A 72,089-nucleotide genomic window follows, 5' to 3' on the forward strand; every position below is an offset into this window, starting at 1 on the left:
CCAAACTGGTTCCCGACCGACCGGTAGCTGTCTGGAGTTGCCAGCTTCCAGATTGCAATAGCCACCCGCTTTTCCACCGTCAGGGCAGCTCTCAATCTTGTGTCCTTGCGCCGCAGAGTGGGGGCGAGCTCAGCACACAGTCCCATGAAAGTGGCTTTTCTCATACGAAAGTTCTGCAGCCACTGCTCGTCATCCCAGACTTCCATGACGATGTGATCCCACCACTCAGTGCTTGTTTCCCGAGCCCAAAAGCGGCGTTCAACGGTGCTGAGCATTTCCATGAATGCCACAAGCACTTTGGTGTCACACACGGCAGGAGAATCGATATCGATATCATCGTCAGACTCCTCACTGTCACTTTGGAGCTGAAGGAATAGCTCGACTGCCAAACGTGTTGTGCTGGCGACACTCATCAGCACAGTCCTTAGCAGCTCGGGCTCCATTTGCCACAGAAATCGCGATTCACACAGAGAGTAAAACAGAAAGACACTCACAATGGCGCCAAACGCTGCCAGAAAGAGTGAATGCTGGGATGTGAAGCGATGCACCACGGGGCGCTGGCAAACAGGAAGCGGAATGACCCGCACACTTCCTTCCCCTTCCCACAATACTCAGCGCCAAAATGGGACGAGGTGCTCTGTGGGATAGCTGCCCACAATGCACCTCTCAATACAGCGCTGGAAAGTGCTGCAAGTGTGGCCACACTGCAGCGCTGGTAGCTGTCAGTGTGGCCACACTCCAGCACTGGCCCTACACAGCTGCATGACCAGCGCTGTAACTCCCAGCGCTGCAAATTGTAAGTGTAGCCAAGCCCTGAGACACTAGTAATTTTCCACTTTTAGAGTGAAGCACATGAAATATTAGGATTAAAGAATGAACATTATGTAACTGACCCTTTGATTTTACATTTCTTCCAAAAGACACGAAAACATGCATTGGCTGTTATTTTTGCTAGCGCCTACACACATTTCTTGGCCAGATGACCAAAGTCATTTTCATGGCAAAACAGATTAATATCAGAAAACATATAGAACTGCTCTGTGCCTTTAATAGTAGTGGCAAACCTCATTGTGAAACCTAAGCTCTTGAAACATAAAAAAGAAGGAAGTTTTTTTTCCCAAAACATAAATCCAACAAGAAAGCTGATAGACAAGATATTTGATAAACAGCTGTGGGACCTAAAGGTCATCCCTAAACATGAAGCACATTTACCCTTTTAGCTGTTGTACTGGGGCTTTGTTCAGGCACCAAACCCTCGAGATTTCACTGTATTTCTTCTGTGTTGAGTTACATTGCTAATTTAAATGCTTGATTATGCTATGTTATGATATCAATTGAAAGGTCAATGGATTCATTAAATTACCTTTTTTTTCCCTGTAGCTCATATGCCAGTCTGGTCCCAGGAATTTTTGCCATTTTCAGCTAAAACTGAATAGTTGAATACTTTGCATATTACATAAGACAAACAACCAGAGCATATAATGATGCCATTCACAGGGAGATATAATGATGTATTTGCAGCTTGCTTTATAACAGGATGGTTAATAAACTGAAAAGTAAATAAATCCAAACAGGTCTCCTCTTGGTAATGGAATATTAAATCTATTTGATAAACAAACTAAAACAAATACAAAAAACTATTTGACCATACAGTGGTTTAAACCTCTAATGCCCATATGCTTCCTTCCTGTATTAAAAAAGCACAGGAGGGTAAAATGCACTTCCAAATAGAACTGGAAAAAATACGGTACTTCAAACACAGTGTTTACAAACATTTATTTGAATTCCAAATGGCTGTTTACTTTAAACATATTACTTTTATTTGCTAATTGGAGATATTTGCAGAAACAAATATCTGAGGGGTAGCCGTGTTAGTCTGGATCTGGAAAAAGTGACAAAGAGCCCTGTAAAAAAAACAGGAGTACTTGTGGCACCTTAAAGACTAACAAATTTATTTAAGCATGAGCTTTCGTGAGCTACAGCTCACTTCTTCGGATGTGATGCATCCGAAGAAGTGAGCTGTAGCTCACGAAAGCTCATACTTAAATAAATTTGTTAGTCTTTAAGGTGCCACAAGTACTCCTGGTTTTTTTGCGGATACAGACTAACACGGCTGCTACTCTGAAACCTGTCAAAAGAGCCCTGTGGCACCTTATAGACTAACCAAAGTATAGGCGCATAAGCTTTTCTGGGTGAATACCCACTTCATCAGACGCATGTGACTTGCAAAAACAAGTTTTTGTTTATAAAAATGTTTAGGGAATTATTGTTCTTCTTATGGATACTCATTCCTATGCCAAAAAGAGCATTTACTAGTCTCCATTGTCCTCTTTTCAGTTACACATTTGGGGAGCAGAAACAATACCAGGTGACATAGATGACCAATCACACACAACAAATGTTGAATAGATAAGGGAAACAATCCATAGGCTGAATTACATTAAATAATTACACTTAACAAATATATAGAAATCAAAGCAATCCATAGACAGAAAAACAGGCTAAATTTGTCTAATAAACTGTTCATTGTGAATAGTTTGATTTGCAAGTTCCTGTTGCTTTTCTAGTCATCATGCTCTCCCACTTGCACCCTGCAGAGAATTGGGTCTAGGAACACTATGAAAGGTTCACAGATTATGAGTTCCAAAAGTCACGTGAGAAAACACAGGCTCTGTTTTACCTCTGCACTTTGTAGTTCTATCCTCTCAACAATGGCAGCGAGGATGACTTAGTTGCTCATCTGAAAGGGGGACTTGCTGTGCAAGGTACTTGTTTCATGACTTCACTCCCACTGCTGTGCCACACCCACCATTTATCTGAGAGCCCAGTTCACACACAGTACGTCTACAGTTGCAAGTGTACCCAGTTACGTGTGCGTGTACTGCTAGAGAATGTATCCCATACCCGCACTGAATGTTCACGTATGCCATGCGGGCCTGGCTATATACTATGCAGAGGTATATACCTGCATCCACACTGTCTCTTTTTGGTTTGTGACCTTGGTAAAAATTCAGGATTGGTATCCCAGAGTACTGTCCATCACAGGAGACACAATAAGAACCACTTTGCTGCATGGTGCTGGAACTGCATGCCTTTTGTATGCCTCAAACCTTTTGATGGCAGCTCCCCCTCATCTCTCCCTTCTGCCAAACTGCGTTGGAGAAATGGAGCAGGTCCAGATAAATGTGGTTCTGCTGCTGCGCCTGCTCACAGCACTAATGTTCATGTGGTGCAGTACTGGTTACTGGACAGAATCGGGCCAGCGAGTTCTCGGTGAAGATACCTGTCCCACAGGAGGAATGAAAATCCACTTGGGTCCCATGGAACAGGTGTTTTGAATGCTGGCATAGCAATGGTATGCCTGTGGGTGGACCTCTGCTTCTGGTCAGATTACTCATTTCTGGAAACACATACCCAGAGGCAAATTACAGTTTTGTGGGGCTCTGGGCCAGAGCAAGTGCCTCCCCACCCTTCCACCTGCAGCCCCCCTCCCCCATGATCCTGCCGGGGAGTGGGGTCAGGGTGTGGGGACTTCCCCCAGCTCCCCAGAAGGTGCATCGGGCAAGTGGAGTGGGGCAAGCCCCCATACCCCAACCTCGCTCCCCAGCAGGAGCGCCAGGCGGGTAGACCGGGCAAGCCCCAGTCCCCTGACTCCACTCCCCTGCAGGAGTGCTGAGTGGAATGGGGCAAGCCCCTATGGCCTGACCCTGCTCACCAGCAGGAGCACCAGGCAGGTGGGTGGAGCAGGTTGGGGCATGAGGGGCGTCCATTTTTCCAGCAATCTCTATTGGCTGGGGCCCCTGGGCATGGGCATGTTGGTCCAGTGGCTAATCCGCCACTGCACATACCAATGGATGCCAATGTGGCCAATGTTTTGATTATTGTGGTATATGTGAGGCTGAAAGGGCATACCTCCATAGTGAATGGGCACAGAACAGGACTGCTTTCAAAGATGGTTCAGGCTACCTAGCTCTCCATCCCTACCATGTGCACACTCCTCACACATAATGGAACAGCGGGGAGCTGGAAGGCAAACTGGGACTGTGCTCTGGTACACTATTGTGTGCTGTGGTGCTGCTTGACAAACTCAGCAGAGCATTGCCACATGCTTGGCAAGATATCTCGGTGGCTTTTAATTCCCTGCAGTTAATGTAGTAATTGAAAGCAGACAACTGGGGGAGGATCCTTAAGGTTAAACATTTGACCTTGTTTTTGTGCTGTGGAGACTTTTAATGCACTTTAATTCCATCATTGAGCAATATTTCCGTTTCATGTTAACTGATCTCTGTTTCCGGTTGGTTAATGGGGAGCACATAAGCACTGTTACAGTAATTAAAAGCCCAGTTCTATAAGGTTTTGGGAAGTATTTCACAGGTTTATTTCTTACAGTTCTGTCTGACACCATATCTCAGAAGCAGACATGCCAAACCTGCAGAAAAAAACCCGCAGAAATTGGGCTTGTTTTTTGGCTTAATTGGCTTGTGAGTTGCTTGTTGGCTAGTTTTTGCCCTCTAGCTTGTTGCTTGTTTGGCTTGTAGCTTGTTGCTTCTTTTTTTTTTTATCAGCTCCATGCAAGGAGGGGGAAGGCGGGGAGATAGGTTTGCACAGTGGGCCCACCACAGTCTTAGACTGAGCGCCATGGGGGATCTAGTCACATAGAGTGTTGGGGTTGTTAGGGATTGGCTTGTTTTGGCCTTGTTTGGAAATGGGATTAACTTGATTTTTGGCTTATTGTGAAAGTTGGGGGGGCTAATTTACCGCATGAAAGTTGGCAACTGTGCTCAGAACTCTTATCAGGTTTTATGCATGATTACTCCCACAGTATGACTATGCCCATGATTGCCAGTGGAAATTGTATGATGGGGTATGGGATTCTTAAAGGGCTCAGCATTAGGAATCTTCACTGTTACTTTTGTTTTCTTTTTTGGTATCTGCACTTAATTATCAAAAAGACAAAGACATTTCATTTAACTTGTCTTCTGGTTTTCATTTTGGTGCTTTGGGCAAAAACGGTTATTTCACAGTTTACTTCATTGAAATGAACCCTATACAAAAATAACCCCCCCGCCCCATTATCAAATTCATGGATGGGGGTTGAGAGGAAGGGGTTGTGGGAGGGGTAGAATGGTTAAAATTTCCATGGCCCAAGACTTTTACAGAAATTACACATCTTCTGCTGTGAATCCTGGTACCTCATCTCAAACGTCAGGGAAGCATCACATTGATCATACTCAGAAAAGTGAAGTGAAGATGAACTTTTAAATACATACATGCTCTCTAAAGGATGACCTTTATTTGGAGAAGATGGCAGTTTTGAAGGTACCAGAATGGAAAAGAGAAGTGACTTTCTAGTACTAGGGAGGCTTTCTAGTACTAGGGAGAAGTGGCTTTCTAGTACTTTCTAGTGGCTTTCTAGCACCAGCTGTGCAACAGACGTGTTTCTGATAAGGGTAACCCCACTACCTATTGCAGAGTGGACAGGTTTGGTGAACTATGAATGTGGACCAAGCACATTTGCCCTGCCGTTAAACTTGAAGAGCCAGCTTTAATTTCTGCTATACCAAAAATGTGCTGAATAATGCTTATGGGACTGGGTGGCAATTTGAGAGGAAATTTGCGGTGTTCTATGCTAGCTGATGGCATTCCCATGGAAGAGGACCAAAGAACCAGAGACAAGATCCAACCTCCAGAAGCCCCTTCTGCATTACCAGAAAGTCCAGCACCATGCCAAACAGTATTGAAAGGGACAGAGAAAAAAAGTCACTGTGGAAGTGATTTTCTTCCCTGAATTTTTGGATTTATGCCTCAAGCCAGTACAGTCTCCACTTCCAAGGGACATAGTATTGTGCGAGGGAATATTATAACTTACCTGCCTCCTTAGGCTCCTTGGTGGGGGCTTCCTCAACGGGGTCCACAGCGTAGAGGTGAAGAATCACATCCTCCTCTTCCTCCATTTCTTCTAGGGCTTCCTCAGGACTTCCTCCAAGGTCGCTGCTGATGCCCCGTCCTGTTGCTTATCAGCATCCCATTGTATGAGGAGACTGGTGGCGTTGAGGAGGGGGTTGTGAGTGACTTTGGGCTCCACTCTCAACCCTTAAAAGCACCCAGACCAGCTCATTGAAGCATGGGCATGTGCTAGGTCCCTTCCCAGAATGACTGTTCAAGTCCTTCACTCTCTGGTACAGGAGCCTGAGGGGCTTTATAAGCTCTTGGCATTGGGACAGAGGTCAGTGAACACTCACCTCCTCCAGCATCTATGAAATTTCTGATGCAAGTGTATATTTTGGCCACCTTAGGTGAACTTGTAGAGGATGGAGTAATCTGACCAAACATTGAGCAGCACCTGTGTGTGCTCCAGAGTCCGGGTGGCTGCTCTTGGACCAAGATCCCAGATCACCTGCATTGATCAATAGATGTTAGCAGAAAACTGTTCTGAAGTGCTCAGTGCACTTCTGGCAAGGGACAGGGTGAGGCATCAGAGACCTTTATACCTTTGGGTAAAGCTCAGGCAGCAAAGGGATCAATGAATTGTGGGAATGACCTTGGAGGACTATTTATACCTGTAACCTGGTACATGCCCCTTGCCTCCATCCACACTGCACTGTAGAGTTGGTATGGTGCCATGCAACAGTGGGTGTGTTTACATATCACACCCCTCATGTGTGCTAGCTTTTGTACTCTAGACTGTCTTTCAGGAACTTACTACAAGGCTTCATATGTGGACGGTAGGGGGGTTATGGCACAACAATGCACATGTAACCATGTACACTTGCAACTGTAGACGCACTTGCAGTGGTTATGTCTATACTGCTATCCAAGGTGTGATTGTAGCATGGGTAGTCATACCCAAACTTTAATCTAGCTAGCATGGCTAAAAGTAGCAGAGAAGATAAGGTTGTACAGGATCAGATACGGACTGTACAAACATGCTAGGAACCCAAGGTGTCTGCTTACATTGCTGGTCCGTGCTGATTGTGCCTATCTGTATTGCAATCATCCCACCAATTACAATGTAGAAATACCCATGGTTACCACAGAGGATCTTCTGGTGGCTATGCAGTAGGGGGTGCTACAATATAGCCTATTTCCACAGGTTTTCCGTGTTTTTTCTTTCCTCACACTATAGTGGTAGGGAGAACATTGGGCTCAAATTGCCCTATTCTGATTCCATATATACAAGGGTATACCACTGCCTAGCTTGCAAAGACAGCTACTATATATATGCACACAGTAGGTGATTTTTCAGGACACCCAATATCTGGTTTTGTTTATGCGAGATCAGAACTGGGCAATTAATTTCAGCTAGAAAACTGAACAAGCAACCATTTTCTCCTCCAACTCATTTTCTGAGGGTACATAATTGATTGAACAATATATTTGTGCAAGGTAGTAGAAAATGTGCAAGAGTAAATATTAACAATGAAACAATAACACAATGTGAATACTTGCAATATCTAGTTACAATTTGTTGATCATTTATTGTATATATATAATAATTTGTGGCATTAAGAGCTGACCATTCTAGACCATTCTGACCATTCTTTTGCCAAGCATTTAAGTATATGCTTAAATTAAACACATAAGAAGTCATTGAATGCTCAGCACATTGCAAGATGGAGCCTCAAAACATTTATTCATGTTACTTTTTTTCTAGGAAAATAATTCTGAAAAAATCACAGACTGTGCACATAGTATTAAAACAGATTTTTTTTTAAAAGAAAAATAAATCCAAGTTTGTGTTTCTGCTATTTGGCCACTGCTGTTGGTATAGCCCTGTGTAATTTGTCATACTGCCATCTTTCCCTGTAATCTATTTATTGTAAGGAACCTACAGTGAATAGATATTCTTGCTTCTGTCTGTTATTTTACTGGTGTTTTCCTTTCAATGGGATAGCTGTTCATCAGGAAATGCAGAGAAGCATGAAAATTAATGTGTCTTCCCTTAGTCCCTCCCACCATATACACACCAAAACTCTACAATAGTTGACTAACGTTTTTAGAATGTCTGAAAAATCTTGGGTGAAATTCCAGCTCTGTAGAACTGAATGAGAAAACTTCCATTGCTTTTCATAAGGCCACAATTTCACCCCTCATTTTCAGTTTGTTTCAAAGGATAGGTGAAGGCTTCAGGTGGCTCTTAGTTTATTTGAGCCAATGAATCCATCCTGCTCCTTCCCAACTAGAAATACATTTTAAATAATATAATGACAAGATATTATTTGCATCCATATCTATATTACTAATCACTAGGGCCCAATCCTGCAATGCTGTGTGCCCCCTGCCAAACCAAAAGTGCATAGGTCCTCTTAAGCAACATACACTGCAAAGTCAGGGCCTTAAAATCCAACAGCAAAAACCAAAACAAAAGCCTAATAGTTCATGGGAGAGAGGGAGAAACAGTCTTCTCCAATGTGCTAACTTTCAAATCCATTGTAATCAATTGGATTTGATGAAAACAGAAATTCAAAATGTATCCACAAACAGCAAGAATGAGACATTAATACATTCCTGTAGCGGGATGAATTAGTATCTCACCATGAAAAGCTGTTTTTAAGCTTCTTTCTCTAATCATCATCATATTAACTGCAAAGAAAGTGATTTCAGATACATGCATTATCATTTCTCTTCATGATGATAAAATCTTTTGTGGAAAAAAGTAATTTTCAAGGGTTTTTCACACCTTCATGTCAGCAATACATGTATACTAATTAGTTAATGTTTGTAAAGCACGGTCAAGATGAAAGGAACAATATAAAGGCTAAGTATTCTGATTGCTTTATTATATCCAACTGGATAGCTAGTGTTTGGAGAATACTTACTTTGTTTTATCTGGCATATTTTATGTAAGCAACAATCAATATCAGTTACAGTAATCCACTGAAAATGCACACACTTCCAAGCATAAAGTATGAAATACCCGTGGCTTAGATTTATATCATGAACATCATTTTGCTATGCAAGGGAAATTCATTGGAGTTCAAATGTGCAATGACTTGTACAATTTGAAATGCAAAGAAGTGCTGCACCAGCACAGCTTTTATAACAAGAGACCTTGCTAGTAACCAGAATATTCCATTTTTTTCATGTAAGGTTACCAGATCTTTGTATTTGTCAGTGCTAAGTGTAAAAAGCAATACATAGGAAAACATGGCACGTGGCAAATCATATCTCATTTTTGAATCTCCTAATGGATGAAACAGGCCATAAATAGAACCTGAGCCATCACTATTATTAGAAGAGTCCCTGGTATGTCTCTAAAGAAAAGATTAAGCACCTCAGTGCAAGGTACACCCTCAGTTTCAGCTTCTAGCTTCTAACCATTTCACGGAAACTAAGCATTTATTCTCTTTTCTTTTTAGATGGTACTTTGCTTAGTACATTTTTATTTGGTAATTAAATATTGAAATGGACAAATGGTTTCCAGCTCTGATAAATTATCTCATTGTGAGTACACCTCTACCCCGATATAACGCTGTCCTCGGGAGCCAAAAAATCTTACCACGTTATACGTGAAACTGCGTTATATTGAACTTGCTTTGATCTGCTGGAGCACGCAGCCCCGCCCCCCTGAAGCACTGCTTTACCGCGTTATATCTGAATTTGTGTTATATCAGGGTGCATTATATTGGGGTAGGGGTATATATAGATACACTGTCCAACACTGGCAAAAAGTGAAGGTAAATAATGAACAGGGAGAATCAGAACCCAGAAGTTGTGGAGCCTGGTGGAATCTATAGGGGGTGGCATCTTACAGGAAAATGATATGAGATGGGGAAATCCCTGTTCAGTGTAAGATGCCCTGTCAGGGTTCCCTCCCCACTCTGAACTCTAGGGTACAGATGTGGGGACCCACACGAAAGACCCCCTAAGCTTATTTCTACCAGCTTAGGTTAAAAACTTCCCCAAGGCACAAATCCTTCCTTGTCCTTGGATGGGTACTGCTGCCACCACCAAGTGAGATAGACAAAGATTCAGGAAAAGGACCACTTGGAGTTCCTGTTTTCCTAAAATATTCCCTCAAGCCCCTTCACCCCGCTTCCTGGGGACGCTTGAGGATAATAAACCAACCAAATAGATTAACAAGGTGAACACAGACCAGACCCTTGGGTTTTTAGGACACTAAAACCCAATCAGATTTTTAAAAAACCAGAACTTTATTATAAAGAAAAAAGTAAAAGAAGTACCTCTGTAAAATCAGGATGGAAAGTAATTTTATAAGGTAATAAGATTCAAAACACAGAGGATTCCCCTCTAGGCAAAACTTTAAAGTTACAAAAAAACAGGAATAAACCTCCCTCTTAGCACAGGGACAATTCACAAGCTAAAACAAAAGATAATCTAATGCATTTCCTTCCTATTACTTACAATTTGTAATCTTAGATGCTTAGTTCAGGTATGGCTTAGAGAGATGTATTTTCCCTGCCCTGATTCCTTGCTGACCCGGAGAGAACACACAGAGAGAGACAAAACAAAAAACCTTCCCCCACAGATTTGAAAGTATCTTCTCCCCTTATTGGTCCTTTTGGTCAGGTGCCAACCAGGTTATTTGAGCTTCTTAACCCTTTACAGGTAAAGAAGGGATTTAATTCTACCCTTAGCTGTATGTTCATGACATCCCCCCATTCCAATAGTTCAACTCATTGAATTCTATGGGCATGGACGGTGCCTACCTACTTAATCTACTTTTAAGATGAGGTCCTTAGTTTTTATTTATTTTTGATAGGGGAAAATACAGTGAGGAGGACTGTAAATATGAGATGAGAAGTATACTGTATCCTTAACTGTAGTCAGTTATCTGATCTACCGAGTCATTCTGGAGTCTGATTCTGTCACACTTCTGTTGAGAAGTATCCTGCACTGTGAGTTGTTCTATTGATTTAATGACTAATGGTGGCAAAATAGGCCCCTTAGTTTTTATATTACAGTCACCAACATGGAATCTGCTTGTGAATTAGACAAGGAACCTGACTCTGATCTGATGTCAGTTTTACACTGCTATATCTCTACTGACTTCAGAGGAATTATTCTTGCTTTACATGTCCGTGAGAATAGAATCAGGTCCAAATTAATCCTAGGAGTACTTTCCTGAAGTCATTAGAGTTACACCAGGCTAATTTACCACAGAAAATGTCCTTTTTGTTTTTTGGTGTTATTTTTTGGTAGCACACAGTTATCAAATGCTATACTTCTGAATAATCCTTAAAGCCATCAGAGTGAAAAGAGAGAGGTAGATAGAAAACAATTGAGGAACTATATTTATTTTTGTTAAATAAAAAGGGCTTATGATTATGAGACATTAGTAGTAGTAGTATTAGTATTGAAGGGTATGCTTGTGTTCATTTTGGATAAAATGTGGTTTGCAGGGTGCTTATGCACAGGGAAGCATGCTGTGGCTCACCACCCTAGGAACATTCTAGAGAAGGCCAGGGGGAAGGGGGTGAGCTCAACACATGGAATGGAGAACTATGGGCATGTGGTGAACAAATCCATATATAGAAAGGTTAAATATGATTGGTTAAAGGTTTGTGTTATGTAATTTGTTAGGTAACTTGTTATGTAAGTGCCATGTGCTATAAAATAGCAATGGGAGGGGCTCTTTGCTGGAGGGACTCTGCCTGATTTTTGTACCAGGGGCTTTCCCTTTGTGCACATTGAATAAAACCTTGCTGAATTGAATTAAATTGAATTGAATCACATCGCATTGAATCAAAGTCCCTTGATTCTGCCCAGCATCTGACACATTGGGAACCACAAAATCCTAACAGTATTTATTTAGCATTTATATTGTGCTACATACTATACAAACATAGAATAAATAAAGGTCGCTGGTCCCAGAGAACTTGCAGCCTAACAGACAAACAAGGGGTCAAGTTTGGAAAGATGGGGTAGAAAAGTTAAAAAGATGTGCTCAATTCTTAGCTAATCAGAAACTGTACTTATTCTATATCACACACACATAAAAACATTCTTACAGTTGTAAAGTCAAGCACTCAGAAGTTTGGCTATGTCAGATTTAAAGTTTCCTATACATAATCGCAGTCTCTTGGGGTCTATCCCAGGCTCTGGAGGGGAGTGTGCTGTAGTTGTCATGGACTTTTCTGCCCATTGCCTCCAAATTTATTCATTTCTGCCCTTTCCTCTCCAGCCTGTCCTGTTTCTTCTTTTAAATCCATATCTCCGTTCCATTTTTTTCACCTATCCAGTCCCAGTCAGCACTCTTCAGGCTTCTAATCCCAGTCCTAGTCACTTTACCCAGCAAGTCCTATTTTCACTGTTCTGAACTCACCATCCCAGTCCCAGACTCTGCCTCCACTCACTCCCAGGCCCTGTCTCCTTGAACAAGCATTCCCAATTCCCCCCTCCTGATACCTCATCTGATATTTCTCTCTCTCCCCCATTCTGGGGTCCCATCATTAACCCTTCCTTCCTTCATTGCTACAGGCTCCCAGACTCGACTCAATCTTCTTCCCCAGGATCCTCATCTAACCTCAGTGTACCAAGTCTGACTCCTTGTCCCAATCTCTTTGCCCAGCCAGACCTATTTTCCCCCATAATGCAGCTCCTTGTCAAATCAGTCTCCCAGCACCCTCACTTCCTTCCTTCTGCCTTACTGGTTCTCAGTCCCCATCTACTTACCCAGCCAGTCCCAATTTCTTCTGGCTCTTCAGCTAATATCAGTCTCCTCCCTCCTATTGGTTCCCATCACCCTCCCCAACATTTTTCTCCTCAGGCCTGGTCCACACTAGGACTTTAATTCAAATTTAGCAGCGTTAATTCGAATTAACCGTGCACCCGTCCACACCAGGAAGCCATTTAATTCGACCTAGAGGGCTCTTTAGTTCGAATTCGGTACTCCACCCCGACGAGGGGAGTAGCGCTAAATTCGACATGGCTATGTCGAATTAGGCTAGGTGTGGATGCAAATCGAACTTACTAGCTCCGGGAGCTATCCCACACTGCACCACTCTGTTGACGCTCTGGACAGCAGTCCGAGCTCAGATGTTCTGATCAGCCATACAGGAAAAGCACCGGGAAAATTTGAATTCCTTTTCCTGTCTGGCCAGTTTGAATCTCATTTCCTGTGTGGACGTCGTGGCGAGCTCAGCAGCACTGGCAGCGATGCAGAGCTCTCCAGCAGAGGAGTCCATGCAATCTCAGAGTAGAAAGAGGGCCCCAGCATGGACTGACCGGGAAGTCTTGGATCTGATCGCTGTGTGGGGCCATGAGTCTGTGCTTTCGGAGCTGCGCTCCAAAAAACGGAATGCAAAGACCTACGAGAAGGTCTCCAAAGCCATGGCACTCAGAGGATACAGCTGGGATGCAACGCAGTGCCGCGTGAAAATCAAGGACCTGAGACAAGGCTACCAAAAAATCAAAGCAGCAAACAGACGCTCCGGAGCCCAGCCCTAGACATGCCGCTTCTACGAGGCACTGCATGCCATTCTCGGTGGGTCTGCCACCACTGCCCCACCAGTGACCGTGGACTCTGAGGATGGGATAGTGTCGACGGGCAGTTCCTCGGCGATGTTTGCTGATGGGGAAGATGAGGAAGGGTTTGTGGAGGACGAGGCAGGCGACAGCGCTTACAATACTGCTTTCCCTGACAGCCAGGATCTCTTCATCACCCTCACAGAGATCCCCTACCAACCCTCCCCGGCCGTTAACCCGGACTCTGAATCAGGGGAAGGATCAGTCGGTAAGTGCTATAAACATGTAAACATTTATTTTTTAACAAAACAGGAATATAAACTATATAAAAAGAAGGTCAATGCATATAGGGATCGAACAGTAATCCTCCTGGGACAGTTCTACGAAGCTCTCTGACAGGTACTCGAAAAGCCTCCGCAGGAGGTTCCTGGGGAGAGGTGCCTTGTTGGGTGCTCCGTGGAAGCACACTCTTCCGCGCCAGGCCATCAGGAGGTATAATGGGAGCATCGCCTCGACCAGCATGGCAGGATAGGGCCCTGGTCTGTGCAGGGATTCACGCAGCATTCACTCTCTGTTTCTCCTGGAGACCCGCCTCAGGGTGATCTCGCTCGGCGACTGCTGCATCTAATTAGGGGAATTACTTTAATGTTACTATTGTGAATGCTTGACTTTTCCTTTGCATAACAATGACCGTCGTTTAACAGCCACGGTGTTGTAGGCTGCAGAGGAAAAGCATACAGGGATCTTTCCCGGGGACAGCCGCGAGGGGCTGGAACAGGGTCAGACTTTATGCTTTCCAGATTGCCTGCAGCAGGAGGGCACTGCTATCCATTAACTGTTAAGCAGCCTAAAGTTTACGGCTTACCAGGCCTGGCTGCTACACGGATTCTGCTGTCCTGCCCCGCTTGTCCGATCTCCAGTGCAAGACCCCAGGCAATGAAAGCGAATGCCGAAAATTTGAACTTGTCCTGAGAGCACATGAGATTAGGTGCCCTGTATGGTCTTGTTCACAGAAACTGAGTAGACTGTGTTCGCAAACATGTATCTTTGGAAGGAAATCACTTCCTTTTTCCCATCACACAGCTGCGGCTCTTTCCCGAACTGCCCCGGCATCCCCCTCACAGAGGCTGGCGCAGATTAGGCGGCGAAAGAAAAAGACTCGGGACGAGATGTTCGCTGAACTGATGGCCTGCTCCAGAGCCGAGGTGGCCCAGCAGAGCCAATGGAGGGAGACCCTCTCTCAGCAGCAGCGCTCACACAGCGAACGGGAGGACAGGTGGCGGCAGGAAGACCAGCAGGCAACTCAAACGCTGCTTGGACTAATGAGGGAGCAAACGGACACGCTCCGGCGCCTTGTGGATGTTCTGCAGGACCGCAGGCAGGAGCAGAGAGCCCCCCTGAACTGTATCTGCAACCGCCCTCCCCCACCACAAAGTCCTGTCCCCCCCTCACCCAAAATCACAAGAAGGAGGGGCGCTAGGGGCCGTGAAAACTGTCACTCCACCCCAGCAGAGCGCTCGTGTACCAAACAGCTCTCATTCCCTAAAGTATGAGAATTGCTTGCCTTCCTGGATCACCCGATCCCAAATCCCAGTTTCATCCCCCAACTGTGTAGTTGAGTATTAAAAACAGTTTGCTGTTCATTACTGTTTCCGTCATGTTTCTTTGCAGAAGAGTTTGTGTGAAGGGGGGGGGGAGGGGTTTCTTAATTGCATAGGACAGCCACCATTAACAGGGTACAGACATGGGGGCAGGATCAACAGCAGGTCACACACAGAGTGCAGTCACTAGGCACCCGGGTCACTCTGCGAGGTGTCTGCTGCCCCAGGTCAGTCTGGGAGGTGTATGTTGCCCCAGGGTCCGAGCGCCTGGCATCCACAAATGGCAAGACAGGCTGCCCTTACCATGCCCTTCCACCCTAGCCATGAACCTCTCCGATGCCCTGAGCCCCAGCCAGAGCCATCATCCCCCCACACCTACTCACCCTTTCCACACTCCCCTCACCCCTTCCTGCAAACCCACCCCTTCCTGCACAGCCTCCGGTAACCATCCTCCCCCCCCAAGGACCGCTGTAGGAGCAGGAGCATGTCAGTCCTCGAGTGTAGAAGCGGTCTGTACATCACTGCACACCGTACCCAGCACAGTCTGCGTCCCTGTTGGAACCCTTGAACGAGAATTCGTTAGTAAAGAAAACTTTGTTAATTAAAAATGTTCCAATAACTTTATTTTTAAACGTCTGTTGGAAGGGGGGAAACCTGTTGAACGGGGTATGTAACTGCTGAAAAAAGTCAATAGTAACTGAAACAGGGGCAGGTTCAGCTTCTCTGTAAAGAGACTGGACAGTCATAGGTTACCCTGCTCTCTGAGGAACCTAGCTTTCAAAGCCTCCCGGATGCACAGCGCTTCCCACTGGGCTCTTCTAATGGCACGGGTGTCTGGCTGAGCGTAATCAGCAGCCAGGCGATTTGCCTCAACCTCCCATCCCACCATAAAGGTCTCCCCCTTGCTCTCACAGAGATTGTGGAGCACACAGCAAGCTGCAATAACAATGGGGATATTGGTTTTGCTGAGATCCGAGCGAGTCAGTAAGCTCCTCCATCTCCCCTTGAGACGTCCGAAAGCACACTCCACCACCATTCTGCACTTGCTCAGCCGGTAGTTGAAGAGCTCCTTGTCACTGTCCAGGGCGCCTGTATAGGGCTTCATGAGCCAGGGCATTAGCGGGTAGGCTGGGTCCCAGAGGACACTGTAGGCATCTCCACATCCCCAACAGTTATTTTGTGGTCCGGGAAGAAACTACCTTCCTGCAGGCATCTAAACAGACCAGAGTTCCTGAACACACGCACGTCATGAACCTTGCCCGGCCACCCGACGTAGATGTTGGTAAAACGTCCCCTATGGTCCACCAGTGCTTGCAGCACCATTGAAAAGTAGCCCTTTCGGTTAATATGCTGGCTGGCCTGGTGGGCCGGTCCCAGGATAGGGATGTGAGTCCCATCTATAGCCCCACCGCAGTTTGGGAATCCCATCGCGGCGAAGCCATCTATGACGACCTGGACGTTTCCGAGGGTCACCACCTTCGAGAGCAGTAGGTCAACGATTGCGTGGGCTACTTGCATCACAGCAACCCCCAAGGTAGATTTGCCCACGCCAAAGTGGTTCGCTACTGACCAGTAGCTGTCTGGCGTGGCAAGTTTCCAGAGGGCTATGGCCACTCGCTTCTGCACACTCAGGGCTGCTCGCATCCGGGTGTCCTGGCGCTTCAGGGCAGGGGCCAGCAAGTCACACAGTTCAAGGAAAGTGCCCTTACGCATCCTGAAGTTTCGCAGCCACTGTGATTCATTCCAGACCTGCAGCACTATGCGGTCCCACCAGTCCGTGCTTGTTTCCCGGGCCCAGAATCGCCGTCCCATAGCATGAACGTGACCCATTGCCACCATAATCTCCACGGCATGGCGTACCGTGCTTTGTGAGAGGTCTGTGCCACTCTGACACTTCACGTCCTCACCGCGCTGCCGGAGCCTCCTCGCCTGATTTCTCAGCAGCTGACTGTGGAAGAGGTGTTCGATAAGGTGCGAGGAGTTGACAATGGCCATAAGTGCAGCGATGATCGCAGCGGGCTCCATGCTCGCAGTGCTGTGGCGTCCGCACTGTCACTGACCAGAAAAGTGCGCGAACAGAGTTCCCGACAGCGCTTTCAAGGAGAGAGGGTGGGAGTGACGGTTGAATGATGACAGTTACCCAAAACCACCCTCGACACATTTTTCCCCCAGAAGGCATTGGGGGCTCTACCCAGCATTCCAATGGGAAGCGGGGACTGCGGGAACTGTGGGATAGCTGCGCAGAATGCACCGCTTCCAATGTCGATGCTTGCCCCGTTAGTGTGGACTCACAAAGTCGAATTAGTGTCCTTAGTGTGGATACACAAATTCGAATTCATCAGGTCGAATCCACAAATTCGACCTAAGTTAAATCGAACTACTCTTGTAGTGTAGACATACCCTCAGTTCCTACTTCCAGGGTACGTCTACACTACGGGATTATTCCGAATTTACATAAACCGGTTTTGTAAAACAGATTGTATAAAATCGAGTGTGCGCGGCCACACTAAACATATTAAATCGGTGGTGTGTGTCCACGGTCCGAGGCTAGCGTCGATTTCTGGAGCATTGCACTGTGGGTAGCTATTCCGTAGCTATCCCATAGTTCCCGCAGCCTCCCCCCCCCTTTGAATTTCCGGGTTGAGATCCCAGTGCCTGATGCGGCAAAAATCATTGTCGCGGGTGGTTCTGGGTAAATGTTGTCAGTCACTCCTTCCGCTGGGAAAGCAACGGCAGACAAGCATTTCATGCCTTTTTTTCCCTGGATTGCCCTGGAAGATGCCATAGCATGGCAATCATGGAGCCTGTTTCGCCTTTTGTGACTGTCACCGTATGTGTACTAGATGCCGCTCACAGAGGCGATTCAGCAGTGGCACACAGCTGCATGCTTTTGCTTTTGCATGATAGCAGCGATGATTATCAGCCATATTGTACCATCTACCATACCATAAACTGGTAATAAGATGGGCATGGCTACCAGTCCTTTTGCACTGTTCCATTTGCTGCTGTCATAAGTGCCCCTGGCTGCTCTTAGCCAGGGGCGCAAAAGACAAAATTGGGAATGACTCCCTGAGTCAATCCCTCCTTTTTGGTATCTAAAAATAGAATCAGTCCTGCCTAGAATATGGGCAAGTGTACTAGAGAACCACTGTATCAGAGAACCAGAGAGCACAGCTGCTCTGTGTCAGATCCTGCATAGATTATGAGCTGTATGCTATTCACAGGGGGTGCTCCTGCAACAACCCCACCTGTTCATTCCATTCTTCCCCAGCCTTCCTGGGCTACCATAGCATTGTCCCCCCACTTGTGTGATGAAATAATAAAGAATGCAGGAATACTTGTTAGTGAGAAATGAGTGGAAGGCAGCCTCCAGTTGCTATGATAGTCCACATAGGACATTAAGGAGTGTGGAGGAGAGGAGCCCAGCATCCTGCTGCTAGTCCAGGGGCAATTGAATCTTTTCTTTACACATGAAGGGTGGGGGCTGATGAAGCTCAGCCCCCTGTTGCTATGATGATGATGGTTATCACCATATTGTACCATCTACCAGGAAAAATTAGGGCCAGGCGCCCTTGATCGACCTGACCGATGCTAGTACGCATGGTTACCAGGCCTTTTGCACTGCCCCATGTGCCAATAGGCTGATGATGACAATGGGTATCAGTCTTATTGTACCATCAGTCACCCATGGCGGGGGGGGAGCAAGAATGTTGGTGTTGAGTGCTGCACCATCGCGTCTATCTGCAGCATTCAGTAAAGATACGGTGACATGTAAAAGAGTCAAGACAGGATTGTTTTCCCTTTCACTTCTGGGGGTGGGTGGGGGGGTGCGTAAATTGCCTAGCTATGCCCTGACCCACCGCAGACACTGTTTTTGACCCTAGAAGCATTTGGAGCTCAGCCAAGAATGCAAATGCTTTTCAGAGACTGCAGGAACTGTGGGATAGCTTGAGTCCTCCAGTCCATGAGCGTCCATTTGATTCTTTGGCTTTCCATTACGCTTGCCACGCAGCAGTGCGCTGAGTCCCTGCTATGGCGTCTGTCTGGAGATATTTAAAAAATGATTTTGAATTTCGTCTTCTGTAACGGAGCACTGATAGAACAGATTTGCCTGCCCTTACAGCGATCACATCCGCATCATCCGTGCTGGAGCTCTTTTTTTATTTTGATTTCAGACTGCATCGCCACCCGTGCTGATCGGAGCTCCACGCTGGGCAAACAGGAAATATTCAAAAGTTCGCGGGGCTTTTCCTGTCTACCTGACCACTGCATCCGAGTTCAGATTGCAGTCCAGAGCGGTCACTGGTGCACTGTGGGATAGCTCCCGGAGGCCAATGCCGTCGATCAGCGTCCACACTAACCCTAATCCGATATGTTAATACCGATACTAGCGTTACTCCTCTCGTTAGGGAGGAGTACAGAAACCGGTTTAAAGAGCCATTAAAATCGATATAAGGTGCCTCCTAGTATGGACGGTTGTGGCGTTAAATCGGTTTTACGCTCCTAAAACCGGTTTAAACACCTAGTGTAGACCAGGCTCCAGACTCCATATCCAGCCAATCACAGTCTCCCTCCACCCTCCCACTTCCCAGCTTCCTGTCTCCATCCCTGGCTACCAGTCTCTTTGCACAGCCAGCCCCAGTCTCCACCAACCCATAATCCCAGTCCCAGTTTCCCTCTCCAACGTGCCAGCCTCTAATCCCAGTATCCTTTCTACCCCTGCATGTCTGTCTCATGTCCCCTCTGTATTCTAATTGTCAGGCAAAGCACAGAGATTCAAGTAGTAACAAGTATTGGAAACAAATGGTTACATATAAAATAAATCACAACGCGCATTCTAGACCCTATGTTTAATTAACATGGCACTCTCATGTCTGGTAGAGTATTGCTCACCCAAAATCTTTGCAGAGCTCTACAGCCAGGCTGGCTGTGACCCTCCTTTCATGAGACAAGCACAATGTCAGTTTGTTCCATAGGTGAAGGATTCAGTGTGTCTTTTTGCTCTCCAAGGATATACCAGATCAATTATTTATCTTTATTCATAAACAGGACACCCTTTGCTGTTTGTTTCTTCCTGTAGATTTTCTCTCTTTGTAAGCTTTTGTAATCACTCAATTCGTACCTGGCTCAGTAGGCAAGTAGGCATACAATACACAATACACAAATGGCCAAACAGGGAGATAAGTGTCAGGTACCTCCTGCCTGACAGGAATATGTCCAAGGTATATCACCCCTTAACTCCAAGACCTTAAGAACCTATTTTTCAGTATAGAAACATAACTCCTTAAATGTTATCTGTAACAATGATTATAATGTCCAGTGGGCTACTGGCTTTGTAGAGAACTTACTTACCACCCTTCAGTGCACTATTATGCATATATCCGACTCAGGAGTTCCCTGTAAAACTGTATGCACCCCCTGTGCTCTCTGACAGTTGGCACCAAGGGCTCCCTGTGTCACAGAAGTGTCAGGCAACCTTAACAGAATAGGCAGTGCTGCAAGACTTGCCTATGATATTTCTCCTATATTTTAATTACTAGGGACTTTCTACACAAAACTGCAGCAATTCAACCAAAGGTGTGTTTTTAAACCAATTCAGTTAACCCCACATGTGGACACCTCACTCAAAGCAACCCATTCCTGTCTTAAATTGGTTCAGCCCAAGTTAATTCCTCAGTGAATCCAGCTAAATCAATGCAATACTTCTAGGTACTTTTAAGCTGCTCTGCTGCACCTGAACAAATGAAGCTCTTGCTAGTGGGCAGATTCTGAAGAGTCCACTCTGTGCTGGGAAGCTTGGTTCCACAGAGGCTTTCAGCATGGAGCAAAGGCTCCCAAGATGGACAGATGACTTCAGACCCAAGGGTCCAAGTCTATTAAGGTGGGCACACAAAGTCCCACACCAGCTCAACCAAGCCAATTGTAAACTCATTCTAGTTAAACTGGGGAAGCTCTGGGTAAAGACAAGGCCCGAGTCTATGAAACACTTAAGGTTAATTTTTTATTGTCGCTGAATTACTTTAAAAAATAAATCAGAACAAAAATTTTGGACTTCACACCCAAGCAGCGCGGTAAAGAGGAGTAAAAACCTTTCTTATGCTCCTACATGGACTATCTGGACCTGAGGACCCAGCACACTGGGATATGTGGGTGCTGTGTAGCCATCCAGCCCCCTTTTCTCCATTCTTGGAGCAAATTGACAGGGAGAGATGGGGAAACATGGCTGAGGCAGCACATGGCTGAGGCAGCACAGTAAGATATTATAAACTAGTGCTGGTATTGTTCCAGGGTGCATGGAACTGTAACACTCCTGAGGTGAAATCCTGGCCCCAGTGAAAACAATGGGAGTTTTGCCATTGCCCTCAATAGGGATAGGATTTCACCCCAGGACCGTTCTTAGTACATATTAATACCAAATTTGTCATTCTTTGTTGTATGGACCCGTGTCCACTGGGAACTAGATTGTGATAATTAAAAAAAAAAAAGAAAAATATGTTATGGGCTATACCACACCCCTGTGTTAGCATCTGCATTACAGGGATTCTGGTCCATCTATTATTTACCAACCAGAGTGTTTAGGAATATTTTGGTCTGTTAGAGTTGCACTGAGTAAAAATTGTTTGTATTTGTTTTGGAAACAAATATTATATTCCCTGATATACCAATGGAGCTGTTACAAGAATTATACTTAGGCATTTTAAAAATATGAATTTTTGACCAGATAATCTGCAAGCACACGTAATATCAGATGTGCAGTGATGTATAGATTTTGAGAGATGTGATCATATGGCATATCCATCTGAGATTAAATTCTAGCTTTCTTGTCTGCATACTAAAAGTCTTAATGACATTTTTATTTACAAAATTACGAAGCATACACACTAGCTGATTCTGAAACCTTTTTTTAAAAAAAAATCAAAATGCTAAATTCCATTTACTGCATTACACATTAGGCACTACATTGTACTTTTAAAATCAAAGTAATTTGAGAGCTAATGTCCTGATTCTGCCATCTTTATTCACATTGGATAGCATTTTACTCTGTAAGGAATTCCACTGAAGCTGATGCAACTCTCTGTGGAGTAGGGAACATGTAATGTTAAGAGTGGTAGAACTGTGTCCCTTGGGCCTGATCCTGTGCCTATGGAAATTCATGGCAAATTTCTTATTTATTTTGTTGGGTGCTGGATCAGACCCACAAAGAGCACCAACTTTAACTCAAGTTTCTGGATGGAATATAAAATGCTGATGTATTGGTAGACCTGAATTTGGATCCCAAACTCGATTCAGAGCACCAGAGACTGGTTCACAAGTCTCAGAGCCATGGAAGTTTCCCTACCTTGCTTTATTCTCAGTAGCTTTTAGAAGTTAATCAGCATTAAACTGGCTCTGTACTAAGATGGAAAGCTTCAAGGAAAACTCAGTATGCTGAAGAGGGGTTGCATTGTTGAGTCAGCAAGTGGCAATCTGCCACCTGAGCCAGCCCTAAACCAGTCATTAAGCATGGTGTAAGACAGTGAGTCACAACCTTTTGGAGCTCAGGAGCCATTTGTAAATGTTTATGGCCTATCACAGGGGTCAGCAACCTCTGGCATGCGGCTTGCCAGGGCAGAGCCGCCCAGAGGATTCAGGGGGCCTGAGGGTCTCTGGTGATGGGGGGCCCCTGCTTCGGTGGTAATTCGGCGGTGGGGGATCCTTCCGCTCCGGGACCCGCTGCCGAAGTGCCTGAAGACCCGCGGTGGGGGACCCCCGCCGCCGAATTGCCACTGAAGACCCAGCACTTAGGCGGCAGGTCCCGCTTTGGTGGAATTCAGCAGTGGGGGGTCCTTCCGCCTCGGAGCGTAAGGATCCCCCGCCGCCAAATTGCCGACGACGACCCAGAACAGAAGAAGCTCCGGGGGCCCCGGAACCGTGAGAGTTTTCCGGGTCCCCTGGAGTGAGTGAAGGACCCCGCTCCAGGGCCCCTGAAAAACTCTCATGGGGCCCCTGTGGGGCCTGGGGCAAATTGCCCCACTTGCACCCCGCTCTGGGTGGCCCTGTGCCAGGGTAAGCACCCTGGTGGGCCTGGCGGGAAGCACTGTGGGCCAACGGACATACTGGTTGCGGCTTCCCACCACCCCCATTGGCCTGGGACGGTGAACCGCGGCCAGTGGGAGTTGCGATCGGCCGAACCTGCAGACATGGCAGGTAAACAAACTGGCTCGGCCTGCCAGGGTACTTACCCTGGCGAGCCGCGTGCCAGAGGTTGCCGATCCCTGGCCTATCATGAGACAGAAAAGAGGCCCTGGGGTGATTTTGGTCTGGTCCTCCTGGCCTCTTGGGGGATGGGTAATGCCTAGCACTCATCCCACAGTGGTGCTCCTGCAGCTCCCTGTGCTGTGGGGCTGGCAGGGCTTGGCTCTCTGCTCCAGGAGTTTCAGCCTCCAGGGTCACAGCACCGCTCAGGTTTTTCTCTGCCCAGAGGTTGCAATGCCTGGAGCAGGAAGACAAGTGCAGCCAGCCGTGTGGAACAGGAGCTACCACGGAACCCTTTGAAACAGTCTGGTGACCCAATTTTGGCTCCTGACCCACAGGTTGAGAAATCCTGGTTTAAGAGACTTATGCATCACTTAAGTTATTATTAGGAGTTTTCTCATTGACTGCAATGGAAACAAGGTCATATCCTTATACAGTGTGTTAAATGCACATTATGTTAGGAGATTGATAATAGATAATAGGTCTCCACCCCAGAAGGCTTACAGTCTAAATGCACAAGAAAAGACAGACTAAACAAGGCTGAATTAGATATTATATTCTTTTGCACTTCTTGCCTTAAATTTTTATCTAGGGTTGATATGCACTGTTAAACAGATGCCACATTCCACCCCAGAGGTAGTTGCATTTTAGTGGTGGAAGAAGCTTGTAAAACACCTTTGAATCATTGCACCAAATGAGCAGGGTACAATATTAATACAGTATTGTTATTGATTTTTATTTTTATTTTGACATAGTGTATATAATCCATATTTTGGAAGCTTAAAATATATTTCCTTTTCATAACATGTCTAATTTTGGTATCAAAATTCTTTCTCTGACCAAAGAAAATTTCCTATGTGTGTCCTACTGCATACTCTGTTCATTGCTTGTTAGATCCAGGATGCCATGCTGTCTGGAGTGGCTCAAGAGTGAGAATACCAATCTCAGCGCAGACTGCTAAAATGCAGGGCACAAATTCCAAACTGTTTTTGAGTTCTATACTTAGATTTCACCAACCAACCATTAAGTGAAAACTCCTCAGACATTATACAGGAATAACAAACAGTCCCCTTGGGCATTCCGATCTATCTTGACACCCAAGCAAGCTTCAGAGGGGTAGCGGTGTTAGTCTGGATCTGTAAAAGCAGCAAAGTGCATCCGACGAAGTGGGTATTCACCCACGAAAGCTCATGCTCCAAAATGTCTGTTAGTCTATAAGGTGCTGCAAGACTCTTTGCTGCCCAAGCAAGCTTGACTCCATGATAGATGGTCACTTTACATGAAAGATCACAAAATATTCAGGTTACCCTTACTCCAAGGGATCAGTCACTTACCACAAGTCAATTTGCACCTTAGATCTCACACCAAAGACAATGCTTGTAGCCAATCCTATAGGAAACTAACTAAGGATTTATTAACTAAGAAAAAGAAATGAGAGTTATTTACAAGGCTAAAACAGATAAACACACACAAAAATGAGTTGTAATCTTAGGTTTCACGTGGTGATAGAGCTCTATATATTCATTAGGGCTAACCCAAGTTAGTCTTGGGGATCTCATGCTTATGTTTAGGAATATTTGCGCCTTAGAGTCCAAACAGCATAAAAAGATTCCAATTCCTTTTTGTCAGAGACTTTTATTCCCCCGCCCTTCCCCACCTTCTTAGAGCTCAAACTGGTGGGACTAGTGCTTCTGCAGGTAACCTCTTCATGGGCATATAGGGGAAACAATCAACAAGTTTTTGTTCCATAATGGCCTATTTCAGCGGTCCCCACCCTTTTTGTGACCAGTAGCACATTCATGTTTTCAGAAGAGCGTGGCGGGCGCCAACAAGGCTTATTTTGTATTTGTACATTAAATAATACAAAAAACATATTTAATATCCAGAGAGAAGCCGGAGAAAAGCCATGAGGACAGAGAACACTGGTGCCCGCAGCCCGGAGTACTCTGTCCCAGCAGGTGCGGGGCCCAGATTCTCTTCTCTGCTGGGCACTAGGTGGGCCCCGCACCTGCTGGGCACCGAGAACACCAGCGCCTGCAGCCCCAGAGTTCTCTGTCCCTGGCAGGCGCGGGGCTGTGGTTTCTCTCCGGCTTAAGCCGTGGCCCAGCACCTGCCAGGGACCGAGAACACCGGTGCCCACAGCCTGCAGCCCCAGAGTTCTCTGTCCCTGGCAGGTGCTGAGCCGCGGCTTCTCTCCCCTGCTGAGCACTAGGCGGGCACAAATAAATGCCCTGGTGGGCACCATGGCACCCGCAGGCACCACGTTGGGGACCACTGGCCTATTTGGATTCAATAGTCCTTCCTGATGAACAGGAGATAACATCTTTGATAGGCATTTTGCATTAGGTGAAGTTTTTTTTTCCTGTTTGGTGAGTTACATACTTTCAGAACAAATTTTTACAGTTATAGAGCAAACACTTAAGCATGGAATACAGTTATTATACGTAGGATTAATACATTAAGCCTTCTACAAGCATTCCATAAAGTCTAAACTCTAAACACATTCTTAGAACACTGATATTTATTTTAACTATACTAACCCACAGATAAACCAGACTGGTTTCCAGCTATGCATTTGTCAATGTTCAGTGAGACCCAGGGCCTTGACATGAGCTGGCACCTGAATTGCCAGCATCACAGGGCTCTTCAGGAAGCATCACAAATCTCATACATGGATCCCAGAGATTCCAAATGGATCATTGATTTAGCTAAGACTATACAATTGCATGTAGACACACAATTCCATAGCTGTGGATGCTATGGATTAGCATTGGTTTAGTGATAGTTCCATTCATTTTGTGTGTGTGCGGTGTCAACCCCATGTTCCTGTGTCTGTGGGTCTATGAAGACAAACATGGAAGAAGTGTGGCTCTGGATGATGTATCCTCCTTTTGAACTGGAGCATACCTCAGAATTCTAACATATGGAATGTGTTGTTATCCTTTTAATTGAACTTAGAAAGCTGAAATATGCTGATCTGTTTTGCCAGCCATACGGTACTATATGGCCCTCTTCAGAAGGATAACAAGATATAGTCTAATGTATGACGTACAAAACAGTGGCTTTTAATAGACTCAGTGATGTCTGATATACATTTTAAAAGACTAGCTATATGAAAGATGAAGAATATTTCCTATAAGTTTACAATGCTTTTAAAGTAGATCACATTTTGAATCTCAAGTCCCTGGGTCATATTATGGCTTTATCATGATTTTTAAAAGGAACTCCCTATTAAAAATTGATTGCACTCTTTAACTATTTGTAATTGGTAAACTTCCCATACCTCTAGACTGGCAGCTCATCAGGCATATTAACAGAATTTGAGATGAGACTCTAAAATGAGACTCTAAAAAACCAGTGCAGTCAGTAGAAACGAGTAGTGTAGCAATATCTGCTGTTATTGTCAGCAGTGATCTATGACTAGTTAGATGAAACTACAGATAGATAGCTTGTGCATAGTCTAATAAGAAATTGCATGGTGCATGAAAGCAACCTTGTCTTTGGCTAATGCTTTCTAACAAGGAAGCTACAATTTGTGATGTGCCTTAGTCACCTTAATGAGAACACTCCTATTATTCTTCCTTTTTAACTTTTTAAAGTTTTCCTTTTTGTTAACACCCCTTCCGCACAAAAAAAGCCTCTAAAATAGGAGCAATCAACATTTTCTCTTTTGCACCATTACTGGAGATGGCCATGAATCAAAATCCTGGATCTGAACTCCCATAAACTTTGGTTATGTTTGTGATTCTGAATGTAAGGGCCCTGATTGGCCATTGTGTAACTTCAGTTTTACTCTGGTATACCTCCATTCTTCATCTTTTTAAGTTTATAAAGGCAGACCCTTAACTGGTGTAAATTGTCCTAACTTCTAGAAAGACCCAATTGAAGTCCCCTTGTCAAAAAAATCAGGCCCGAGGGTTGTCTGGAGAAGATCTCCCTAGCCCTTAAATACTGCTTTCTGCAAAGCATTTTCCTGTGAAGACTAAAGTGATCATGGTTCAAATCCTTCCTGAACAGCAAAACATTTTTCTTAGAGAAACTGGTCATTGTTTGATGTCCTCTCAACAGGGAATAGAATTCATAGGGAATTAGTTAGCTATCCATAATCCTTGACACTTTGACCCATTAGCCAGAATTTTGAGAAAAGGAGACATATGGGGTCAAGAGCCAGAGAATGGGGCCAAGAGCCAGCCCACCACGTGATCGTCACAGGAACTTACTTTATTTTCTTTCATGTGGGTGTCTCTGCACCCAAATCAAGGAGAACATCTGGCTTTGGATGGAGTGAAATAGCCTTCTGTCTTTCCCCATCATTTAGTAGTGTGTTGAATGTTAGCAGTACAGTTGGATCTATGTAGGGTCTGTGAGTTAAATCCTAACCAACAGACATGTAGCCCTCCAAATATTAAATAAAGGAACTAGTAAAATATTCAACATTTTAAAAACGGATAAAAGATTGTTTTCCTTTAAAAAAAAAGACAAAGATTAGCAATTAACTCAAAATGAGGATCACATGTAAAATTGATCAAAGTGACGGCAGTGTGTATAATAATCACACTTTAAAAGATTGAACTCTTTCGTGCACAGATATTTTAATTAGATACTTTCTGGTTTTGCTTTGTGAAATATTCACTGCATAACTTGAAAATTTACAAAAATAAATTAGGTGTGTGATTAGAAAGCAAAATGGTGTGGAATTCCACAAAAATTATCTTCTAAGCAAATCAATTGTTTTTGTTTTTTATCAAAGAAAGTGAATGGGAGGAATGTTGGAATGACATGCCGTATAGTTCACTAGTAGGGCAGCAGTGAAGAAAGTGAAAACCTAGCCTCTAGAGTATCCAGTTTAATGTCTCAGTCCTTATCTCAAGACACTTAAGGGCTTTGACCCATGATACCTGCAAGACCACCTAACGCTCTGCGATGAGGACCTTGGTAGACAAATCCAGTCCTCATGGACAATGGAACTTTCTACATCAAAGGTAAAGATTGGCTATGGAGTAGAGAGAATTCTCTCAGGGGCTGGTCTGACACTATGGAATGAACTCCCACAGGAAAAAGGACCATCACAAATTTCACCACTTTCCACTTCAAATGCCAGGCTCACTTCTTCAACCTTTCCTTCTCTAATATAAACACATCCCAGCATGTACATAAACAAAACAAAAGAAAACCCACCCTCAAACCAAAACACTAACCTGCATACACAATTTTTCCCTTGGGGATAGGATAAGAGAAAGAATTAACCACGTGGCAGACGTTAGTCACATCATTTAATAAACTACTGGAGGCACTCAGACACTATGACTAAAAACTTCAGGAAATGGTCCTTAATGAATAGAATTGGGACTGAACCAAACCTCTGACCGGCCCTGAAATTTGTGGGTGTTTGAAATCTGTGCCTGGATCTGGATATAAAGTTTTCCAGTGCTCCCTGTCTTTCTAATGGTTCAACCTGAATCCCCAGATCCAAGCATTTCTTAACTTAGTTGTATATTAAAGATAGATTTGGATCTGAATTTTTCATTAGAGCTCATCACTACATGTGAGAGTGAAAACACAACATGACTAACTATGTGCAAGAGGGAGAAAGGTCAGGAGCAAAGTGGAGATGGACTGCAATATCATATAGAGGGAATAGAAATGAACAAAATAAAGGGAAGGTCAGTAGCAGTAACTACACCTGAGATAACAATATTTATGATGTTGAACCAAGTCCGGAGGTTTACATGGTAGGCTGGGCTGTAGGAGATAGTGGTTCAATCCTGCTCTGCTACAGCCATTCTATGTGGCGTTGGACAGATGACATTTAAATTAATGTGAGTTAGGTGCCTGAAATATCTCTACAAATATAGTTCTTAATTTTCTCTATGCCTTCATTCCTCAGCTGTAAAATGGGTATAATATCCCTTCCCTACTTTAGAGTGATTTTGTGAGGATAAATACATTAAAGATTGTGAGGTGCTGACATACTAGAGAAGGGGTCGGCATCCTCTGGCATGTGGCTCACCAGGGTAAGCACCCTGGAGGGCCGGGCCAGTTTGTTTATCTGCTGCGTTGGCAGGAGCGGCGGACCTCAGCTCCCACTGGCTGAAGTTCGCCATCCCAGGCCAATGGGGATGGCGGGAAGCGCTGTGGGCCGAGGGATGTGCTGGCCATGGCTTCCCGCCTCCCGCATTGGCCTGGGAGGGCGAACCGCAGCCAGTGGGAGTCGCAATTGGCCACATCTGCCGACGTGGCAGATAAACAAACTGTCCCGGCCCACCAGGGTGCTTACCCTGGCGAGCCACGTGCCAGAGGTTGCCGACCCCTGTACTAGAGTGATGGGGGCCATATCAGTACCATGGATAGATTTATTATTATTATTATTATTATTATTGTTGTTGTTGTTGTTGTATTAAGTATAGTAAATGAAAGGTTTATTGCACCAGCAAAGGAGAGATAGACTACTGCTGCAGACTTTACTTTTCCAGATGAATTCCTGTAGAGGACTAGCAACACTATTGCATTCAACATAAACAGTTTTTCTTAAACCAACACATATGACCAGATCATGTTTCCATTGGAGCCTATTATGGTTTTGCCATTGACTTCAGTGGCAGCAGGAATTAGCTCCAATAAATTAAAATATTGATATATACTCTCCTTCCCTCCCAGCCACAAACTATACTGTAGCTCTAAGCAAAGAAATAAATAACAAAATTGACAGATGATACTCCGTATGTTACGAGGTCAAAATCTGGGCTCCACAAAACAATGTTTTTGCATTTTCTAGTTGTATCATTCAAATGAACTGAGTTGAACAACAAACCAAAACATGCCTAGAGTGACAAACAGCATTTTAATGTGCTGCTTTAGCATCTCTCTTTTTAGTGTCTGTCAAAAGAATCCCCAAGAGATGCAAATTCTGAATACTAAATAAGCAACTAATATCAAAAGTGCCGCTACACTGATCTTCGCTATTACTGCTGATGCTCTTTGGCTTGCCTGTTAACATGAGGTCTTCCCCTCATCTGAACAGGCCCAAGCAATTTAAAAAAAGGAGGAAACAGATTCTTCCTTTGCCTTGCAAAATTTCTGGCACATGACTCAGTTGACATCTTGATCCAAGGATGTCCTCAAATTTTACAATACAAGAGGACATTACTATTATTTGTTGATTTATTTACAGTGCTATTAGTATGCGAGTCACTTTACGGACAACGAACATAACACGTGACTACCCCAAATATTTTAGAATTTAGTTTAGACACAACACAGTGAAGGATGACAATAAACAAAGAGAGGGGCCAGAAAATTTGGGAGAATGACATTTACAACAGTAAAAGATCATGGGATGTGTTTAATTGTATATGCAGAGTTTTTAGCCCCTCTTTAGACTTTTCTGTGAAAAATAATTTAACGGATTAGGGTATGTGGTGCTTCAACTGATCGCAAAGATGCAGGGCAGTTGTGGAAAGCTGGGTTACTGGGTGGAGAGTTGAAGGAGAATGGGGTTTCGTGGTGCACAGTATCTAGGAGCTAAGTATGGTTACATGGAACTAGTATGGTTGCATGGAAAAAGGTACAGACCAACTAGTGGGAGAAGGAGACAATGAGTGCACCACATTGGCAGAGCATAGTTTAGAAGTAAGAGCATGGCAGTGAAGGCAGAACTATGAAGGTGAGTATGAGAAATCGGAGTGTGATGTAGAAAGAGAGAGTGCAGTTTCTGAAAGATCTATCAGACACTATTGGAGTAGGGAGTGAGGAACATAATATTAAAGACAGCTTGTTGACTTGACAGTGCGATGTGAGAGTCTGGGAGGTCAGAAAGAAGGAAATTGTAAAAAAAAAATGCTAAAGAAGATCAATTTTGCAATAGTATTGTAGAGAAAGGGACAGATTTTGAAATTGTAAGATTTAGCAAGTCCATATATGGGGGGAAAAGGAGAGAGAAATGGTTATGATACTTATATTTCTACTGTAGAGCACTGGAGGGATGGTAGAGTTGTTAACTATGACATGGATATTTGTGAAGGAGATTTCATAGATTCATGGATTCAAGGGACCTTTGTGATCATTCAGTCTGACCTCCTGTATAACACAGGACATAGACTTCCCCAAAATAATTTTTAGAGCAGATCTTTTAGAAAAAACACCCAACCTTGATTTTAAAATGGTCAGTAATGGAGAATTCCTGTGACACTTAGTAAATTGTTTCAGTGATTAATTACTCGCACTGTTAAAAATGTATGCCTTATTTCCAATATGAATCTGTCTAGTTTCAACTTCCAGCCATTGGATTGTGTAATACAGGGGTCAGCAACCTCTGGCACGCGGCTTGCCAGGGTAAGCACCCTGGTGGGCCAGGCCAGTTTGTTTATCTGCCGCATCAGCAGGTTTGGCCGATGGCAGCTCCTACTGGCCACGGTTCGCTGTCCCAGGCCAATGGGGGCTGCAGGAAGTGGCCCGGGCAAGGGGTGTGCTGGCCGCGTCTTCCCACCGCCCATATTGGCCTGGGACGGCGAACCGCGGCCAGTGGGAGCCGCGATTGGCCGAACCTGCTGACGCGACAAGTAAACAAACTGTCCCGGCCCGCCAGGTGCTTACCTTGGCGAGCCGCATGCCAGAGGTTGCTGACCCCTGGTGTAATACCTTTCTTTGCTAGATTGAAGAGCCCATTACTAAATATTTGTTCCCCGTATAGATACTTGTAGACTGCAATTACCTTTACCCTTGTCTTTGCTAAGCTAAATAGATAGAGCTTTTTGAGTCTATTACTATAAGACATATTTTCTAATCCTTTAAACATTCTCATTGCTCTTTTCTGAACTCTTGTCAATTTATTAACATCCTTCTTGAACTGGATACCAGAAGTGGACACAATATTCCAGCAGCAGTTGTGTCAATGCCAAATACAGAGGTTAAATATACTCTCTATTTCTACTTGACATCCCCCCTATTCATGCATCTAAGGATTACATTGGTCCTTTTGGCCACAACATTGTACTGGGAGCTCATGTTCAGCTGATTATCCACCATGACCCCCAAATCTTTTTCAGAGTCACTGCTTCCCAGGATAGATTTCCCTATGGGAGTTTGAGAGGGAGTTCTGTTAGAGGAGAAGGCATTTGTAGAGGCTGGTAGGAGCAGTGTGCTGGGAGAGAAGCTGAGCCCTGATTAGGGGGCAGGGCTTCTCTGATTAGGCATCCTATAAAGGTAGCCAGCCAGTCAGGCAGCAGCACAGACAGCTGCAGCAGCACAGGAGCCAGCAAACAGAGCTGTAAACAGGGGAGTTTGAGTGGGAGTTTGCAAGGGGAGTTTGGGGGAAGACTAGGAGAACCAAGCAGGGGAACACACAGGCTAGTGAAGGGAGTGTGTGGTGTTCTGGAAGTGTTGTGGTGCTCACTGACAGTTTGTTTTGCTGTGGGTGGTAGTGTTTTGGTTTGGTTTGTGTTTCCCGGACTAACAGGACTTAGGTGGGAAGGCTATGACAGATACAGAGGCAGCAGTGGTAGTGACCCAAGCAGTGGAAGACACAATGATGACTGGATGTGGAAGCTGCGGTATGTACATGATCCTGGAGGGGGTATCTGAAAAGAGTTCTATTTGCATGAAGTGTCGCCTGATAGAGCTGATGGAAGAAAAGATGTGAGGATTGGAGATGCATGTGGAAAGGGGATTCGAGCAGATGGTGGAGCAAAGACATGAGGAGGCAGAAGGGAAAAACTCAGACTGGTAGATGGAAGCAGGACCAAAGAACTCTGAGGGGAGACTGCTGGGTGAGGTAAGTGGACAGTTGAAGCATGTGACTAAGAGAACCAGACAGAGGAAAAGACGGGCTAGTGAAAGAGAAATAGAACTCAGAAACAGGTTTGCGAAGTTGGAAAATGAGGAAGGCACAGCAAGTGGTCACTGAAGGTGAGAGGGGAAGGAAGAAGAGAAGAGCAGCTAGTTCTATAGGAAGAGGGGAAGAGTCAATGGACATAACAACACCAAATATGAGCCCCAGGAGGATACGGGATGGGTTGCAGAGGATTGCAAGGGAGAATAGGAATTGAGAGGACTTGCAGCCAGAGGGAACAGGGGATAGAACCGAGAATTGCACCATCACCAGGAAAAAGCAGGTCTACATGATTGGGGACTCCTCACTGAAAAGAATAGACAGGCCTGTAACCAGAGCTGATCCAGAGAACAGAAGGGTGTGCTGTCCGCCGGGTGCTAAGATACGGGATATGAACCTGAGGCTGAAGAGGATCCTAACGGGAGTAGGAAAGAATCCACTGATTGTCCTTCATGTGGGAACAAATGATACGGCTAGATTCTCGCTGGAATGTATCAAGGGAGACTATGCCAGGCTGGGGAAGGCACTCAAGGAAATCGAGGCTCAGGTGATTTTCAGTTGGATTCTGCCTGTTCCTAGAGAAGAGCAAGAAAGGAGTGATAAGATTATGATGATCAAGAGATGGCTCAGGCAGTGGTGCTATAAGGAGGACTTTGGGATGTATGGCCTCTGGGAGGCATTCATGGACAGAGGACTGTTCTCTCGGGATGGACTTCACCTGAGTAGGGAGGGAAATAGACTTCTAGGATGGAGGCTGGCACAACTGATTAAGAGAGCTTTAAATTAGGAATTGCAGGGAGATGGTTGGGAGATGTCCAGGTAATCTCCATGCTGGATTTTAACATTGAGAGGGAAGAAAACAAAGTAAGAAAGGATACAGCCATGGGTAGGAGAATGGACATAAGGAGGAATGGTTGTGTAGATACAAGTCTAATAGGTGATACTGGTGGTAGAATGTCTGTGCCTAATCAGGTAAAGAATGTGAGTGAAGCCAAACAGCAAAAATTAAGATGTTTGTACACGAATGTGAGGAGCCTAGGTAACAAAATGGAGGAACTAGAGCAGGGGTAGGCAACATATGGCATGCATGCCGAAGGCGGCACGCGAGCTGATTTTCAGCGGCACTCACACTGCCCGGGTCCTGGCCACCAGTCAGGGGGGCTCTACATTTTAATTTAATGTTAAAAGAAGCTTTTAAAACATTTTAAAAACCTTATTTACTTTACATACAACAATAGTTTAGTTATATATTATAGACTTAGAGAAAGAGACCTTCTAAAAATGTTAAAATGTATTACTGGCATGCGAAACCTTAAATTAGAGTGAATAAATGAAGACTTGGCACACCACTTCTGAAAGGTTGCTGACCCCTGAACTAGAGTTACTGTTGCAGGAAGTGAAACCAGATATTATAGGGATAACAGAAACATGGTGGAATAGTAATCATGACTGGAGTACAGGTATTGAAGGCTACGTGCTGTTTAGGAAAGATAGAAATAAAGGTAAAGGTGTGGAGTGGCATTGTATATCAATGATGAGGTAGACTGTAAAGAAATAAGAAGTGATGGAATGGATAAGACAGAGTCTGTCTGGGCAAAAATCACATTGGGAAAGAAAGCTACTACAGCCTCCCCTGAGATAGTGCTTGGGCTGTGCTACAGACCGCCGGGATCTGATTTGGATATGAATAGAGACCTCTTTAATGTTTTTAATGAAGTAAATACTAATGGGAATTGTGTGATCATGGGAGACTTTAACTTCCCAGATATAGACTGGAGGACAAGTGATAGCTGATGTATTCCTTCACCAAGTAGTTGCTGAACCAACAAGAGGGGATGCCATTTTAGATTTGGTTTTGGTGAGTAGTGAAGACCTCATAGAAGAAATAGTTGTAGGGGACAACCTTGGTTCAAGCGATCATGAGCTAATTCAGTTCAAACTAAATGGAAGGATAAACAAAAATAGATCTGTGACTAGGGTCTGTTGTAATGTCACAAGAAAAGACACCAAGTTAGTTTGACAGGATCTGTTTTCTATAAACCCATGTTGATTGGCATTAATCATATTACCTCCTTTAATTCTTCATTGATTGAGTCATCTGCTACATTATCAATATCCAACTGACAGTCCTATAATTATCTGTGTCACCCCATTTACCCTTTTGAAATATTGGCACAACATTAGCATTCTTCCAGTCTTCTGGAGCTTCCCCAGTGTTCCAAGATTTATTGAAAATCAACATTAACAGTCCAGAGCACTCCTCAGCAACTCTTTTAAAACTCTTGAATGCAAGTTATTCAGACCTGATGATTTTTAAAATGTCTAACTTTAGTAGTGCAGTTTAGTAGTTCAGCACACCAACACAGAAAGGGTTAAAGAGAGCCTATGGACCCAGGTCATCTTGCACTGCTATAGCTACAGCTAGTGTCAGGCCTGATGGGGGAAGAAAAGGAGAGAAACTGGCTCAATTCAGGGCTGACTGGTGGAGAGGCAGTATCAGGACCGGACCATGGGTAACCTGCATGCACCAGTCAGATGTTAAGTTGTGGTCAGGAGATGAGTAGTGGGGTCAGGATTGAGCTGGATCCGAATGTCAGGAAGTCAGGATCAGGCACCACGTTGCAGGTGGCAGGCGAATAGCAGAATTGGGGTCAAGCTGGATCAGGATATCAGGAAGTCGGGATCAGATGCCAGGTTATAGATAACAACTAAATAGCAAAGTTGAGGTTAAACCAGGGTCAGAAGCTGGAGTCTAGGGTTTACAGCAAGCAGGGTATGGAGCAGAAGCAGGCTGACAGTCTGCTTTGTTGCTCAGACACCTCACCATGATAACTTCCTGGTTTAAATACTAGCATCAACCAATTAGTGGACTGAGGGGCTGCCACTCAGCCCCTGCTGGGTAGTACTTCCTGTAGAGCCTAGATCCACAGGGTCCTCCAGGAGAAATGCAGCCTAACCTTCTATTGGTGCTGTGGAAGCATCAGCAACCCAGAACCCTCATAATCCCACATTCTGGTCCTAAAGGTTCTCAGAGGCAGCCTCCCTACACGAGGGGAGCATGATTAGGTGCCAGACAGCCACTGGGGAAGAAGCACTGCATTCCTGAATGAGGGAGACAACTGAGGAGCACCCAAGCAGTGAGTGAACTGTGAGATTAAACTACAGAAATATTGTGGGGTTAGTCCCCTCCAATCTTATGACTGCCCTGACAAAAGGGACTTGAGGCTGCAGCAAGATACCACAAGAGGTTGTTACTTGAGTAGAGCCACTACAGATTGTTTGACTATAATGGCCATGCCCCAAGCTGAAGTGACAGAGGTTTGTCTAACTATGTCACTGACCTGCTTTATCATGTCCCAGTTTAAGGTGGCATCAAGCCTGTGAAATGTCCGGCCCTGGGTACCACAACGGATGTCATCTGCGTAAATGAACTTTCGTGACTCCTTTGTTGGCAGGTCATTGATGTAAAGGTTGAACAGGGTTGGAGAAAACACAGAGCCCTGGGGTAACCCATTGCTCTGTTGTCTCCACATTTCACGAGCTTGATGCCACCTTAAACTGGGACATGACAAAGTTAGCTGACTACTGTAAGACTTGGTGCCTCCAGCCAAGTGTAATAAAACCAGTCTCCAGTTTGTTCCATCTTCATCATACCAGCGCAACCCAAGAGCTGAATGTTTATCTGAATGGTCAGAAGGTGAAGTATGAAGTAGAACCAGTCTATCTAGATGTGACCTTAGACCTCACACTGAGTTACCATGCCCACCTGAAGAAGACAGCGGCTAAAGTTAAGATGCACAACAATCTTCTTAGCAAACTGGCAGGTTTGTCATGGGGTGCCCATGCTCCAACTTTACAGACGTCAGCTCTTGCCACATCATATTTGGTGGCAGAGTCCTGCGCACCAGTTTGATCATCACACACCAAACTGGTGGATACTCAGTTACATGGTGCCATGGATATCATCTTTGGCACCCTGCTTCTGACTTCACTCCCATGGCTTCCAGTTCTAAGCAATATTGCTCCTCCTCATATCAGACGAGAGGTTGCCACTGGCAAGTTACTGGAGAAAGTACATGCCAACTCAAGCCTGCCACTGCACAATGACCTTTTTAAACCACCAGCTGCACATTTGCCATCACGTCACCCATTATGGTCTCATCCGCCACGCCAGGATGTTAGGGCGCAAATACTCTGGCAAGAGGAATAGATATCTGTTGTAATCACCAACCATCCCCTCATCACCGATCCCACAATTTGCTCACCTGGTTTTGACCTGCCCCTTCGCCAATGGTCCCTGTTGAACAGATTCCAGACTGGGCAAGGTCTCTGTGCAGCCAACCAGTATCACTGGGGCCTTTGTGACAGCCCTTTGTCTGTGGCGCAACACAGACGATGGCACACATTGTCAATGAATGCCTGCTGACTGGGTTCAGTTGTGGCCTAGAAGAACTGCATCATGCCACTGAAGAGGCCATCACTTGGCTAGATGTCTATGCACATGCTAAATAAATAAATTGACCTGCTAGGTGACCTTGGGCAACTCACTACACTGCTCTGTGCCTCAGTTTCTATCTATAAAATGGGTGTGTTTGATACCTCCTTTTTAATATACCTCAAGATCTACTGATGAAAAGCACTATATAAGAGCTAGGTATTATTATTATTATTATTATTATTATTATTATTATAGTTTCCTTTTTTGACTGTATATTTAGCAACTGAATTAAGCATTACGCTGTCTAAATCAGTGGTCCCCAAACTTTTTACCTCTTTCCCCTGTCTGCATCCCCCAACCTGGAGCCAGGGCCGGGAGCTGGGCTGTGGCTCTGGGATGGAGGGCATGGACAGGTGTAAGGGGGCCAAGGCTGGGGCCACAGCTGAGAGTCGGTGTGGGGCTGGGAGCAGAGCCTCAGCTGGGGGATGGGGCACTGGGCGCAGAGCTCTGGGCACCGGTCCAGCACGCAGGGCCCCGGACATTCCCTCCCTGCCCCGTGTGGGGGCTGGCCGAGGCCCCAACTGCACCCCCTGAATGTTCCTCTGTGCCCCACTAGGGGGGGCGCGGCCCACAGTTTGGGGACCTCCAGTTTAAATTAAGTATATAAAATAGCATAGCCAGAGATGTGGTCATTTAAATTACTATAAGGAGTTAAAACTAACTAAATAAGTAAATCAAAATTTAGAAAACTTAATAAGCCTGTTTTAAACTGGTTTAAAATCCAAGTTGAGAAAGTAATCACACACACACAGCCTGCTGTTGTGGCTTTATAATCCAGTAGGTGTAAAATTGAAATCCTTACATTAGTATGGGAGAACTATTTTAAGTAATTAGGGCAAAGCCTTTGTAAGATTGTGTTAGACATAAAACATCCAGGATAAAGAATTAAAATATGATCCAAATAGGCCATGTTATAAACTTTGCAAAATACAGAATGGTTTTAAGTAGCAAACTTTATTAGTGTTTTACATTATGTTTTACATTATTTTTTGTAGCACTAATGCATTTCAGTTTGTGGCATGGCCTTTCTCTTCTTCCCTCTTCTCTCCCTCCTTTCTTTGTCATCCAGGGATTGGCAACCTTTGGCACATGGTCTGCCAGGGTTCCGGGCTGGTTTGTTTATCTGCCGCATCCGCAGGTTCGGCTGATCGTGGCTCCCACTGTTACGTGAAATGACTCCACCTTTAAGCAGTTACAGAATCACAGTTGTAGTGAGGACTGCTCGATAGAGTAAGGAAAACGTTCTCCGGGAATAGAAAGCATTGTGGAAAACAGTGGTCTAATATTGGTGACACATTGCCTTGAGGATGTAGGACTACATTAGGATTGCTTGAGGCCAGGTATTGAGAAAAGAAGAGCTGATGATCCTCTATCAAAGGTCACTTGCCTGAAAGGCAAAGTTCAGGAGGAAAAGCATGCTCGTAGTGCATGTGGCTTAATTAAATTGCTGGAACTGATTCCTTTTTGAGTAACACATCATCAAAGTGACCCCATCCTGATGAAGTATTGTTAGAATATATCACAAGAGCTAGGCAGTCATAGGGATATATGATTCAAAGGATGGTGCAATTTAGGGAGAACTGGAGCAGAAACAGATTTACAGTATTTTAATGACAGTGTAAAGGTCAGTAGATAGAGCACAATACTTTACTGGCACTAGGTAGGAATATTCAAGCCTCTCTAATATTGCTGGTGCCATAATGTCAAATTTGCAATCCCCATTTTAATATTAGGAATTATTCAAAAGTTGATGCTTGTACCAATCTTTGAATGGCAGGTTTTCCCACTGAGAAAAAATCATATTTTGCTTTGTTTTGCTAACAAAATCAACTAAATAATAACATAAGAATTTGTAACATTTGAGATTTTAATTTTATTTTTTTCTCATTTTATATACTTGCCAACTTTACTAATGTATAAACTTGTAAAATCTTTAATTAAAAATATAAAAAATTGGATGGGAGAGGCCTGAGAGTCAGCTAATGTAAAAAAAATATCTCAGTAATATTGAGTAGACATTTCTCAGTTTCACAAAAATTATTTGTAGTTTAATGTCAGAAATATATATATTTAATAGGGGTAAAACTAGCTATTGGGGGAAATGCTCTGTCTTCTAAGGAATCTGTTTTGCTTCCCCCCCACAGACTTTTAAACGTATAGTACGTGACATACTTCAACTTTCTGATTTGCATGTTTGTGTTGTCACACAGCTAATTTATACACTAATGACTATATCAAGTGCTCAGAATAAAATTTGTCCAATCAGATTTAACGATGATTATGCTTATACTCTGCATGGCCCTAGGCTCTGAGGATCAAAGTCACAGACAGTTAACTTGTAGAACACTTTGTAATCAATGAGAAAAACACATTTTAATATACAAAACATTTTCAGCACTTACATCTTCAAAATCCCAAAAGATTTGCATTCATTTTAGCCTTTTGTACATATCATAGAATCAGGGGCAGCTCCAGACCCCAGCACGCCAAGCGTGTGCTTGGGGCGGCATGCCGTGGGGGCCGCTCTGCTGGTCTCCGGGAGGGCGGCAGGTGGCTCTGGTGGACCTCCCGCAGGCGTGCCTGCGGAGGGTCTGCTGGTCCCGTGTGGCTTCGGTGGAGCTGCGGGACCATCGGACCCTCCGCAGGCACACCTGCGGGAGGTCCACCGGAGCCGCAGGACCGGCGACCGGCAGAGCGCCTCCCACGGCATGCCGCCCTGCTTGGGGTGGCGAAATGTCTAGAGCCGCCCCTGCATAGAATCATAGAATATCAGTGTTGGAAGGGACTTCAGGAGGTCATCTAGTCCAACCCCCTGCTCAAAGCAGGACCAATTCCCAACTAAATCATCCCAGTCAGGGCTTTGTCAAGCCTGACCTTAAAAACCTCTAAGGAAGGAGATTCCACCACCTCCCTAGGTAACCCATTCCAGTGCTTCCCCACCCTCCTAGTGAAAAAGTTTTTTCTTAATATCCAACCTAAACCTCCCCCACTGCAACTTAAGACCATTACTCCTTGTTTTGTCATCTGCCACCACTGAGAACAGTCTAGATCCATCCTCTTTGGAACCCCCTTCCAGGCAGTTGAAAGCAGCTATCAAATCCCCCCTCATTCTTCTCTTCTGCAGACTAAACAATCCCAGTTCCCTCAGCCTCTCCTCATAAGTCATGTGCTCCAGCCCCCTAACCATTTTTGTTGCTCTCCGCTGGACTCTTTCCAATTTTTCCACATCCTTCTTGTAGTGTAGGTCCCAAAACTGGACACAGTACTCCAGATGAGACCTCACCAATGTCAAATAGAGGGGAATGATCACATCTCTTGATCTGCTGACAATGCCCCTACTTATACAGCCCAAAATGCTGTTAGCCTTCTTGGCAACAAGGGCACACTGTCGACTCATATCCAGCTTCTCATCCACTGTAACCCCTAGGTCCTTTTCTGCAGAACTGCTTCCTAGCCATTCGGTCCCTAGTCTGTAACAGTGAATGGGATTCTTCCGTCCTAAGTGCAGGACTCTGCACTTGTCCTTGTTGAACCTAATCAGGTTTCTTTTGGCTCAATCCTCTTATTTGTCTAGGTCCCTTTGTATCCTATCCCTACCCTCCAGCGTATCTACCACTCCTCCCAGTTTACTGTCATCTGCAAACTTGCTGAGAGTGCAGTCCACACCATCCCCCAGATCATTAATGAAAATATTGAACAAAACCGGCCTCAGGACCGACCCTTGGGGCATTCCGCTTGAAACCGGCTACCAACTAGACATGGAGCCATTGATCACTGCCCGTTGAGCCCGACGATCTAGCCAGCTTGCTATCCACCTTACAGTCCATTCATCCAGCCCATACTTCTTTAACTTGCCGGCAAGAATACTGTGGGAGCCATATCAAAAGCTTTGCTAAAGTCAAGGAATAACACATCCACTGCTTTCCCCTCACCCACGAAGCCAGTTATCTCCTCATAGAAGTCAATTAGGTTAGTCAGGCATGACTTGCCCTTGATGTATCCATGCATATAAGATATCAAATACTCTTTCGTTATGACCTTCAGGATGTACATAGAGTACAAGTAATACCTCACTCCACACAGGCCTTGTCTACACCAGTGGTTCTCAACCTTTTTCTTTCTGAGCCCCCCCCCAACATGCTATAAAAACTCCATGGCCCAGCTGAGCCACAATGACTGGTTTTCTGCACATAAAAGCCAGGGCCGGCCTTAGGGGATAGCAAACAGGGCAATTGTTTGGGGCCCCATGCCACAGGTCCCCCCATAAAGCTACATTGCTCAGGCTTTGGCTTCAGCCCCGTGCGGTTGGTGCTTCAACTTTTTTCCCTGGGCACCAGTGAGTCTAATGCTGGCCCCACTTGGCAGATCCCATGAAACCTGCTCATGCCCCCCAGAACCACTAGTCTACACTACACAATTTTGTCGACAAAAGTCAGGTTTCTTCGACAAAACAGTGGAGGTGTACACACTGCAGTGCTCCTTCTTCCGACAAAACTCTCCTGCTTTGCCGACAAAATAAAACCACCTTATCAAGAGGTGTAGAGCTTTTTGTGTCAAAGTTATGTTGCCAAAGTGTCAGTGTAGACAAAGTGCTTGGTTATGTCACTGTAAATGGCCTCCAGGAGGTGTTGCAAAATGCCCATCCTGACCACTCTGGTCAGCAATTTGAACTCTGCTGCCCTGCACCCAGGTACAGAAGTATCTGCCCCTCCCCCTTTAGAAGCCTGGGAATTTTTGAAATTCCACTTCCTGTTTCCTTGGCTTGGACACTGCACATATCATCTTCCCAGGTGACCATGGTGATCCACACAGCAAATGGTCTCCTGCTTGGAGCACACCTGAGTTTTTGGATCTGCTGGCTCTGTGGGGAAAAGAGGCTGTGCAGTCCCCAGCTCTGCTCCAGCTGTAGGAAATTTGATACCCTACAACCAGATTTCTCATGGCTTGTTGGATAAGGACTAAAAACAGGACATGCAATAGTGCTGTGCGAAGAGAAAGGAGCTGAGGCAGGCATAAGAGAAGGCAAGGGAGGCAACCGTCACTCTGGTGCTGCGCCAAAAACCTGCCGCTTCTATAAGGAGCTGGATGCCATCCTTGGCTGTGACCCCACCTTCACTGCCAAGAGCCCTGTGGATACTGTGGCGGAGCTGGAGGTGGCAGACAGTGAACTCAACACTGAGGACAAAGTCATGGATGAAGAGGTGAAGTTGGAGAACAATATGGAGCACACGGCAGGGTAGTTTGGTGGCGCGGTGAGTCAGGAGCTCTTTTCCACTCCGGAATGGTCTAGCCAGTCCCAGCTGGCATGCATGATGCAAGAGAGGAGAGCCCTGGTAAGTGATCTTGTTGAGTTGACGCTGCTCAGTTATATGAGGTAGAGCTGTCTTTTTCTCTGTATATTCTAAAAGTGGGTGAAAGGTTAGAAATGTACAAGACTAACTGTGTTTACATGTGCTCCACATTCCCCTGTGAAGCTAAGCAGTGCAGCAGAACAGTGTGTTAATGCACACCAAGATTTCACAGGAATCCTCCAGAGAAATCTCTAGGAAACTTTCCTGGAGGTACTGGTCAATCCTTTGCTGAAGGTTCCTTGACAGAGCAGCTTTGTTCCTTTAGTCATTGTAGGAAACTTTCCCATGCCACTTGGCAATCACTTGTGCAGGGACCAAAGAGGCACACAGGCAAGCAGCATAGGGACCGGGTCTGAAGCCTCACACATTCAGGAGATGCACCTTTGCATCCTTGCTTACCCTCAGGAGTGAGATATCAGCTTCAATGACTCCCGCCTGTGGAAAATGGTGGCCGAATTTACAATGTTGTCCCTAGTCACCTGCAGTGATCCTCTTAAAAAAAACACATAGGCCTTTTGCCCCATTTTGACCACCTAACCACCTTCCCCTGGTGCCAAACTCATCACGTTTAAGGTGTTTGCTGAGATGTATGCTTGCCAAGGGACATTGAGAAAATGATTTGTATGTTAAAACAGATGTAGTTTACAATAATTATTCAATTCTGTGTGTGAACTAACAGTCATGCTTCTGTGTATTGTTTCTTGTGTTTCTGCAGATGTGGCCTTATGGGGAGCCCTCTACACACCAGTGTAGTGTGTCTACCAGATAAGGAAGCGACTAAGGTGGAGCAAGGAGGACATGCTCAGAGAGGTGCTCCAATCCTCAGAAGCTGAAAAAAGAAAATACAGGGAGTAGAAAGAGATCCTAAAGGGAAAATTTAAAATAGAAAGACGGGGCAGAAATGAGAGTGAGAAGCCACTGTAAAGGGCCAGGAGTGGATGACAAATGATGGAGAAGCAAACAGAGAAGTTGAAGTTGCTAATCACACTCCAGGCAGAACACATGCATACTCGTCCTCCCTACAGCTCATACAAAACTGCTTTCCATACCCTCCCCAAAATCCTCCCACACATTCCTTGCAATTTCCTGGAACGTCTCGGTACCCCGTTCACTCATTCGCTTCAGACAGCTTCCAAAATGATAACTGGACTTACACAGGTATGAGAGCCTACACTGCCCTGCACTCTTATCTTCCTCCCCACCAAGCCTGTTCCATTGTTAATTGGTATTTAATAAGAACAAACTGTCTGAAGATAACCAATATTTATTCATCTCCTACACCTGGTGGTTGCTGTTGATAGTAATACATAGTGGCAGTTTGATCATTTGCTGACTTTAAATCCCGGTCAGGAATCATCTAAATTTTCATGCAAGGTGGCAAATTAACAAAGCATGGCAAAGTGTTGTATAGAAAGACACATTACTGATGCTCATGGTCAAAGTGTTACCTCAAAGCCTCCCTGATTTGAATACCCTCCCCCCACATACACACATTCCGCCATTTTAATAGCCTTGGTATCTGGCTGCTCAAATTCAGCAGCCAGACAATCCACCTCCATGCTTCATCCCAGGGGAAAATGTTCACCCTTAGCCTCACAAATATTATGGAGCATGCAATAGGCTGCTATGACTACAGGAATATTTTCCTCATATAGGTCTAACCTGACATAAAGGCAGTGCCAGTGTGGCTTTAATCTGCCACAGGCATGTTCTAGGATCCTTCTGCAACTGCTCAGCCTATTGTTGAAGCACTCCTTGCTGCTGTCAAGGTTTCCCACGTAAGGCTTCATGAGCCATGGGAGTAATGGGTACACTGGTTCTCCCAGGATCACTATGGGCATTTCAGCATCCCCCACTGGAATATTTTGGTCTGGAAAGAAAGTCCCTGCTTGCAGCTTTCTGTACAGGCAGTATTCCTGAAGCTACGCGCATCATGCACATTTCTGGACCACCCTGCATTGATGTCAGTGAAACACCCATGATGATCCACAAGCACCTGCAATACTATAGAGAAGTACTCTTTTCTATTGATGTACTCCTTTGTGAGATGGTCCGGGGTCAAAACTGGAATATGCGTGCCATCTGTCGCCCCAATCCCATTGCTGCAAAGCCCTCCAATATGTCACACACATTGCCAAGAGTCACAGTTCTTCATAGCAGGATGTGATTAATGGTCCTGCACACTTGCGTTACCACAGCCTCAACAGTCAACTTTCCAACTCGAAACTGATGCGCGACTGACCAGTAGCAGTCTGGCGTTGTCAGCTTCCACACAGCGACTGCCACATGCTTCTCTGCTAAGAGGGCAGCTCTTGTTTTGGTGTCCTTGTGATGCAGTGCTGGGGTGTGCTCTGCACACAGTTCCTGGAAGGTGGCTTTCTGCATCCAAAAGTTCTGCCGCCGCTGCTTGTCATCCCAGACCTGTATAATGATGTGATCTCATCACTCAGTGCTTGTTTCCCAAGCCCCAACGTGATAGTCCACTGTGTTCAGCTACTCTGTGAATGCCAAAAGTAATCTGGTATTATTTTTTTCCATGGCACTCAGCAGGGCAGTCAACTCTGATTCCTGTTCAGATTCGGAGATTGTGATATACCGCATGACTATCCGCAATGTGTTCATAACAGTGACCACAACAGTAGGGAGCAGACAGAGATGGCAGGTGCACAGTAAACAGGGGACATTGAAAAATGCCACAAAAGGCAGTCGGAAGCCCATGGAATGCTGGGACAGAAAGAAATGCATCATGGGAAGTTGACCCCAAACCCATGATACACTGTGATCCACTCCACCTTCCCACTACTTGTAGCTTCTGATAGCTACTCACAGTGCACTGCTCTCACTGTTGATGCTAGAGCACTAACTGTGGATGCACTCTGCCGACAGAAGAAGCATTGTGTGAACATACACAAGCGATGTAATTATACCTGTTTTTGGTTGCCAGCTTAATTTGCATCGACAAAACTCTGTAGTGTAGACAAGGCCATAGTCTGACTGATTTCAGTGGGGCTATAAGTGGTGTAAGGTGCTTTTTGTTGTGAGTAAGGGTGGCAGAATTAGGCCTGTTTTGATCACATTTGTATAGTCTGTTGAAGATTAAGATCTTGTTTAACAGGCAACAAGTTAAGTTCTCTGGAGCTACTAGGTATGATGACAGGTTTCTGAGTAGCAGCCGTGTTAGTCTATATCCGCAAAAAGAACAGGAGTACTTGTGGCACCTTAGAGACTAACAAATTCATTTGAGCATAAGCTTTTGCGGGCTACAGCCCACTTAATCGGAGGCATGTAGTGGAAAATACAGTAGGAAGATATATATATATACACACAGAGAACATGAAGATACCTTGAAGTAAACGGAATGGAACTGTGGGACCACCAAGCTTAGTTCATTGTTTCAAGGGAACATTCAATTAAACTGAAAAGTAGAACATTTGAAACTGATAAAAGAAATAAATTTTTGCAATTTACGGTTATCCTATAGCACTCATAACCATAAGGTACTGCTCCTCTTCTGAGTGGTAGCAGATTTCAGGGCCTTGATGATTGCTTTCCTGTTGGAGGAGAAATCAATGACATGGACATTAGGTATTTGCTTAGTGTAACTGGTTTTATTTCCATTATATACTCTAGAACTTGAACAGAGGCGGTTAAACAGCATACAGACAAAGCCCTCTTTCAGGAATTTCAACCAAAGCACCAATACTCAGCTTTTGGATGCAACTCTTTCCAAAGAATTGACTCTGGTTAATGAGATTAAGGTGGAGTCAAACTGCTTTAAACAGCTCTGCCAAAAAGAAAGTAAATCACAAAACTAACAACAATGAATCACTTCTTCAGACTGAACAGTACTGGAATGCATAAGGGGGTAACTGTGTAATGATGATGACAATATCACTGTGGTCAAGAGCTTTGCGAGATTCAGAAAAGAATTGAACGCTTATATGGATAATGAGAACAACCAGTTTTATTACACAGGATAAAAAACTACACCAGCAGTTTGACAGGGATATAAACGAACATCATTCAGGGCATAAGCCAAAATCAAGGATGGGAGTTGGAAAGAAATTTCCTCTGTGGGTAGGTTATTCCAGTATTACCCGCTTCAGACTTTCTTATACTTATCTCTAGAGTTGGTAGTAGTGGTCACAGTTGGAGACAGCCTACTGAAGTAGATGGACCAGTGGCATCTTCAGGCATGGGAATGCCCAGGTGGTGACTTATCATTACACCAAAACCCAGCCCAGGAGTAAATTGTGGTAGGAACATCTAGATCTGGGAATAAACCTGGGTTTCTGGCTCTTAATCTGTTGCAGCTCAAGTCCCTTAGAGAGGTGACCAGTATATTATTGGCCCCTTCTATTCAAATGCCTCCCTTAGGTTGATACTGAAAATCATTAGTATTCCTTGTGAGAGGAGTCCCAGCATGATAAACAAGGCTGCAATGGGAGTCACTAGAAAAGACTCTGAAGGGCAGGGCCATGTTAGGAATCATTACCATTCCACCTGCAGTATCTTTGATTAATGCAGATACAAAGAGAGCCACACATGCCAAAAAGAAAAGAAAAGTAAAAAAAACCCGGGAAACTAAAACAACAAAAATCTGTATAAAAAACCCTTCTCAAACTAAAATGAGAACTGGAATGGTAACATAATATAACAAGAAGGTGACTTTTGGAGTTTGATGCAGATGCTTCCTGTCCTCCAGCATGAGTCACACGCATTGTTGGTTTATTTATAACAGTACTGCCATGTTCTGCAGTAATGTAAATCCATATAATAAAATAGAGAGGGAGTGCACACAGCAGGGTTAGTGCTGCTATTCCACATATTTTCTTTAATAATACCTGGGGGCCTGCAGGAGCTGACAGCTACTAGAGCAGTGGCTGTTGACAAGGCATAGCACAGCATTACTCCTTAAACTACTTTTCAAATGCAGTGATCACTGACATCAGCAGAAACTCATTCTTTATGCGTAAATGAAAGGAAGTAATATTAGTGATTAAGCATTTCAAAGGCTGCTGGAGGAAAAAAAATGTCTCTGCTCTCCTTTAAAAGATTCATATATGAAAGAAATGAAAATCCCAGACTTTGTCTCTTTTTAAGAGCAATGCAATGATATTGGAAAGGTAATGGTTTGATAAAAGCAACAGGGCTTTGGGATTGAAACCTACTGTAGAAAAGTTTGCTGGATCTACCTTTTCAGCTCTGTTAAACTGCATTTTTAAATTCTTGGCCTCACCTGTCATAGAGGGATGTACATGTCCCAAATTTGCAAGTAGGCTCAATGTTTGCCTTTAATCAGAAAAATAACCTTTGAAACAGAAACTCCTAAAATGAACAAAATCTGGGGATCAGATGGCTCAGAAGACTGGGAATTGGGATTCAGAGCTGTTCAGCTGTCAATTGGTTCAGGTTGCTAATGACAGAAGGTCATTGTCATAGGATGGCTATTTCATGCCCTAGGTGAAATGTGTTGGTGGCCCCATTGCATTAATGCTTTTTGTTCAACAATTGTTCACATCACAAAAAACAGAGTCACAGAATTGGTTTAGGCAGTGTGAACTACTCTTTCACCTTTAGATGAAGTGATAAGGATAGCAACTGTAATATCATTGCCAATGCTGTGCCTTTGGGACCCAGTGCCACTCTCAGATGCATATCCTACCACCCATTGAGTATTGATGGAAGTAGCACTTGTGTTCGCCAGGGCAGAAATGGGCACTTTATGTTGGTTTTATTTACATGGCTGCCAATCCAGCAATTGCCACAAGTCACTTAAAATTATAAAACAGTTTTAGCTTTGTGATAATTTGAAGAATTTGCCTGTACAGATGTTGGTTGATATTATGAAGGTGTTACTATGAAAACTGAAACATAAATGCCTCTCTGTCTGTATATCCACCATGACCTAGAAGGGTTACATTACATCTTTCCCAGACCAGGACAATGGAGCATCATCAACATAAACAACTATACTCTGACCACACACTAGTTATACTAAGGGTGCCCAAGATGGGAAACGTCTCTCCATCTTCCCTCAACAGGGTCTTGGGCTTGGGGAGTGTAAATTTCCCTAGCAGGACATAGAGAAGGAGATTTTAATAGGAGTTATAAAAGGACTCACAAGGGGAAGACAGAAAGAGCTGCACAGGAAGATTGAGTAGATTAGGGGAAGGGGATGGACAGGGAAGGTCAGAGAAGGCGAGCTCTTTTAGAACTCAAGCTATGTATGGCAACATGATGTTCCCAGACAGCCCCAGAAGACCTCACCCAGCCCCAGAAATACTGTGGTGTAGAAACTGAGACAGGGAAATATAAGTAGGGTTTATTATTTTGATAAAGACCTATGTATTTCTCATTCTATTATAGAAAAAAATAATAAAGTTGTAGAGTCCTGTGCAAAGTGAGTATGTGTTATATGCTACACTTCTCATGAGCCCTCCGAGACAAAAGTGGGTTCTAGCCCACTAAAGTTTATGCCCAAATAAATCTGTTAGTCTCTAAGGTGCCACAAGGACTCCTCGTTGACAGGCCCAACAAAGAAAGTAACAGAATGCCACTAGCCGTCACCTACAGTCCCCAACTAAAACCTCTCCAGCGCATCATCAAGGATCTATAACCTATCCTGAAGGACGATCCCTAACTCTCACAGACCTTGGGAGACAGACCAGTCATCGCTTACAGGTAGCCCCCCAACCTGAAGCAAATACTCACCAGCAACTACACACCACAGAACAAAAACACCAACCCAGGAACCAAACCCTACTACAAACCCCAGTGCCAACTCTGTCCACATATCTATTCAAGGGACACCATCCTAGGACCTAACCGCATCAGCCACACCATCCGGGACTCATTCACCTGCACATCTACCAATGTGATATATGCCATTATGTGCCAGCAATGCCCCTCTGCCATGTACATTGGCCATACCAAACAGTCTCTACACAAAAGAATAAATGGACGCAAATCTGACATCAGGAATAATAACATTAAAAAACCAGTAGGAGAACACTTCAGTCTCTCTGGTCACCCAATAACAGACCTCAAAGTGGCAATTCTTCAACAAACAAACTTCAAAAACAGACTCCAACGTGACGCTGCAGAACTGGAATTAATTTGCAAACTAGATGCGATCAGATTAGGCCTGAATAAAGACTGGGAGTGGTTGGGTCATTACAAAAACTAAACTTAATTTCCCCAGTACTAATTTCTCACTATTGTTACTCACGCCTTCTTGTCAACTGTGTGTAATGGGCCACTCTCTTACCACTTCAAAAGTTATTTTTCCTCTCTTGGTATCCTGCTCCTGTATGTTTTATTTCATACATCTGATGAAGTGGTTTCTAGCCCATGAAAGCTTATGCCCAAATAAATTTGTTAGTCTCTAAGGGTATGTCTACACTACCAGAGTAGTTCGATTATACTTAACTCGAATTTGTGGAACCGACCTTACAAAGTCGAACGTGTGTATCCACACTAAGGACAGTAATTCGACTTTGTGAGTCCACACTAACGGGGCAAGCGTCGACATTGGAAGCAGTGCACTGTGGGCAGCTATCCCACAGTTCCCGCAGTCCCCGCTGCCCATTGGAATTCTGGGTAGAGCCCCAAATGCCTGCTGGGGGAAAATATGTGTCAACTGTTGTAATTCAACCATCACTCCCACCCTCCCTCCATGAAAGCGCCGGCGGGAAATCTGTTCGCGCACTTTTCTGGTCAGTGACAGCGCGGACGCCACAGCACTGCGAGCATGGAGCCCGCTGCGATCATCGCTGCAGTTATGGCCGTTGTCAACTTCTCGCACCTTATCGTCCACCTTTTTCACAGTCAGATGATGAGAAATCGGGCGAGGAGGCTCCGGCAGCGCGGTGAGGACATCAAGTGTGACAGTGGCACAGACCTCTCACAAAGCACGGGACCCCGCGCTGTGGACATCATGGTGGCAATGGGTCATGTTCATGCTGTGGAACGGCGATTCTGGGCCCGGGAAACAAGCATGGACTGGTGGGATCGCATAGTGCTGCAGGTCTGGGATGAATCACAGTGGCTGCGAAACTTTTGCATGCGTAAGCGCACTTTCCTTGAAGTGTGTGACTTGCTGTCCCCTGCCCTGAAGTGCAAGGACACCCGGATGCGAGCAGCCCTGACTGTGCAGAAGTGAGTGGCCATAGCCCTGTGGAAACTTGCAACGCCAGACAGCTACCGGTCAGTAGCGAACCACTTTGGCGTGGGCAAATCTATCGTGGGGGTTGCTGTGATGCAAGTAGCCAATGCAATCGTTGAGCTACTGCTCTCAAAGGTAGTGACCCTGGGAAACGTTCAGGTCATCATAGATGGCTTCGCTGCGATGGGATTCCCAAACTGCGGTGGGGCTATAGATGGAACTCACATCCCTATCCTGGGACCGGCCCACCAGGCCAGCCAGTATATTAACCGAAAGGGCTACTTTTCAATGGTGCTGCAAGCACTGGTGGACCATAGGGGACATTTTACCAACATCAACGTCGGGTGGCTGGGCAAGGTTCATGACGCGCTTGTTTTCAGGAACTCTGGTCTGTTTAGACGCCTGCAGGAAGGTATTTTCTTCCCGGACCACAAAATAACTGTTGGGGATGTGGAGATGCCTATAGTGATCCTCGGGGACCCAGCCTACCTGCTAATGCCCTGGCTCATGAAGCTCTATACAGGCACCCTGGACAGTGACAAGGAACTCTTCAACTACCGGCTGAGCAAGTGCAGAATGGTGGTGGAGTGTGCTTTCGGACGTCTCAAGGAGAGATGGAGAAGCTTACTGACTCACTCAGATCTCAGCGAAACCAATATCCCCATTGTTATTGCAGCTTGCTGTGTGCTCCACAATCTCTGTGAGAGCAAGGGGGAGACCTTTATGGCGGGATGGGAGGTTGAGGCAAATAGCCTGGCTGCTGATTACGCCCAGCCAGACAGCCGTGCGATTAGAAGAGCCCAGCGGGAAGCGCTGTGCATCTGGGAGGCTTTGAAAGCTAGGTTCCTCAGGGAGCAGGGTAACCTGTGACTATTAAGTTTGTTTACAGAGAAGCTGAACCTGCCCCCGTTTCTTTACCCAGCTAATGTTGACTATCCTCTGCAGTTACATACCCCGTTCAACCCGTTCCCCTCCTTCCAACGCATGCTAAAAAATAAAATACATGGAACTTTGTTAATGAACACCGTTTTCTTTATTACTGATTTCGCGGTACAGGGTTGAAACTGGGATGCAGACTGTGCTGGGTAGGGTGTGGAGTGATGTAAAGACCGCTACTAAACTTGAGGAATGACAGGCTTCTGCTCCTAGAGCGGTCCACAGTGGCGGACTGGTTGTTTCAACGGAGCCTGCCACCCCTCCTTTTTGGGACTCTGTGTGTGGGGGCTATGTGACTTTGTAGCGGGGGAGGACGGTTACAGATCCCCTGCTGCATGGCTCTGTGATCCAGGATAAGGACCGCTGCATAAGATCTCTAACCGCCCTCCCCCGCCACAAAGTCATATATCGCCCCCACCACAGAACATGAAAACCACCTCCCAGACTGACCAGGGTGCCTAGTGACTGCACTGTGTGTGTGACCTGCTGCTGAACCTGCCCCCGTGTCTGTACCCTGGTAAAGGTGACTGACCTGTCCAATTACCAACCCCCTTCCCCCCTTGAAACACAGTCTCCTCTGAAAGAACATGACAGAAACAGTAATTAACAGAAAAGTCTTTTTTATTATCACCTAGACAGTTAGGGGATGAAACTGGGATGGGGGCTTGGGTGAAGCAGGAAGGAAAGGACTTCTCAAAATTTAGGGAATGAGAGCTTTTTGTTAATTGAGCACTCTGCAGGGGTGGAGTGACAGTTTTCATGGCCCCTGGCGCCCCTCCTTCTTGTTACTTTGGGTGAGGGGGGTATGGGACTTTGTGGCGGGGGAGGGCGGTTACAGATACACTGCAGTGGGGCTCTGTCCTCCTGCCTGCGGTCCTGCAGAACATCCACAAGGTGCCGGAGCGTGTCCGTTTGCTCCCTCATTAGTCCAAGCAGCGTTTGAGTCGCCTACTGGTCTTCCTGCCGCCACCTGTCCTCCCGTTCGCTGTGTGAGCGCTGGTACTGAGACATGTTCTCCCTCCACTGGGTCTGCTGTGCCGCCTCGGCTCTGGAGCAGCCCATAAGTTCAGAGAACATCTTGTCCCATGTCCTTTTCTTTCGCTGCCTAATCTGCGCCAGCCTCTGTGAGGGGGATGCCGGGGCAGGTCGGGAAACAGTCGCAGCTGTGTGATGGGAAAAAGGGAGTGAATTCCTTACAAAGATACATTTTTGCGAACAATGAACATAGTCTAGTCTGTCTCTGTGAACAAGACCATGCACAGCACCTATCTCATGCGCAGTCAGAACAAGTTCAAATTTTCGGCCTTCGCATTCGTTGCCTGGGGTCTTGCACTGGAGATCAGACAAGTGGGGCAGTACAGCAGAATTCGTGGAGCAGGCACACATAGTAAGATGTAGACTTTTGGCTGCTTAAAACTTAATGTATAGCAGTGCCCTCCTTTCACGCTCAAAGCAATGGTCATAGCGTTTGCAAGTTCCTGCTGCCGGCAATCCGGAAAGCATGAACTCTGCCCCTGTTCCCCCCCCTCGCGGCTGTCATCGGGAAAGATCCCTGTATGCTGCCCCTCTACCGCCTCCACTACATGGCTGTAAACCGACGCTTATTGTTATGTAAAGGAACAGTCAAGCATTCCCAATACTAACATTCCCCTAATTCAAAGCAGGATGCCCTGAGCGAGATCACCCTGAGGAGGATCACTGGCAGAGATAGAGACCGCATGCTGCATGAAAGCCAGCACAAGCCAGGGGCCTATGCCGCCATGCTCGTCAAGGCAATGCTCCCAGAGTACCTGCTGATAGCCTGGCGCGGAAAAGTGTCCTACCACGGAGGACCCAATAAGGCTGCTCTCCCCGGGAACCTCCTGCGGAGGCTTTTTGATTACCTCCAGGAGAGCTTCGTGGAGATCTCCCAAGAGGATTTCTGTTCTATCCCCATATATATTGACCTTCTTTTCACATAGTTAATATTCCTGCTCTGTTAAAAATAAATGTTTACATGTTTAAAGCACGTACCGACTGATCCTTCCCCTGATTCAGGGTCCGGGTTAACGGCTGGGGAGGGTTGGTAGGGGATCTCAGTGAGCGTGGTGAAGAGATCCTGGCTGTCAGGGAAATCAGCATTGTAAGCGCTGTCGACTGCCTCGTCCTCCTCATCTGCTTCCTCATCTTCCCCGTCCGCGAACATCTCCGAGGAACTGGCCGTCGACACTATCCCATCGTCAGAGTCCACGGTCAGTGGTGGGGTAGTGGTGGCGGCCACACCTAGAATGGAATGCAGTGCCTCGTAGAAGTGGCATGTCTGGGGCTGGGATCCGGAGCGTCCGTTTGCCGCTTTGATCTTTTGGTAGCCTTGTCTCAGGTCCTTGATTTTCACGCGGCACTGCGTTGTATCCCGTCTGTATCCTCTGTCTCTCATGGCTTTGGAGACCTTCTCATAGGTCTTTGCATTCCGTTTTTTGGAGCACAGCTCCGAAAGCACAGACTCATGGCCCCACACAGCGATCAGATCCAAGACTTCCCGGTCAGTCCATGCGGGGGCCCTCTTTCTATTCTGAGATTGCATGGACACCTCTGCTGGAGAGCTCTGCATCGCTGCCAGTGCTGCTGAGCTCGCCCCGATGTCCAACCAGGAAATGAGATTCAAACTGGCCAGACAGGAAAAGGAATTCAAATTTTCCCGGGGCATTTCCTGTGTGGCTGGTCAGAGCATCTGAGCTCGGACTGCTGTCCAGAGCATCAACAGAGTGGTGCACTGTGGGATAGCTCCCGGAGCTATTAGCGTCGAATTCCATCCACACCTAGCCTAATTCGACATGGCCATGTCGAATTTAGCGCTACTCCCCTCGTCGGGGAGGAGTACAGAAATCGAACTAAAGAGACCTGTATGTTGAATTAAATAGCTTCGTTGTGTGGACGGGTGCAAGGTTAATTCGATTTAACGCTGCTAAATTCGACATAACCTCCTAGTGTAGACCAGGCCTAAGGTGCCACAAGGACTCCTCTTTTTTTTTTACTCGGAAAACTATAACCCAGAAGGCTCATGCCTTTGGTAGAATTCTGGGAGAGGGAGTGTTTAAGCTAAGGAGAAGTCTGAGGGGTCAAAACTGATTACAACAGCTGCTAAAGTAGGGATCAGCAACCTTTGGCATGCGGCTTGCCAGGTTAAGCACCCTGCCGGGCCAGGCCAGTTTGTTTACCTGCTGCGTCCGCAGGTTCGGCCGATCGCGGCACCCACTGGCCGCAGTTCGCAGCTCCAGACCAATGGGGGTGGCAGGAAGTGGCGGCCAGCACATCCCTCGGCCCACGCTGCTTCCTGCAGCCCCCACTGGCCTGGAGCGGTGAACTGTGGCCAGTGGGAGCTGCAATCAGCTGAACCTGTGGACGCAGCAGGTAAACAAACTGGCCCGGCCCAGCAACATGCCACGTGCCAAAGGTTGCCGATCCCTGTGCTAGAGCTTAGATGCATGAGTCCTGGTGAATTTTAATAAATACTCAGACACAAGGCTAAGGTGAAGGGATATTTTATTAGAGCTGGTAGAAAATGGAGAAATTGCAAATGCTGCAGGTATAGTGACTTAACTAGTTCCTTTTTAAGGTAAAACATAGCTGTCTGTAGTTTGACCCCAGAGGCAGTACAAAAGAGGGTAGGGCTCGCAGTACTGGGGGTTCACTTTCCTGTCCATTGCTGTATTAGAGGCAATGAGGTAAGCAGCACATTTCTCGGCCAGATTCAGTCTGTGGTGTGTCCCATCTGTGCTGTGCTGTTGTGGCAGTACTTCTCACATGGCTTCTGCTAGGTGATTGCTCCAAACCTCAGTGGCAATTAGGCTACAAGGCCACTCCTGGGTTGTATTTAATTGCCTTTTACAAGGATGGTAACCCCATCTCATGGTTCCAACACTGAGCACTTCCCAGGCTAATCCTCTATATTTGTCTTGGGCACTTGGGCTGAAATAGTTGGCTGCTATCCCTTTAAGAACCTGGGCTGGCCACTGCCTCTATGTCTTGAGAGCTCTCTTCAAGCCTCCCTATACTCAGCCTTCTGGTTGCAGGGCTCCTGCCCGATCTCTGCCACTTTCCTCAAGTACTGTACAGATATGTATGCTGCTTCAGTGCCTCCCAGTCACAGACAACTCCACATGTGGCTTCTTAGTTTCCACTCTGTATGAGGCTCCTCAGATTATCTGCGGCCTGTCCCTGTTTCCCTCTTCAGCTCCTCTGTTGCCAGGGCTGGCTCTGGCTTTTTTGCCGCCCCAAACAAAAAAACCCAAAACACCTACTGCCTGCCGGACTGCTGAAGAAAAAAATAGGGCAGGGAGCGCGTGGAGGGCTGTCAAGGCAGCTCACAGGGTGTGAAGGGCGGTGCTGCAGGGTGTGAAGGGGTGCTTCTCCTGGCTGGGCAGGCAGAGCCCCCGGGGGCTGCAGGAGGTGCTGGCTCAGCTGCTCCTTTAAAGGCGGCTTGGCTGGGGCGGGCTCAGAGCGGCGCGGGAGGCAGAGGCTGGTGCAGGCAGTGGGGAGTGACGCGTCCCGGGGAGCCTGGCGGCATGGTAAGCGGCGGGGATTAAAAGTTCCTGCCCCCCGGGCTGGAGTCCATGCCCCGGCTGGGCTGGGATTGGCGGAGCACGGGGAGCCAGCCGGGGGCTCCTGAGCTGCGGACTGGGCTGCCAAAGCAAAAAAAAAAAAAAAAAAAAGAACCACGGCAGGGCCCAAGATTGGCCAGAATGCCGCCCCTTACAATGTGCTTTCTCGTCTGGTGCCTGGAGCTGGCCCTGTCTCTCACCATGTAACCCCTCCAGCAGCTCTTCTCTTTCAGCTTCCCTCAAGCACAGTTCCCAGCTCTCTGTGTGGCCTCTGCAGCACCTCTACAGCTCTTCCTTCTCTACTCTGCTTCTAGTTTGCCATGCGGCTCCACAACCCATCCTGCTATGCTGCTCCCTTCTGGAGAGAAAGGTCACTTCCTGGGTTAAACCTTTTCAAAGAGGTTCTGCTCCCTTCCCCTATGGCCTTGAGGGAGGAATCGGATTTCTCTTCCACCTGGAGGGTCACAGGTCGATGAAGATGGGGTTGAGGAGAATTATAGTTTCTTTTTTAACAGATTCAGTGTCCTCTAGGTTGGGAAGTCCATCCTTCTTCAGTCTTCTACATTCAACTTGACTTCCATATAGTATGAAATCAAGGATTCTTCTAGCTTATAGCACCCTGATATGGGATAGGTTCTTCAGTCATCTGGTAAAGCCACCTCTTGAAGGTACTGAGCTCCTTTGAAGCTGAAAGTTTTGTTTTAAAAGTTTCCCGTGTTGTACAATAAAGGAGTCATGCAGTTTAAGTGTTTTGTAGTGTGTACAGTCTAGTAGAGGGAGAGAGCCTGAGACATGAGGCCTGGTAGGAGGCCTGAGGCCTGAACTAAAGTAGTAGTCAGGTCTTGCTGATATAAAGCAAAATTAGCAAAATCAGGCTGTGAGCAGAAGTCAGGCCCCTTCACAAAGCATGCCTGCTTGCAAGTTCAGAGAACCTGGCAAAAACAGGGATGGCATTGCAAAAACACACATATTCCTAAGAAGTACTAGACATAGACCGTTCACACAAACACATTCCAGAAGGGTGGTACCAGAATACCCTGATACCAAGTATGGTGTAAATTCACTCCCCAAAGATAACAGGGAAATGTCAACCCCTCTTAAAGAAATGTCCAGGAGGACAGTGTGATGGTTAGGGATGTTTTGATCTATCCTACATGAACAAGGTAAAGGGTGGTAACTAACTACGTCAAAGGGTTAATAGGTAATTTGTTTGTACTGGTGTATAAAGAGGGGTCTCAGAGGGAGTGTCTTTGCCCAGCCAAGGCGGGAATGGAAAGTCCCACCATTCACTGAGCTGGTCCATGGGCATACATATGTTAGTGGTCCTGTAGAGTTTACTATGGGATACTAGGAACATGCTTAATTGACAATAAATCTGACCAGGTGCCTTCGCTGCTGAAATGGGTCTGTGGCCTTTATGGGCAGTTTGATTGAGGTCTGCTGTGTCGGCTATCTGCGCAGAGCTGGCACAGTACACAGGAAGAACACACATGTAGCCAACAACTAACTACATTCAGCACCTAGCGCAATGGTCCTGGTCCATGATTAGGGCTGCAAAGGTGTTATGCTATAATAATACAAACAAACACAATGAACACATTTGTTAAGGATAACTAAATGATATGGATACTTTTGATAAGGATTCATTTGCTGGGTTTGAATTCTAGGCTCAATTTAGGATGGCTGGATTAATGAGGCATCAGACTGCATATTTCCATCTCAAAGGGCTTACAAATTCTGTGTTGTTGAAACTGGAGGAGCTTGTAAGTCCCACAAATTGTATGGTTCAGATTTGCTTTAAAGATCAGGGACATAAATGGGATTAATGGATCAGTAAAGTTCATAAATCAAGCATTCAGAAATCAGGAAATTCTAGTGCTCCACCTTAATTCTGTCATCTTGTACATAATTATTCAAATGCATTTTATTTTTATATCACCCTATATTATTTATAAATAATATTTGATATAATACAAAGTGGAATTCCTTATAGAATTTGACACTTAGTATGCCAATCCAACCTAATTTCCTCCTTTGACAGGGTTACTGGCTTAGTGGATGGTGGGAAGCAATAGACGTAATATATCTTGATTTTTAGAAAAATCATAGTCTCACACACTATTAAGCAAACTAGGGAAATGCCGTCTAGATGAAACTACTATAAGATGGGTGTACAGCTTGTTGAAAGACGATACTCAACAAGTATTTATTAATAGTTCACTGTCAAACTGGGAGGTTTATCTAGTGGTCCTGGGCATGGTATTATTCAATATTTTTATTAATGACTTGGATAATAGAGTGAAGAATATGCTTATAAAATTTTCAGATGACACCATGTTGGGAGGGCTTGCAATCACTTTGGAGGACTGAATAGAATTCAAAATGACCCTGACAAATTAAAGAATTGGTCTGAAATCAACAAGATGTAAGTCAATAAAGGTAAACGGAAAGTATTTCACATAGTAAGGAAAAATCAAGTGCACAACTACATAATGGGGAATAACTGTCTAGGTGATAGTACTGCTGAAAAGGATCTGGAGGTTATAGTGGATCACAAATTGAACATGAGTCAAAAAATGCGATGCAGTTACAAAAAAGGCTAATATGTACTAAGAGGCATGTCGTGTGTAAGAAAGAGGAGGTAGTTATCTTACTTTGCTTTGCACTGGTAAGGGTTCAGCTGGAGTTTACAATTTGGGGTGCCACACTTTAGGAAAGATGTGGACAAAATGGAGAGAGTCCACAGGAGAACAATAAAAATGATAAAGCATTATAAAGCCTGACCTGTAAAGAAAGGTTTAAAAAGCTGGGCATGTTTAGTCTTGAGAAAAGACTGAGGTGGTGGTAGGGAACTGATAGTCTTTAAATGTGGCAAGGGTGTTATAAAGAGGATTGTGATCAACTGTTCTCTGAAATTAGGACACAAAGTGATGTGCTTAACCTGTAGCAAGGGAGACTTAGGCCTTGTCTACACTGGAAAGTTTCTATGCAGTAAAGCAGCTTTCTGCAGCATATCTCCCGAGGTGTACACACTGCCAAGCCACTTAGTGTGCAGAAACTGCGCAGTTGAAGCGCTGTAAAAAAACCACTCTGACGAGAAGCGTAGTTTTCTGCGCTGGGGCTACAGCACCTTGGTGCCAGTGTAGATACCCTGGTCCATTACAGTATTGCAATTGGCCTCCGGGATGTGTCCCACACGCCTGTTCTCACCTTTCTGGTCATCAGTTTGAACTCTATTGCCCTGCCCTCAGGAGCTCTTCTCTACCCTGGAGGAGGCTAGCCAGTCACAGCTGTCAGAGCTTGGCGAAGTGCAAACAGGAGAGGAGCCCCCTGGTAAGTGACTTTGATTTTGGGAATAGCTGACGAGAGTTGCTGGGGGCAGAAGGTTGCAGAAAGCAGGCTCATGTCTGTATGATGCGCGTACAACCACATGCCCTAGTCTGAGCGGTGGAACATGGTGTTGATTGACTCCCTCACTTCATGGGAATCTGCCTCACAGATCTCCACGAAACTCTCATGGAGACACTGGGCAATCTGCTGTCACAGGTTCTTTGGAAGGCTTGCTTTGTTGCTTTCTTGCCCCATTAAGGGTAACTTTCCTGTGCCGTTCTACCATCATTGGCGGGGGGGGGAAGGGAGGGCATTGCTGCACACAGGCAAGCTGCATAAGGGCTAGGGTGGAAGCTGCAGTCTTGAAGAAGACCCTTCCTTGATTCCCTGCTCACCCTCAGCAGCGAGATATTTTCCATAATGAACACAGCCTGTGGAAAATGTGGGGACAGTAATGATTATAAGCCCTCCCACCCAGTGCTGGCTCTCCCCAAGGGTCACATGCCCAGTGTACAGTACAGTCCTGGAACTCTGCTTTCCCCTGCCCCTGTGGTTACTCACAATTTTGGGAGTCTTGTGGCTCACGTGTGCTTGCATGGGGTCAGCCAGTTAGTGACAGATATGTGAATAGTGGCTGTGTTTTAAATCACTGATCAGCGGTCTGTGTGTTGCAAACAATACCGCTTCTGTAAAATGTTGCATTCTGGCTTCACAGATATGACCTTGGGAGCCCAGGCTTCCTCTTTGTTATTGTCGGCTGAACGGCTGCGCAGAATTAGAAAGAGGCCACGAAAAACTAAAGAGGACTTTCTGATGATGATGTCATGATGCCCTCTGCACCCGAAAAACAAGAATTGAAGGCGTGGCGGGACTATGAGAAGAGGGACCGAAAGGAGAATGCAGAGTGCCAGAATGAAGCCACGGAGCGGCTCTTAAATATTATGGAGCACCAAGCGGACATGCTCCAGGCACTACTAGCACTGCAAACCTGTGCACCTAGGGAGATGTAACTCCTGAGAGAGGCCTAGATGATGACCACCGGTGGTGGGGATGATGGTGAGGATGATGATGAGGATGACAAACACTTTGGATCTTCTTGTGTGATGGTGTGATTATATGCTCAGGTGCTCAGATTACTTTCTGTATTAGCTTTATCTACCTTGCTGTGTGAGTGTTTGTAACTTTACCGATTGTGCTAATAAAACTATTGCGATTAAAGGTCTAGAAAACATGACCGACGAGGGAAGATTGAAAAAAAATGGCTTTGTTTAGTCTGGAAAAGAGAAGTTTGAAAGGGGACATGATAACAGTTTTCAAGTATGTAAAATGTTACAAGAAGGAGGGAGAAGAATTGTTCTTGTTAACATCTGAGGCCAGGATAAGAAGCAATGGGCTTAAATTGCAGCAAGTAAGGTTTGTGTTTGACATTAGGAAAAACTTCCTAACTGTCAGGGTGGTTAAGCACTGGAATAAATTGCCTAGGGAGGTTGTAGAATCTCCATCATTGAAGATTTTTAAGAGCAGGTTAGACAAACACCTGTCAGCGATGGTCTAGATAATACTTAGTCCTGCCTTGAGTGCAGGGGATTGGATTAGATGACCTCTCAAGGTCCCTTCCAGTTATATGATTCTATGAGTCTATGAAGCATACAAATGACAAAATCAAAATGAATATTTTATGAAAGGCAGATAACCTATTTATATACAACAATTTTATAGCTGTTGAGGAAAAATATTTAGGCTTCGTTGGATTGTTTAGATAAAGTTGGTTAATTATTTCTATTCCATATAAGGCCTTTTATTTGCTCATATATAATTATTCTAAAAAGCTGAACCAAGAGTCCCTTTCTACACCCCATAATCTTAGGAACTTTTCTTATTGCAGAAAATAGCTGTTATGACTTAAAATGGGTTTAGAAGTGTCATTTTGAGAACATGACTGGAAGTGAGATTGCAGTGCCAGATATCACTAAGCATAACAGTATATTATGTAACATTTATAGCTCTCTTTTGTGCAATGGCTTTCTATGCTGATTAACTGAAAAATTCTACCATTGTCATTTTGTGGCCCAGAGTGCAATGTGATGTTATTTAATAAGATGTATAAGCTTCTTGCCTGCCTATTCTTCTCAACACCATTAAATAGGGTATACATACATCATCATGACTGTGGCAATGGTTCTTGTTGATCTAGTTATGGATTCCAAAATATTTCATTAAAAGACACTTTGACATTATTTTTTTAAAAGAGAGACATAGAGAGGGAGAGAGAGAGATGTTTAGCTTTAGTTTCATACCCTCTTATCCCACAACCCTACAATACATTTACAAGGTAACACACAGGGAGGTAAAGGTACTTACAGAACTCTGTGTGAATTAAAAACAGTGAAGATGGTCACCAGCTATAGTATTCTCAGATTAAATTGAAGCAAAATAAGTCCTCATGTTATGTCTCCTACTCTCTGCTCTATTGCTCATTTGTAAAAACAAACATTTGCCATGAAGACATAACTGACAATTTAGGTTAACTAAGACAAATGAGATAACGAGGCCAGTGGCAGCTTCGAGTTGACAAATCCAGAACAATGTCCAGCTCCAAGCTTTCCTTCCCTGCCAGAAGATCTATATGCTAATACCAACTAATTTGCCAACCGTGGCCCCGTATTGTTTGACAATGGCAGAGCATCCCAATTTATTGCAGATGTGACATTAATTGGATACAAACCATAGCTGGAGCCAGTAATCTATGCAACCTCTTCACCCAGGAACCAATCAAAAACAAATGTGAGGGAAAGTTTACTTAACAAATGATACAGAGAAAAAGAAGATGGAAGCAGAAATAAATAACTATTATAAATAAAATCCACCACAGCACTTAACTTTCACCGTCTCAAATCCTATTTACAGTCTCAGAGATCATGTTCCTTTACTGACTCTTCCTTAGTGCCAAAAGACAATTCAGAGTCTTTGCTCAAATTCCATATCCAAGACAAAAAGAACGCATTAGACCTTCTGCTTACTCAAAGAGCTGTAACACAGTGAAAAGTTTTTGATGTGTTTGAAACATCCAGTTTAAACTCATCTGTCCCAATTGTTGTTGTAAAAAACTTCTTAAGGAACTATAACTGTTTTTTTCTTATTCCAACTCTTCATAAACAAAATAAATAAAGGGGTTCCTGATTAGAAATTTAGTTCCATTTTCATAAATGTCTTAATGGGAAAGATTGCATTTATATCAGTTCACTCCAGATACAACTTTTTAATATGGATGGAAAATGCATTTCATAGATATCAGCATTAAAGGACAAAAATTAAAATTTGTCAGTTTATACGAATTCTGACAATTTTTTAAGGATTGATGGATTGATGATAGTGAGTTAATTTTTTTCTTTACCTTAAAAAATAAAATAAATGTTGAGTTAGGTGCAATTGTGCAGCTTTCTCTTAGGCAAAACTCCTATTGATTTCAATCAAAATCATGCCAGAGTTGGGGCTGGAGCACTGGGACCTGTAAATGCAGTGTTAGTCTTGTGCCAATGCATAAAGGACCTGATCCAATTTCATTAAAGTCAGTAGAAGACTCCTACCAATGTCAGTGGGAGCTGGACAATGCATGTAATGATGCTTATGGATGTAACAAAGATGTTTTAACATCTCTGTTTATTTGAGAAGAGGAATGGTAACTTCTGTGACCTGGGGTTCTATCCAGACCAGTGGCAAAACTTCAGATAACTTCAGTCAGAGTAAGATTTCATCAGGGTCAAATTCTATCCTAAGTTTACACAGGTGTAATTTCATGCAGAGCACTTGTATAACTGAGGGCAGAATTGAGACCCCACAGTTAACTGATCCAGTCACATTTAAATAATGCTATCTACAAAGGATGAATCAAAAGAATACACCTCTACCTTGATATAATGCTGTCCTTGGGAGCCAAAAAATCTTACCGCATTATAGGTGAAACTGTGTTATATTGTACTTGCTTTGATCCACCGGAGAGTGCAGACCTGCCCCCTCCGGAGCACTGCTTTACCACGTTACATCCAAATTCATGTTATATTGGGTGGCATCATATCGAGGTAGCGGTGTACTATTAAAATACTTCCCGAAGATGCACTTTCAAAATTAAAATTGATACAGGAATGGAATTTTACTAAACATTATGAGTTCTATAGAGAGTAATTAGAAAAATAAATTGCATACTTTTTTCTGTGCTCCGTATGCATGTGGGAAGTAGTTGTGATCTAGTAACAATGTTGTGAGCTTTTGATTATGTAGTATGATGTGCCTGAAGTGTTAAGTGATGTTACAAGTTTGGCAGGGTAATATTTGATCGCAATAGAACTGCTGCTGACGTCAATGGGAATTGCATGCATGGACCAAGAGCAGCAAATGGCCCTTACTTTAGGATATCTCACTGAAAAAAAAATGTTTATGCATTTGCTCACATTTTATCTAAAATTTGTCCATCTACAGATCATTCAAATAGCAATAAATATATCAGTGTCACTTTCCTCCTATTATAATGTAGCTATTCTAACATTCGCTTTTAACATAGATCGGGAAAATTAATCATGTTCTGTAAGTAATGTATTTTGAAAGAGAGTGTTCAGATTGGAGCACATTTTGACTTGTTAAATGATCTAAAAATAAAATATAGGCCTTCTTTTGTAAAGGCATTATTTTAATGTCAGGTAATTGTACATCTGACCAGTCAGCTGAAACAGACATTTCAACTGCAGTGCATTTTAATTTTGCTTTAACTGTATTCTACTATATTTTAGAACATACTTATTCTAGAAATAGCTCAATATGGGCTTAAAATGTTTTCCCTAGATAAGTGAAGATGAGATGAAAAATACATTGAAACTTAAAAATGACATAGTATAAATTTAACTAATGTATCACAGATTCTTGGCTATTTTTCATAAAATATTAAGTTCTGGTGTTATTAATTATTATGATTGTTAGTCAACATATTTAATATTGTAGAAGATATAAAATTAAGGCTATTCCTGCTCTCAAGCCTTTATAGTCCACAAACCTAATCTTTTAAACCAGGGGTCGGCAACCTTTGGCACCTGGCCTGTCAGGGTAATGATGCTGGTGGGCCGGGCTGGTTTGTTCCTCTGGAGTGTCCACAGGCACATAGTCTCACAGCTCCCACTGGCTGCAGTTTGCTGTTCCTGGCCAATGGGTGCTGTGGGAAGCAGTGGCTAGCACGTCCCTTGGCCCGTACTGCTTCCTGCAGCTCCCATTGGCCAGGAACGGTGAACTGAAGCCAGTGGGAGCTGCAGGGCTCCGTGCCTGCAGACGCTCCAGATAAACAAACCGGTCTGGTCCACCAGCAGCTTTACAATGACGGGTCGGGAGCCAAAGGTTGCTGACCCCTTCTTTAAACACTCATGCACATGAGTAACTTTACTTATGTGAGTGAGTACATTGACTTTAATAGAATTATTCACAAGAATAAAGTTACTCTTGTGTATAGGAGTTTGCAGAACTGGATGCTAAAAGACAAAAAGAGATCCCTTTGACAGCAAGGATTGTCTTGTGGTTAAAACTGTAGTCTAGAACAAGGCTATATGGATTTGATTCTTGCTTTGCCATGGACTTCCTGAGTGATTTGGACAATTCATTTAGGTTCCATACCTACAAAAATGAAAAACACATCCTTAAACGACTTACATCACTGTATTATCTGAGAGTCTCAAAATCATTAGCAGAATTTATCTTCACAATAGCCCTATGATGCAGGGAGGTTTTATTCCCATAATACCAATTTTAAAATAACAAAAAAAATTACGAATTGTGCTGGCAATGCAGGCTCCGGAGGTAATCTTTGTCAGGATAGATCTATTTATTTACAGTATTTTCTAAGTTTTTAACATGCTAAAACTGTTGAGTAAACCAGTCCTTTTTGGGGAAGAAAGGTTTTGTTATTTTGTTCAGTTCTGAGTTGGGAATGATAGTCACTTTCCTACTTTAGACAAAAAGACAGACACAAAAGGGAGAGAAGAAATAGGATAGTAGAGATGGGGTAAATATGGCTTTTTGATGTTCTCAGGATACAGGGAAGCTGGTCAGTCACACATAGATGCTTTAGATTGGCAGGTTGGCCGTGGCAGCTGTTGCTGTGGACCCTGGCTCACCATCCCAGTCAGGAACAGAATCTAGAGTCTGGTCAGGTCCTTGTCCTTCACTGGTTCTTCTTCTTAGACTGAGCAGAGCTGGATGGAATGCCTCATCTTGCCGTGCTGGTACAGTTGATTTCAGGATCAGGCGAAAAGGCAAGAGAAGGTGATAGGACAGGAGGAAGATAGTGGGGGATGAAGAGAGAGGAAAGACAGAGCACATTTCACTTGTGTCAGGCTAGGGTCCTTACTGGTGAAGCATTGATGGTGAAGTGTTCCCACTGCAGTATCAAGGTCTGGTGTCATGGTAACAACCCTCCAACCACAGCCAAAATGATAGTAAAAGTTCCTTTTTCTCCCTCAAACCTCATTTTTAGGGGCCTTCAAAAGGGTGATGGGCACAATGGTTCATCCTCTGATTATTTTCCCAACCCATTAGGCCTAATTTCCAAAGCACCAGTTTTCGTCCATTGATTCCTGAACCCTTCTCCTCTTGTTTAGCAGTCATAATCTTAACACAGTCCTTGAGTGTCCTTATGGTTTGAATTAATTCAGCCTGTCTCCTCCTTACATCTTTTCTTAAGCAATTTGATATAGCAGGTCAATGTAGCAATTCACGGACCTGCACCAACTTTCCATGGGTTAGGCTCACAATTAAAATAGGCTTGCCACGCCTTAATTATACAACAGCTTGATGCAGTGGATTTAAAGATTTAAGCCCTGCTTATAAAACATGTGGATGTTCGTGACAGGATCCTTGGGGTTCAACCTGGAACAGTGCCCACTTTACTCTCCAGCCTGGTCTGTCTCTCACAGTGCTATGCCAATGACAAGCAGCAAATCCCTCCAGGTGCTGTGATCACTCAGCCATCAGTAAGGCTATGTTTTAGTCACAGGTATTTTTAGTAAAAGTAATGGACAGGTCACGGGCAGAAAACAAAAATTCAGAACCCATGACCGGTCCATAATTTTTACTATATACCCCTGACTAAAACTTGGGACGGGGGACTGGAGAAGGGCTGGAGCACAGCCTGGGACCCCTGCTGGTGCTGGAGGTGGGTGGGGGAGTTGGCGAGGCTGGCAGGCTCCATGCCTCCCGCCCCCCAGCAGGAGCAGCAGCAAAGTTTGGTTGTGGGAGGGGGCACAGGATGGGGTGAGGCAGACTCTGGGTGGTGCTTACCTGGGGTCTCCCTGGAAGCAGCGACATCCCTCCCTTAGCTGCTAGGCCGAGGTGTGGCTGCCTTTGCCTGCAGGTGTAATGATGACAGATCCCAGTTGTCGGCAGGCAGGATTGAACCAGGGAATCTCTGGAGCTTAGTGCATGAGCTAAAAGCCAACTGGCTCTTAACAAAGGCTGTAGAACAGACTTATTTAACTTTCTCTAAGTGGTCTCAGTGCCACTAGTTGGGACACCACACCACACCCAGGAGGTGTGTGGGTTACATACTTCCCCTAGCTGAGGAAATGCATCCTGTGCTTTGGAGACTTCCCAGTTGAAATCCCAGATGAGCCCTCAGTTGTAACTCCGACAGATTCCAGTCATTGGGAGTGAATCAGGGACCTCTGGAGTTTAATGCATAGGCCTCTACCACATGAGCTAATAGCCAACTGGCTGTCAGCTAAGGCTGTAGAGCAGACTCATTTAACTCTCTCTCTTTAAATGGTCTCCGTGCTAGATGGGACAGAACACCACCCCCAGGAGGTGTGTGGGTTACACAGGAACTGCCCCCACAGCTCCCATAGAGTAATGTGGCTGGAATATAAACATATCAGTTGGTATTGACATTGATAATTCTCTGTTCCTTTGAGGCTTCTTCTAGTGTATGGCTCCTGTTGGCTCAACCAATGAATTGCATGTTGGGTAAGGGATGTAGTCACTCAAACAAGGCAGCATTAGCTGGAGATATCAAGCACATCCATCCACCACTAAGCTGATAAAGAGGGTAGTCCATAACCAGAAGGCCTGCTGTTTGCTCTTGAATTCCACAGGGGCAGGATGGGGAGCTCAAGAAACTGCAGTGGTAAAGATGCAAGCCCATGAGAAAAACATATCCTTTTGTAACAAAGAGGGATATTTTAGGTTATATGGTTATTGTGATGTGCATGTGAGAGCTGATCTGGAGAGTCTGAAGGATGCAGATCTCAGTTGTCTATCTGCCAAGAAATGCACCATCGATCCAAAATATAGTCCCCCATCACTTGTTGCCACTGTTCCTTAGAAAGGTCATGTCTGATATACTGTCTAAGAAGCTCAACTATTTGGAAAAGTGGTATCTTGAAATTAGCTGGTGTAGCTGATGTAGCTTTGAGATGAAATTGTGAAGTAAGTTGTCTGGATAGTTGGCAGCACAATAATGTGGCTAAAGCCCTACCTTCATGCCTAATGATTCAGGGAGCAATATCAGCCAGGATTGGAAGGATTTGGGGCTGATGACTAAACAAAATTGCTGACTTCCCAGATTATTAGATAAAATTTATAGGGAATTGGTTTATCTAATATCATTTAATCAACCTGATAATTAGATTAATTTGATTATTTGATATTAACATACTTTAATTGGATTTGTTTATACAGTATTTATTTCATTTCATTTTATGCTCTTTCCATAGTTATTTAGTTTATCTAATAAATAACGTACCTTCTGGCAGGATATTTCTTATCTAAACATCAGGATCAGACCTATGAACACCCCAGGGGTAGATAACAGACAATCGTTTGACCCTTCTAGTGGTGGCTCTACAGTCCTCCCTCTTTGATGAGCTTTAAAACACAATATAGTCCTATATAATCTAAATGCTGTTTAAGATGGTCAGGGAGCACAAACAGTACCCTTTCTTGATACCTGGACGATGGGATAACTCCTGGGTCAAGTGAAAGAACTGGAGAACAATTCAACTCTTTTGAAATGTTTGTATGTTCTAGTAGGATATTGGGCTTCACATTTTCAAACGGCTGTATCGGCAATGTCTGGTTTGTAAGTTTAAGATTCGTATTTGATTCTATGTCCACACTTGGTGTTTGTCTGAATCTTGACAAGAATTTAAACTTGTGTGTGGTATGTTTGCATCTGTTCTTCAGTTTTCTTGTAGTGTGTAGTTCGGGCTATGCACCTCCATAGCTAGACTCTTGTTAGTGTACTGCAGTGGAATCTGAAGGCTCAATGTGCAGAATATGAGCTCTGGTGTGATGTTTACTTAGGCTCCACTGTCAAGTTAAAATATACGCATCTGGGACTAAAGTGATACTAGCAAACTCCTGATCCATGCAGATTCCATGTGATTCTTAAACATTGTTAGTTCTGACTGCATCAGTAAACATAAATTGTGATCAGAAATGTTATTGCTGTCATGTGGGGGACAATAAGAGTACATTGAAGGCATTTGCAGAATTATTTCATTTTATTACTTTGTCTTCCTGCAGCTAATGTTTTTGGTTGTACTTGAACTGTCTCATAGGATCAAGCAACACTACATACCTCTACATCTAAATGTAAATTCATATTGCCATTGTAGCCCTAATATATGAAAGGCTATTTGCTTTTTCTAGAGAAAGTATAATTCTAACACTGATAATATTTTCTTTTTAATTCAGGGATAATTGGAGAAGAAGAATGGTCTTGTGTTTAAAGTATTGGACTAAGGAGAGCTGAGTTCAGACATTGGCTCTTCCATGGACTTCCTTTATGACCTTGACCAAGTCACTTAGGGCCTCATCAATCCATAGAAGTCACTATAATGACTTCTCCGGGCTCTTAAGGAAGCTCCTTGTCTCTCTTTGCCTCAGTTACCCATCGGTAAAATACTTTGTCCATCTTGTCTATTTAAATAGTAATCACTTTAGGACAAACAATGTCTCTTATTATATGTTTTAGAGCTTAGCACAATGGGACTTCAATCTCAGTTGTGACCTATAGGTGCTATTGTAATAGTGTAATAGAAATAATAAATAGCAATAGTTCCAAACAGCACATGGATGTGCACCATTTCTTTTTTATCCTCCATACCCACTATCTCAACCTGTGGTTCTCAAACTTTTGTACTGGTGTCCCCTTTCACATAGCAAGCCTCTGAGTGCGACTCCCCCCTTATAAATTAAAAATATTTTTTGTATATATTTAACACCATTATAAATGCTGGAGGCAAAGTGGGGTTTGGGGTGGAGGCTGACAGCTTGCAACCCCCCCATGTAATAATCTCACGACCCCCTGAGGGGTCCCAACCCCCAGTTTGAGAACTCCTGATCTCAACTAACAACTGGAAACTGTCCAAAATCTCTGTACTTCTCATGGAATTTGCATCTAATCAAAACTGGGTTTGCTTTTGGCACAACATATAGTTCATATTTTCTTCAAAAATATGTTAGTATGCTGTTCACTGAAACTCCAGGTGTTAATGATGTCCGTGCGTTCATCACCAACCCACAATAGCACTGTTGTAGCTGTTCTCTATTGTAAAGCTTTTATTCAATCTCACAGTGAAAATCCCTTTGGAGCCGGCAATGGTTCAAGAGGCAGAGTGTAAACACACTGATGAGTAATGCAAATAGCTGTAGCATATTCTGTAAGAAAACTGAGCCTTGAACAATTGCTTCTAGACTTTTTACTAGATACATTCAGGAATTAATCATTGAACTACCCTCCAAACTTTCACAAATAAAAAATATGGCAGCGGGTTGAAAACATTTTGAATTTTGAGATTTTTGTGACAAAATAAAAATGAATTTTTTTTAATAATACTTTTACAAAATAGCTATCCCTTTTATGATCTGCTCTAAAATATACTATTGTGTCTCTAGCATTTTGTGTCATTGACTAGTACCACTGCAGTAAATATTTTTTATATTGCTCTAGTTCCTAGGAGCTGATCATGGACAAGGACATCATTGGCGGGGAACTGTACAAACACAGAACAAAAAGACAGTCTTAACTGCAATTATATAATCATCACTTCATATTTGCAAAAGTAGAAAAATGTTTGTTCACACATGAATTTACACTGTGATTTTATATTGCAGTCATATAGTATTTGTAACTACTTCTAACCTAGTAGAGAGAAAAGACTAACCTATATGTGTACTCTAATTGTGTGCTTAATCTTGTCGCAACCCTATACATAGTTATGGTTCTGTATGGCCAATTGTCGGTCCGCGGCCATCTTGTTCTGCTAAAAGGACAAGGCAGCCTCCATCTTGGATCAGGTTCTTGTCTCACAGAAGAGGGCAGAGACCTAATTCTGCCCAGCAACACCGTGATGTTGTGTGCAACCCTGAAGTGTGGTGTGCAACATTCTAGTGCTGTGTGCATTTTCCCGCTCTTTTCACATGGTCATCTCGGGGTCAGGCTAGTGCCTTGTGCAAATATGCCTGTGTGCCGTGTGCAGATCCTATTGGCGTGGGGGGCAACAGTTTGGAGCCTGGAGGGTGTAAGAGCCAGGGACCAATCAGATGCTGACACGAGTGAGTAAGACCCTTTGAATAAAACTAGGTTTTCCCCCAAAATTTGTGTGGAGTGTCCGCGTGTCAGCTGAAGGGCCTGATCAACTTTTCAGCCAGGGTCTCCTCCGGTTATAGCTAGCTCGTGTCGTGTCGTTTTGGATTTATTTCTATCAGCTCGTCATGCTTCTGGTGTCTGTTCTGCTGGTCAGCTGCGCTTGGAGTGCGGTATTTGCATTCTAATTTCTGACAGTTTGCTTACCTAGCTTCCCCTCTTTTTCCCCTCCCTAACTGGGTACCAAGTGTGTATATAGCATATAAAAGTTGAATTGTTGTATTTTATAGTATTTGGCTAATAATTGCACAGTTGTTTAGTTTGTATATCTGTTCTGGGTTTTAGTAGATAGTTAACTATAGACTGTTTTAAGTTGTGTGAGTTACTGCTCTGTCTTTGTGTGGAGTGTTTGGTTCTGGGAGCTGTCTCCATCTGGGAATTAGCTGACCAAGGGGTTTCTGTCCCCGCGGTCTGAGTGAGTGGAACCTGCACAATCGCAGCCGCACCACACTCTGGG

The sequence above is a fragment of the Mauremys reevesii genome, linkage group 1 (genome assembly GCF_016161935.1).
Source record: "Mauremys reevesii isolate NIE-2019 linkage group 1, ASM1616193v1, whole genome shotgun sequence".
Lineage (NCBI taxonomy): Eukaryota > Metazoa > Chordata > Testudines > Geoemydidae > Mauremys > Mauremys reevesii.